Source organism: Eretmochelys imbricata, chromosome 6 (assembly GCF_965152235.1).
Source record: "Eretmochelys imbricata isolate rEreImb1 chromosome 6, rEreImb1.hap1, whole genome shotgun sequence".
NCBI lineage: Eukaryota > Metazoa > Chordata > Testudines > Cheloniidae > Eretmochelys > Eretmochelys imbricata.
This window is the reverse complement of record NC_135577.1, coordinates 65,801,901-65,864,767: the sequence shown is the minus strand read 5'-3', so window position 1 is coordinate 65,864,767 and position 62,867 is coordinate 65,801,901. Positions and strand designations below refer to the sequence as shown.

At 42.9% G+C, this 62,867-nt stretch overlaps 1 protein-coding gene across 1 annotated transcript; it reads left to right on the top strand.

Annotated features, from left to right (window-relative positions):
* The first annotated feature begins 3,653 nt into the window (after positions 1–3,653).
* COX16 (cytochrome c oxidase assembly factor COX16) lies at positions 3,654–58,409 on the top strand. The gene is made up of 7 exons (XM_077819973.1): positions 3,654–3,896; positions 25,552–25,629; positions 26,281–26,373; positions 27,405–27,430; positions 28,909–28,970; positions 42,492–42,554; positions 58,049–58,409. The coding sequence occupies exons 1-6, from the start codon at positions 3,654–3,656 to the stop codon at positions 42,527–42,529; spliced, it is 540 nt and encodes a 179-aa protein (XP_077676099.1). The 3' UTR covers positions 42,530–42,554; positions 58,049–58,409.
* The last annotated feature ends 4,458 nt before the right edge of the window (positions 58,410–62,867 follow it).

Below are 62,867 nucleotides of genomic sequence, written 5' to 3'. Positions count from 1 at the left end.
GTTATGAGTGAATCCCGTCACTGGAGTTGCTGGGAAGTTAGGTCTGTAATGATTCACAGGGGAGCCTGCTCCTGTGCTGGTGAAGATGCAGCATGAACCCAAGAGACAATGGGGCAGCTTCACGCACCCTCGGAAGTTTGCTGAAGATTGCTGAAGTTCATCCTCTGTGCACCCAGCTTCTCCATCAGGGCATTTCCACTAATGTGACTGAACTGGGCCTACGGGGGGCCCTGCTCCACAGTCTGCTCCCCAGCATAACAATTTGCTGATTTGCTGTTCCTGATCATGCAAATATCTGCTGTAGCATCCTCAGTTAGGATGACAGTGTGCTCCATGCTGTTCACGGGAAGCAAATCGGAAGCGAGAAATGGGCAGAATCTGTGTGTAGGGAAAACCTGGATACACAGGAGGGTCAAGCAGTTAGAGGTAGGGAAGAAGAGGTGCAAAATCAGGGATGGGTAGCGTGATGGGGTGTCTGCCCCACCCTGGCATGCAATGGTTTTGTAGAGCCCTAAAGAGCCTGCACAGGAAGTAGCCAATAAGAGAGCGGCTGTGAGAAGCAGCCAATCAGGGCCCAGCAGGCCCATATAAAAAGAGACACAGGCAATGCAAGGCTAGTTTCTCCCTGGAGCTTAAGGAGGGAGGACTAGGTGTCTTGCAGATAGAGAGAAGCTAGTGCCCTGGACAGAGCTGTGCTGGGCAGGAACGGGGAGTAGAGGGAGCTCTTGGCTGGTTGCTAGGACTGGTATCCTGATGTGAGGGTGAAGAAGGTGCTGGGACCACAAGGAAGTGGCCCAGGAAAATGTATTGAGGAGTTGAAGAGGATGCAGTATGTTACTGCCATCTATAGAGTCCCTGGGCTGGGAGCCAGAGTAGTGGGCAGGCCTGGGTCCATCTCACTTGCCACTGGGGCAGTGGCTAGATAGTTGACTGCAGGGCCTCCAGAAGGTGGGGAGCACAGATTGTGACATGGCTGGAGGGCTTTCATAAAGAGGATGCTGAGGTCCTTGGAGTGATGTAGGTTTGAGAGCAGACATGATGGCACACGAGACACCATTGGGAGAAGATGTACTGACTTGCAGTACTAATCCCCGAGACAGCCATCAGGAGGCACCAGTGTGGTGAGTGGAGCCCCCATCACAAGTAGGGTTGCTCATTTTGGTTGGCCATATTCCTGGAGGTTTCATCACATGACATAATCTTCAATTAAAGATCATCATAGGACTGGAAGGGACAGTGAGAGGTAATCTAGTTCAGTTCCCTGCACTCATGGAAGACTAAGTATTATCTAGACCATCCCTGACAAGTGATTGTCTAACCTGCTCTTAACAACCTCCAATGGTGGAGATTCCACAACCTCTCTAGCAATTTATTCCAGTGCTTAACCACCCTGACAGTTAGAAAGTTTTCCTAAGGTCCAACCTAAACTGCCCTTGCTGCAATTTAAGCCCATTGCTTCTTGTCCTATCCTCAGATGTTAAGGAGAACAATTTTCTTCCCTCCTCCTTGTAACAAACATTTATGTACTTTAAAACTGCTATCATGTCTCCCCTTGGTCTTCTCTTCTCCTGACTAAACAAACTCAATTTTTTCAATCTTTTCTCATAGGTCATGTTTTCTAGACCTTTAATTACAGGTTTCAGAGTAGCAGCCGTGTTAGTCTGTATCCACAAAAAGAAAAGGAGTACTTGTGGCACCTTAGAGACTAACAAATTTATTTGACCATAAACTTTCGTGAGCTACAGCTCACTTCATCGGATGCATCATCAGACCTTTAATTGTTACTCTTCTCTGGACTTTCTCCAATTTGTCCACATCTTTCCTGAAATGTGGCACCCAGAACTGGACACAATACTCCAGTTGAGGCCTAATCAATGCAGAATAGAGCAGAAGAATTACTTCTTGTGTCTCCTGCTAGTACATCCCAGAATATTTGCTCTTTTTGCAACAGTGATATGTTGACTGATATTTAGCTTGTGATCCACAATGACTACCAGATCCCTTTCCACAGTAATCCTTCCTAGGCAGTCATTTCCCATTTGGATGTGTGCAACTGGTTGTTCTTTCCTAAGTGGAGTACTTTGCATTTGTCCTTATTGAATTTCACCCTATTTATTTCAGACCATTTCTCCAGTTTGTCCACATCATTTTGAATTTTAATCCTATCCTCCAAAGCACTTACAACCCCTCCTACGTTGGTATTATCTGCAAATTTTGTAAATGTACTCTTGATTCCATTATCTAAATCATTGACGATACTGAATAGAACTGGACCCAGAACCGATCCCTGTGGGACCCCCTTGTTATGCCCTTTCAACTTGACTGTGAACCACTGATAACTACTCTCTGGGAATGGTTTTCCAACCAGCTATGCACCCATCTTGTGGATGGGGGAAAGAGGTACACGTGGAAAGCTTTTGTAATTTACATTTTTACATTCTATTTTTTTTTCATTTTATGACACAAGTTTATTCTTCAGGCTCATATGCATACCAAGGCTGACTGATTTCCTGAGTTGATGTCAAAACTTCTTCAGTTTCTTTTGATCCGCCAATGGGGATCGCCTTTGTCACTGTTATTTTGCTTCTTTATGCTATACCCTAATGCTTTTTCATATCACCACTTGTGTGTAGAACTTGGTTCCCAAATTCTCTCTGATGGACAAAAGGACCTAGATGGTTTTGAGAATCCCACTATAACATTCAATGCCATTTTGGACTTCCAGTAACATATGATTCCCCTCCCACACACACACTTTTTAATTTAAAATGTATTAAAAATTCTTATTTCTGTAAGAAATCCTGCAGACACTGAAACACACGCTATTCTTCTGTTATTTCATTTGCTGCATACATACATGTCAATTTTTCTACTGAATTGTTTAAATTTCTAATTGCAGATTTAATTTTATAATCTTTTATGTTTGCTGCCTGTTTTGTTCTGATACATTTCAGTGATGTTCTTCATTCTGACATTTACTTTTTGCCAAAATCAAAGACATTTTTACATGAATTATGCTGTTACTCCTTTGCATTGGTTGGGCAGGGGCATAATGTTGACCTCACCTAGTTTACCTTGTGGTGAAACTAAAGTGTCTTGTCTCCCCATTGTTTTTAATGGAATAGCTAATGGGTGCTAGCTACCCCACAGTTAAAAACACACTTTGTTAGCAGTGAGGTCATAGACTATAACGGTGACTCAGGTGTTACGTGCACTATTACTGTTCATGTCATGACAACTCTGATACTGGGGTAATACTGCTCCTTTGCTATCAGAGGTATGCGCCTCCCCAGGGCTGAGGCCTCCAAGTCGTGTAGGTGACAGGGCGAACCAACTTGAGCATTTTAAATTAAAGGAATTAATAGTCTTCCCCCCACTTCAATTACCCTTACTCCCTCCCCTTTGCTGAATAAGGGCTTGTCTACATGGACACACTAAAGTTCATGCTCCACAATCCCCCCTTTCACCTGCCACCTCCGCCCACCCCTGGAGAGCGGCGGGGCCGGCCGAAGTTGCTCGCTGCAACAGGGGGAACCTCCCTGCAGAGCCTGCTACCTGCCGCAAATTAGACCGGAAGCAGTTTAATGTTACACCGCCCCCCACCCCGCCTCCTCTCCGAACAGGGCTGCTCCGCAACGGGTGCTGAGGGCCGGATGCAGGTCATGCTGTGGTTGCGCCTGCGCTGTGCGTGGCCCCTCCCTGTAGCGGGGCGGAACAAAGTTGCTCAGGGCGCGGTGTCTGCGGGGGGCTGGTTTTGGAGAGGACCGCGCCTCCAGAAGTGCTGGTGGAGGCGGGGCCTGATGCAGGAGGCGGCGGCGCGGAGCCTGCGGCGGGGCTTGGAGAGGCTGCGACCCCTCGCGAAGAATAAGACGTTGCGGTACGGGGTCCCCATGATGGTGAGTAGCGGGGGGTGGGGCCCGTGGCGCTGTCCCGGGCCGGCAGACACTGCGTGCTGAGGCGAGCCGGGGGGGCGCAGGCGCGGGGACGCGCTGTGCGCGAGGCCGCCCGCGACCCCGCTGCTGGGAGGTTCCGCCCGCCGGTTCTGAGGAGCCGCCCCCCGGCCCAGGCCGCGTCTGGGTGGGGGCGTTACCGGTTCGGTTCCCGGCCCCGCCGCTCCGGTCTCGGGGGTGGGGGAGCCTGGCTGAGGGCGACGTTGCCGCGCTCGGGGCCTCGCTCCCGACTGGCGCCCTGCCGCCGGGACGTGCCCGGCTCAGGGGGCGCGGTCTTCGGGCACCTCACCTCCGCCCGAGGGCGTTTCACGCCGAGCCCTGCTGCGAGCAGACCGGTGGCGGGGAGCGCTGGGGTCCCCTTGTCCGCTTGCCAGTGCTCGGTGCGGAGCCGGGTCGCTGCTGGCGGGGCCCTGCCTCCCCGGGCCGCGCGGCAGCTGCCGGCTCCCGCTGCTGAGAGCGGACAGGCCGCGCCTGAGCGGGCTGGGTCGTGGCATGCTCCTGCTCGGCCAGCGGACACGGGGAGACGTTAACCGGCGTGGGCAAACCCCGACTTTTTTGTAAAAGCCTGTCAGAGCGCGCTCTTCAAAGACTGCGCTGTGGGAAACTTGGTTTGTTTAAATCAGGCGTTTAGAAGATGGTGTTGCTGGTGTTCGTTCGTTCATTTACAACCTTACCTACACCTACAAGAAATAGGTTGACCTAGCTGCATCGCTCAGGGCTGTTAGGCACATAGGCCAGGCCACCCCCCACTATAGACCCTGCTAGGTTTATGAAAGACCTAGTTACCACCCCTCAGAGGGTATGTCTACTCTACGAAATTAAGTCGATCTTATAGAAGTTGATTTTTATAAATCATTGTGTTTGTCCACACTAAGCACATTAAGTCAGCAGAGTGGGTCCACAAAACCGTGGCTAGCTCAGCTCACTGCTGCTGTTGTGAGCATTACAAACACCTCGCGCGCTATCCCGCAGTATGCGGTCACGATAGTGATGGGGACATGGACACAGACTTTTCTCAAAGCAGGGGCCCTGGCAATTTGGACATCATGGTGGTAATGGGGCAGGTTCATGCCTTGGAACGCCAATTCTGGGCTTGGGAAACAAGCACAGACTGGTGGGACCGCTTAGTGTTGCGGGTCTGAGATGATTCCCTGATTTCGCATTTGTAGGGGCACTTTCATGGAACTTTTACTTGCTTTCATAGAATCATAGAATCATAGAATATCAGGGTTGGAAGGGACCCCTGAAGGTCATCTAGTCCAACCCCCTGCTCGAAGCAGGACCAATTCCCAGTTAAATCATCCCAGCCAGGGCTTTGTCAAGCCTGACCTTAAAAACTTCCAAGGAAGGAGATTCCACCACTTCCCTAGGCAACGCATTCCAGTGTTTCACCACCCTCTTAGTGAAAAAGTTTTTCCTAATATCCAATCTAAACCTCCCCCACCGCAACTTGAGGCCATTACTCCTCGTTCTGTCATCTGCTACCATTGAGAACAGTCTAGAGCCATCCTCTTTGGAACCCCCTTTCAGGTAGTTGAAAGCAGCTATCAAATCCCCCCTCATTCTTCTCTTCTGCAGGCTAAACAATCCCAGCTCCCTCAGCCTCTCCTCATAAGTCATGTGTTCTAGACCCCTAATCATTTTTGTTGCCCTTCGCTGGACTCTCTCCAATTTATCCACATCCTTCTTGTAGTGTGGGGCCCAAAACTGGACACAGTACTCCAATGTCGAATAGAGGGGGACGATCACGTCCCTCGATCTGCTCGCTATGCCCCTTCTTATACATCCCAAAATGCCATTGGCCTTCTTGGCAACAAGGGCACACTGCTGACTCATATCCAGCTTCTCGTCCACTGTCACCCCTAGGTCCTTTTCCGCAGAACTGCTGCCTAGCCATTCGGTCCCTAGTCTGTAGCGGTGCATTGGATTCTTCCGTCCTAAGTGCAGGACCCCGCACTTATCCTTATTGAACCTCATCAGATTTCTTTTGGCCCAATCCTCCAATTTGTCTAGGTCCTTCTGTATCCTATCCCTCCCCTCCAGCGTATCTACCACTCCTCCCAGTTTAGTATCATCCGCAAATTTGCTGAGAGTGCAATCCACACCATCCTCCAGATCATTTATGAAGATATTGAACAAAACTGGCCCCAGGACGGACCCCTGGGGCACTCCACTTGACACCGGCTGCCAACTAGACATGGAGCCATTGATCACTACCCGTTGAGCCCGACAATCTAGCCAGCTTTCTACCCACCCTATAGTGCATTCATCCAGCCCATACTTCCTTAACTTGCTGACAAGAATACTGTGGGAGACCGTGTCAAAAGCTTTGCTAAAGTCAAGAAACAATACATCCACTGCTTTCCCTTCATCCACAGAACCAGTAATCTCATGATAAAAGGCGATTAGATTAGTCAGGCATGACCTTCCCTTGGTGAATCCATGCTGGCTGTTCCTGATCACTTTCCTCTCGTGCAAGTGCATCAGGATTGATTCTTTGAGGACCTGCTCCATGATTTTTCCAGGGACTGAGGTGAGGCTGACTGGCCTGTAGTTCCCAGGATCCTCCTTCTTCCCTTTTTTAAAGATTGGCACTACATTAGCCTTTTTCCAGTCATCCGGGACTTCCCCGGTGCGCCACGAGTTTTCAAAGATAATGGCCAATGGCTCTGCAATCACAGCCGCCAATTCCTTCAGCACTCTCGGATGCAACTCGTCCGGCCCCATGGACTTGTGCACGTCCAGCTTTTCTAAATAGTCCCTAACCACCTCTATCTCCACAGAGGGCTGGCCATCTCTTCCCCATTTTGTGATGCCCAGCGTAGCTTTCCCCTGCCCTAAAGCACGAGAATACCAAGATGAGAGCAGCCCTCACAGTTGAGAAGCGAGTGGTGATAGTCCTTTGGAAGCTTGCATCGTCAGACAGCTATTGGTTAGACGGGAATCAGTCAGTTTGGAGTGGGTAAATCTACTGTGGGGACTGCTGTGATGCAAGTAGCCAACACAATCACTGAGCTGCTGCTATCAAGGGTAGTGACTCTGGGAAACATGCAGGTCATAGTGGATGGCTTTCTGCAATGGGGTTACCTAACTGTGGTGGGGCCATAGACGGAACCCATATCCCTATCTTGGGGCCGGACCACCTTGGCAGCCAGTACATAAACCACAAAGGGTACTTTTCAGTGGTGCTGCAAGCACTGGTGGATCACAAGGGACGTTTCACCAACATCAACGTGGGATGGCCGGGAAAGGTGCATGATGCTTGCATCTTCAGGAACTCTGGTCTGTTTGAACAGCTGCAGGAAGGAACTTACTTCCCAGACCAGAAAATTACCTTTGGGGATGTTGAAATGCCTATAGTTATCCTTGGGAACCCAGCCTACCCCTTAATGCCATGGCTCATGAAGCCATACACAGGCAGCCTGGACAGTAGTAAGGAGCAGTTCAACTATAGGCTGAGCAAGTGCAGAATGTGTATTTGGTCGTTTAAAAGCTCGCTGGTGCAGTTTACTGACTAGGTTAGCCTGCAGTGAAACCAATATTCCCATTGTTATTGCTTCTTGCTGTATGCTTCACAATATCTGAGAGAGTAAGGGGGAGACGTTTATGGCGGGGTGGGAGGTTGAGGCAAATCGCCTGGCAGCCGATTACGCACAGCCAGACACCAGGGCGATTAGAAGAGCACAGCTGGGCGCCCTGCGCATCAGAGAAGCTTTGAAAGCCAGTTTTATGACTGGCCAGGCTATGGTATAACAGTTCTGTTTTTCTCCTTGACGAAAACCTGCCCCCTTGGTTGACTCTACTTCCCTGTAAGCCAACCTACCTCCACCCTTTGATCATTGCTTTCAGAGGCAATAAAGTCGTTATTGTTTCAAAATCATGCATTCTTTATTAATTCATCACACAAATAGGGGGAAAACTCGCAAGGTAGCCCGGAGGGGTGGGTGAGGAGGGAAGCACTGGGTGGGGTAGTGGATGAGGGGAGGAGGGAAGGACAAGGCCACACTACAGTTCAAAACTTCTTGAATGCCAGCATTCTGTTGCTTGGGCGGTCCTCTGGGGTGGAGTGGCTGGGTGCCCGTAGCCTTCTTGGGCATCTGGGTGAGGAGGATATGGAACTTGGGGAGGAGGGCAGGAGGTTATACAGGGGCTGCAGTGGAGGTCTATGCTCCTTTTGCCTTTTCTGCAGCTCCACCAGATTCCTGAGCATATCGCTTTGCTCCCCCATTAGACTCAGCATTGCATCCTCCCTCCTCTCATCATGTTCCTCCCTCCTCTCATCGCGTTCATTTAACGCTTTCCTGATCTCTGCCATTGTTTGCCTCCACACATTCTGCTGAGCTCTTTCAGTGCAGGAGGACTGCATGATCTCTGAGTACATTTCATCGCGAGTGTGGGGTTTTGGTTTTTTTTGCCTTCCAATCCACGCTAGCCTTTGGGATGGAGATGATAGGGGGAGCATAGAAACATTTGCAGGTGCGGGAGGGGAAAAAAGGGAGAGTAGCATTTAAAAAGATAAGTTTTAGAGAACAAAGGGAAGACTGTTCACGTTACATAGCACGTGTGCTTTTGGTACAAGGTTGCATTTTGCCTCTTATATTGAGTGCCTGCCGGTTTGGTGTGAGACATCATACACACTCAGCTGGGCAACAGAATTTGGCTTGCAGGCAGGCATGGTAAGGCAAAGGGTTTTGGCTTCTTCAACATCCATAATGTGGGAACGGTTTCAAACGGCAGTGCCCTCCTTTTCCATACCAAGCAAAGCCTGTTGGGTTGGCCATTTAAAAGGAGGGGCTGCGGTTTTAGGGTGAATGTGCAGCACAACCCAACCCCCACCCCACCCAATTTTCTGGGATGATCGCTTCACCCCCCCACCCCCCAACCACATGGCTAGTATCGGGGTAGATCTCTGTCAGCCAAACGTGAACAGCTCAGCATGAACAGGCCTCCCGCCACCTGGTGACAAACAGCGGGGATGATTTCTTTTCAGCCAAAGGCAAACAGCCCAGCAGGAACGGGCACCTCTGAATGTCCCCTTAAACAAATTTCCCGTATTTGAACCAGATGACCGTGAATGATGTCACTCTCCTGACGCTAACACAAAGAGATAAAGAACGGATGTTGCTTGAATGCCACCAAAGCCCGGGCCCACTCGCTGCAATGCTTTGTTCTGCAGTGATTCCAGACTACTTGCTACTGGCTTGGTGTGGTAAGTGTCCTACCATGGAGGACGAAATAAAGCTGACCTCCCCAGAAACCTTCTGTGAAGGCTTTTAGAGTACCTCCAGGAGAGCTTCATGGAGATGTCCCTGGAGGATTTCCACTCCATCCCCAGACATGTTAACAGACTTTTCCAGTAGCTGTACTGGCCGCAAATGTATCTCAAGTCTTCAGGGCAAATTAATCATTAAATTAGTTTGCTTTTAAACCCTGTATTATATTTACAAAGGTACACTCACCAGAGGTGCCTTCTCTGGCTTCATGGTCCAGGGGCCCGCCTTGGGAGGGTTGGGAGAGTATTGGCTCCAGGGTGATGAACAGTTCCTGGCTGCTGGGGAGAAGGGATTCTCCGCTTGCCTGCTGTGCGCTATCCTCAACCTCCTCCTCATCATCCTTGTCCACAAAATCCTCATCCCTGTTGCGTGAGACTCCCCCCTTGCAAGTGTCCACGGAGGTAATGGGACACTACCATTAGTGGTGGGGTAATGGTAGGGACGCTCCTTAGAATTGCATGCAGCTCATCATAGAAGCGGCATGTATGGGGCTCTGACCCGGAGCAACCATTTGCATCCTTTGTTTTTTGGTAGGCTTGCCTCAGCTCCTTAACTTTCATGCCGCATTGCTGAGTGTCCCTGTTGTAGCCTCTGTCCATCATATCCTTGGAGATTTTGGCAAATATATTGCATTTCGTCTTTTGGAATGGAGTTGTGCCTGCACGCATTCTTCTCCCCATGCAGCGATCAGATCCAGTATCTCCCGTTTGGTCCATGCTGGAGCTCTTTTGCCATTCTGGGACTCCATGGTGACCTGTGCTGATCAGCTCGCCACGCTGGCCAAACAGGAAATGAAATTCAAAAGTTCCCGGGGCTTTTCCTGTCTACCTGGCCAGTGCATCTGAGTTGAGAGTGCTGTCCAGAGCAGTCATAATGGAGCACTCTTGGATAGCTCCCGGAGGCCAATACCATTGAATTGCGTCCACCCCAAATTTGTACCCAGCGAGGTCGATTTTAGTGCTAATCCCCTCACCGGGGAGGAGTACAGAAATCAATGTAGAGACAAATTCCTTGTGGCTGAAAGGAACCACCTAGAAGCATCTACATAGACATTCTTTGCAAGAACAACGAGGAGTCCTTGTGGCACCTTAGAGACTAACCAGTTTATTTGGGCATAAGCTTTCGTGGGCTAGAACCCACTTCGTCAGATGCATGGAGTGGAAAATACAGGAGCAGGTATAAATACATGAAAAGATGTGAGTTGCCTTACCAAGCGTGAGGTCAGTCTAACTAGAACATTCAATTGACAACAGGATACCAGGGGAGGAAAAATAACTTTTGAAGTGGTAATGAGAGTGGCTCATTTCAGACAGTTGACCAGAAGGTGTGAGTAACAGTAGGGGGAAATTAGTATTGGGGAAATTAGGTTTAGGTTTTACAATGACCCAACCACTCCCAGTCTTTATTCAGGCCTAATCTGATGGAGTCCAGTTTGCAAATTAATTCCAGTTCTGCAGTTTCACGTTGGAGTCTGTTTTTGAAGTTTTGTTGTTGAAGAATTACCACTTCTAGGTCTGTTATTGGGTGACCAGGGAGATTGAAGTGTTCTCCTACTGGTTGTTGAATGTTATGATTCCTCATGTCAGATTTGTATCCATTTATTCTTTTGCGTAGAGACTGTCTGGTTTGGCCAGTGTACATGGCAGAGGGGCATTGTTGTCACATGATGGCATATATCACATTGGTAGATGTGCAGGTGAACGAGCCCCTGATGGTGTGGCTGATGTGGTTAGGTCCTGTGATGGTGTCGCGTGAATAAATATGTGGACAGAGTTGGCACTGGGGTTTGTTGCAGGGTTTGGTTCCTGGATTGGTGTTTTTGTTGTGTGGTGTGTAGTTGCTGGTATTTGCTTCAGGTTGGGGGGCTGTCTGTAAGCGAGGACTGGCCTGTCCCCCAAGGTCTGTGAGAGTGAGGGATTGTCCTTCAGGATAGGTTGTAGATCCTTGTTGATGCGCTGGAGAGGTTTTAGTTGGGGGCTGTAGGTGACGGCTAGTGGTGTTCTGTTACTTTCTTTGTTGGGCCTGTCCTGTAGTAGGTGACTTCTGGGTACCCGTCTGGCTCTGTCAATCTGTTTCTTCACTTCACCAGGTGGGTGTTGCAGTTGTAAGAACGCTTGATAGAGATTCTGTAGGTGTTTTTCTCTGTCTGAGGGATTGGAGCAAATGCGGTTGTATCTTAGAGCTTGGCTGTAGACAATGGATCGTGTGATGTGGTCTGGATGAAAGCTGGAGGCATGTAGGTAAGTATAGCGGTCAGTAGGTTTCCGGTACAGGATGGTGTTTAGCGCTGTAGTGTCTAGGAAGTGGATCTTTTGTGTGGACTGGTCCACGCTGATGTTGATAGTAGGTTGGAAATCGTTGAAATCTTGGTGGAATTCCTCAAGGGCCTCCTTCCCATGGGTCCAGATGATGAAGATGTCATCAGTGTAGCGCAAGTACAGTAGCCGTGTAAGGGGATGAGAGCTGAGGAAGCATTGTTCTAAGTCAGCCCTAAAAATGTTGGCATATTGCGGGGCTATGCGGATAGCCATAGTAGTCCCACTGACTTGAAGGTATAAATTGTCTCCAAATCTGAAATAGTTGTGGGTGAGGACAAAGTCACAAAGTTCAGCCACCAGGTTTGCCATGACATTATCGGGGATACTGTTCCTGACGGCTTGTAGTACATCTTTGTGTGGAATGTTGGTGTAGAGGGCTTCTACATCCATAGCGGCCAGGATGGTGTTTCCTGGAAGATCATCAAAGGATTGTAATTTCCTCAGGAAGTCAGTGGTGTCTCGAAGATAGCTGGGAGTGCTGGTAGCATAGGGCCTGAGAAGGGAGTCTACATAGCCAGATAATCGTGCTCTCAAGGTGTCAGTGCCTGAGATGATGGGGTGTCCAGGGTTCCCAGGTTTATGGATTTTGGGTAGCAGGTAGAATACACCTGGTCAGAGCTCTAGGGGGTCTGTCAATGTAGATTTGTTTCTGTACTTCTTTAGGGAGTTTCTTGAGTGGATGGTGTAGTTTCTTTTGGTAATCCTTAGTGGAGTCAGAGGGTAATGGCCTGTAGAATGTGGTGTCCGAGACTTGTCTCAGAGCCTCTTGTTCGTATTCCGACCTATTCATGACGACTACAGCATCTCCTTTGTCAGCCTTTTTTATTATAATGTCAGAGTTGTTTCTGAGGCTGTGGATGGCATTGTGTTCTGCATGGCTGAGGTTATGGGGCAAGTGTTGCTGCTTTTCCACAATTTCAACTCGTGCACGTCAATGGAAGCACTTTATGTAGAAGTCCAGTCTGTTGTTTCGCTCTTCAGGAGGAGTCCACGCAGAATCCTTCTTTTTGTAGTGTTGGTAGGAAGCTTCCTGTGTGTTAGTGTGCTGTTCAGTGGCTTGTTGGAAATATTCCTTGAGTCGGAGACTTCGAAAGTAGGATTCTAGGTGAGTGAAGAATAGGATGGAAAATAATCCTGATATTTTGCCATTATATAGATTGATGGTTTCAGGGCTTGGGAGCTGTGCTCCAGCTCCAGGCAAAAACCTGTAGCTCCACTGCTCCGGAGCTGCTCTGAGGGCTCCACTCCAAAGCCCTGGATGGTATGCCCTCACCCTGAAAACTTTGTTCAGTTTTGGTCAGCACATCTCAAAAAAGCTAAGATAAAGTAGAAATGGAAGAGGATCAGAGAAAGGAAACAGCAATTCTTAGCGCCACAGCAGGGCTTCTGCCTGAGGAGATACTAAAGTATACAATTTAATCCTTTCTACAATGGAGACAAAGAGGTGACCTGATAGAGATACAGTATGTAAACAATGATGTAAAGAAGGTAAATCAGGGGCTTCTAATTACCCCCTTTTCCTTAATGCAACAACAAGGGGAAATTTCAAATAAAAGGCAATACATTTAACACTAATAATCATGGCTCTTATCCCTGGGGATGCTTTTTTTTTGGTTGGGGAGTGGGGGTCTCCTACTATATCTCTTTCCTAGCCTTCCCCCCTTTAAGTTTTTCTCCCCGTGTAGATACTCCAGCGCACCTCTCTCTTGTTTTCCCTGGCTTTCCAAAGCAGGAAGAGAGTGGTGAAGATATGGTTCTTGTTAGTTTCACAGCTGCTCAAGGAGTTCTAAATAGCATCAGTGAAGCTGAACAGAACCTTATTATCTTCACACTTATACTGTTTGGGAAGCTAGGAGCAGCAGCAGCAGAGGCACTGGATCCGTGTGCATAGTCAGGAAGATACCAGCTGTGAACTGTCTTTGCAACCAAAAAGAATAGATGCTTTAATTTCTTCAGAAGTTGTTGGTACATAGCATTGGCCTACTCTAAGGAAAACTTGGAGTGTTGCTTCCTGTGCTATACTTGCTCTGTTGATAAAAAGAGGTCTTCAGTCATGAGGACTGTCAGGCCTTTCATCAGCACTAAATTCACTTAAAAATACATTAAAACTATCTTCAAATGCACCTCATTTGTCTTTCATTTTACAACTTGAAGTTTATCTGCCACTCTTTCTGCAGATCTGAGTGTTAGAGACAGTTGGTTTTATTTATATAATATAATTTTGAATAAAGGCGTTTGTATATTTACCCATTTTCAGGGTGAATTTATAATTTTGATCTGCTTTGAGTCAGGTTTTCTTCTTTAGGTGATCTTTAAAGCCTCAAATGATCAGCCTCTGAGGGTAACATGTTCATCAGAGGCCTCAGTCACATTTTCCTAGCAGGAAAGGGTGTTTTCTTTCCAACACCAGCTGGACTGTAGAGTGCAAATTAACAAATCAATGGAATGAACAGGGACAGATCTCTTCTCCCACCCCCCAAGATAAATCAGTGAATCTCATTTTCTTTAATTCTACAAACTTGACATGCGGTGATACCAGTGCCTGGCATAAGGCAACATGTGCCTAGGAAAGTGATGTAACCTGGCATGAAACCGCTTTTAACAGCTTGAATGCTAGAGGGTGTAGAGTCCTGAAGCACTAAGATGGTAACATCTGTTGGAATGAACTCTGCTGACCTTGCAGATATAACTTGCTATTGTGAGGAAGGAGGTTGTACCCACATGTGGTGTACTTATTTTTATTTCCTGCTGTATCCATTATCTCTCCCTTTCCTTTTGCAGAAAGGTACAGGGGGAGTAACTCTTTCATTACCACCTGCAGGTTATCATGCAGTCCTGTATGACACTTGGCTCTCCGTTAGAGGAAGGGTCCTAGCTTTCAGTGTTGTTTCTTATTCCACAGACAACTCTGTCTGCCTGAATAGGGATGTGTCTGTCAGTGTCCCATTCCTCCTGTGACGCTTTCAGATGATACTGTGCCAGCAAGGCTCTTTGGCACCACTGCCAATGGAGTTGGCACCATACACTCTTCTGAGACACTGAGCATGTAAGATTACTTCTCCAGTGCAATTAACACATTTAAAGGTGACTGGAAATGCTTTTCCTTCAGACAAATACAGATTGTTTTTCCAAATTATTAAGAAAATACATACTCAGACTTAAAAATTACAAATAAATAACATGTTTTAAAATTAATGTTGCAAATCACCTCCCCCTACGCTCACGGTAGTAGCCAAGAGTCAAGTTAAGGGTTCTTCATTTGTCTGCTACAGCCAATGACTTTCTAAGCACCTAAAGCTGTGTAAGGAATATAAATGTTGAGCTTCTTATGATTCTTCTTGCTCTTCCATCAGATATTGTAAGAGGAAAAACAGGAACCTGAGGCTCAGAACTTGAGTCATAGCGGGTAGACCTTTTTAAAAGAATAAATGGACACAAATCAGATGTCAAGAATTATAACATTCATAAACCAGTCGGAGAACACTTCAATCTCTCTGGTCACTCGATTTCTGATCTCAAAGTGACTATCCTTCAACAAAAAAACTTCGAAAACAGTCCCCGTCTTCCCCCCCCCCCCCCGTTCCTCAGACGTTCTTGTTAAACCCTGGACTTGTGCTGGAAATGGCCCACCTTGATTATCATACACATTGTAAGGAGAGTGATCACTTCAGATAAGCTGTTAGCAGCAGGAGAGTGGGGTGGGGGGAGAGAAAACCTTTTGTAGTGATAAACACCCATTTTTTCATGGTCTGTGTGTATAAAAACATCTTCTGTATTTTTCACAGTATGCATCCGATGAAGTGAGCTGTAGCTCACGAAAGCTTATGCTCAAATACATTGCTATTTTAGTCTTCTTAAAACAATTTCTCCCAACCACTGATTCATATGCTGTCACTGGTATGTGTCTGTGGCTATTATTTCAAGCACTGCTCCTCTAATCAAATGATGAGATGAGTTTGTGTATTGGGTCCCTGCTGCACCACCGCGCTTAAACTCTTATTCAGCTGCATCCTTTCTGGAGTATGGCACTGCTCCATGTGAGATCATCCTTTGAAACAGCCTGTGATATGCTGGAAGCTAGTATGTGCGCACCTGAATGGTCTGCTGTGGCTGGTACGGCTTTGGTCTTAGTCTGGTAAACTAGTACGGCTGCCGGAATTAGCTGACCTACGGTGTCTTTCCTTAGTCCTTCAGTGGGTTGATTTAGGTCTAGGGCATATGTGTGAGAGTTTCCAAATGAATGCCTTCCTAAAAAAAAGCAGTGTTCTTTGATTCTGTGAATAAAACCCCAACTTCATTTTGAATAGATTGTGTATGTGTGAATTTAGTGATGGTAGAATGTGTAGACTGACAGTCATGTAGACTGAAGTCCTCTGTTTATCTTCAGAAAAGATAGACCAGCATGCCACTGCTCATGTTGTATCTCTCCCCCCCCCCCTGCCAATTTCCTCTGTACTGCCCTGCAATATGTCTGAGTCCTCATCAGGTGGAACCACATAGAGGGGCAGGAGGTTAGTTCTGTTCCCATGGCTCATTAAGTTTTTATCCCTGTCCTAATACTAACAACTGGGGGACAGTTAATTGCAACAATGATGGTGGCTTCTTTGTGTTTTTAATGTAGCTATTAGTCTAATGGTAACTGAAGTTATAACAACATCTTTTCATGCTCAGAGACCACCAACAAGTGATCAGATGGAAAGAGCCTTGGTCACAGTAAATCTTAGCTGGATTTGCACCTATGATCCATGGGTGGCAGTAGCCTTAGTTTTTAAAATGCTACTAGGATTACCTTTTTTTAAGAAAGGGGTAGTGTTGTTTGTAACAGTAAGCTGGGCTTGACCACCACAGCATATTTGTTCTCCAAACAGCTGCAGCTGCTGAGTGAAATTCCCTTGTCACCTGACCAGTCCAAGCACTGTGTATAATGCAAAATGACAACAGTCTGGTTGAAAAAGCCCATTTTTGCTAATGCTCACGCAGGAAACAGCAACCCATATGTTCCTTTCTGTGTTCTGAGATTGGTTTCTACTAAATGCCTTTTCTGCATTCTCCCATGCATTAAGAAATGGACATTTTAATAAACGAGATTTTTTTTTTTTTTGCCAAAAAATATACCGGGCTGTCTAAAGAGTGTGACAAAACAGAGCTTTACAATGTGGCTCCCAGCCATTCGCATCTTAAATGTTGTCAGGCGTCACCAGTATGATGCTCTGCTCTGTTCAATGATAAGTCAGCTGTGTGTGTGTGTGTGTGTGTGTGTGTGTGTGCGTGCGTGCGTGTGCGTGTTCCCTCTGTGTGCTGACCCATCTCTGCGCGGATAGCTGGCACAGCAGAACCCAAGAGAAACCCCGAGGACCACAGACTCCAATAAGGTACGAAGATGCCAGGCCAGGTTTATTGCCAAATGAAACACAGTCTCTAGCTCCCCGGATCAGATGTCTACAGTTCTGCTAGTATATATGTGCTCCCTGACAATGGACCAGCTCAGTCAGTGGTGGGATTCTCCACTGCCACTTATGCCAGACAAAGACATCCACTCGGGTGCATTCCTATACACAGGTACAAACAAGTTACACATCACTCCTGACCTATGGCAGTACAACCGCTTTACGTGCTGCCTCTCTCCCTCTCTTGTGTGAGGAGAGTCTCACTCCCAATCCACTTCTCTGTCCCATTTCTCTTCACACTTGGATTTTGCACACAAAGTTTGATTGGGTCACCTCATATATATCTTGTATTTCCTTTACTACTGCTACTTGCCTGCGTTAATGGTGTGGCATGTTTTAATCTATAGTGACTAAATGTTACCATCTGGAGGCTGGAGTTGGGAGTCTCAGTAAATTTCCCATTTAGACAACTTTCATGGTACAAAACCACCACTACAGCCGGCACTAATTGTTAATTATTAGCAGTCACAACATAGGGACCAATGATTTGAAATGTCCATGGAGACTAAACTATCGCCTTGCCCTAGAGGTGTGTCCCTCCAGTTCCGAGTTAAACCAGATAGCTGTTTCGGTGGGATGGAAGCCTGCAGTGCTGCTGCCCAAGCTGCACCTGTTTAGTGGATAAATAAAGGGCTTCATTCTCCAGGGCTGTCCAGCCGGCACCTCTCTCCAGCACTGAACTGCATGCACACAACAGTTTTTAAAAAAGAAAACCCCCAAAACCTTTTAACTCTGATCACTGTAAACCAAAAAGAAAATATTTCATATGACTTCCAGTTTGCAGTTGCACAATGCATAGCTGGAGGCTTTCGCAGCAGCTGTCTTAGAGAAGAGGCTTGAAAATTATCATATTATCGCTCCAGTAATATATTTCATAACATTTTCCTGCTTTCTTTTCACCAGTGCATGATCTGAGTTGCCAGCATTGAATATTGTGATGTGATTAATTTAGGGATTTATGACAAAGGGAATGTAATTTTGTAAGTTGGCTTTCACAATCGGTGCTGCAACAAGAATGAGTTTCTTTAACAATGGGGATTCTATAATATAGCAAATTGCTAGGCGACGCCAGACAAATTGCCTCTTGTTATTTTGCTAACCTAAGAGACTAAAGGTGGCTGCTTTAGATTGTTCAGGATAACTCAGGGAAGTGCAGTAAGTCAGGGAGTTCTCACGCCATCACAGGCCATCAGTGAACAGCTCAATTTTAATTGGTGACAAGCACTAGCATCCTCCATCTGAAATACAGCCTTAATAATCAGCCCAATGCCATCCATAACTGTTTGCATAACACAGTTCTCAACGGAGGAGTGAATGGGTAGATTTAAAAAAAAAAAACACTAAACCTAAGGAGAACTTAATGTCAAGTTTTTTTGCATAAAACACTTTTATTGAGGTTGCTGAATTTGTGTGACATGGTACTTTTATGTCACATTCTATCTTTTATTCTACTTTGCAACATGTTAGTCTTCTGTTCATGCATGATTATGTTAAAAGGATGAGTTATTTTATATGTAATCATCGATACATACAGGAATAATCCAGTTTGGAACGTTTAAGAGGGTATTTATGGTAGCAGTGCTACTAGTATGCAAAGTACTGTATAAATGATAAATATTACTTTTTATTTTTAAAGCTGACCTTTTAAATGTTAAAATAAATAAAAATCACCATTAAATCTGTATGCTGAATGCTTCAAAATAACTAGTTAGAGGGACATTTCAGCATGTAATGAATTCAGAACCTTTTTTACTTCTTCTCTTGCACAGTCTATAAAGTGTAAAATATTAATTGCTTTCTCCCATTAAAAATAATACAAGTTTATCTGAGCTTTTCCAAATTGATTCTGTTCTCCAGCTGGGCTGTCCACAGCACAGGGTATGCTGGGTCATCTGATTAAATGCGAGGCAGTAATTTACAGGTTACTAGAATTGGGCTGAGTAAAAGTTTGTTTTATTCAGGGTGGATAAAATCAATGGATTTAAAAAAAAAAATCAAAACTCTTTTTTTGATCAAATGGTTTTTTCCTCAAAAAGCATTTCAAGATGATATTAAGATATCTCATCATGGAATAGGGATTATAAATTCTAATTCTATAGTATGAGACAATATATTCATGTAATGTTTAAGAAAAGTTTTGTAAATGCGTTCCAATAGTTCATGGATTGGGGGCCCAATCTTATGGGGTTCCAGGGGCTTCTGTATAGATTATTTAGGTTAATCTTTCTATCTACCCAATGGGGCTCAGTCTATACAATACCATCAGAGATGCTTAGTTTTGCAGTTCTCAAACTCTGGATTTGTGTGTCCAGAGATAACATGCTTGTTAACAGCAAAAATGTTTTAAAATAAATAATATATAGAGGTGAGAAATAACAGACCTCACCCCTATTGTCCCTCTGCAAATTTGTGTACACAGAGTCAATCCCTTACCTCTCTCTAAAAGTGCAAAGTTTCAAAAAGTTGAATGAATAGAAGATTGTTGGGGGTGAAATAGATCTGGAGAAGGAGAAGAAGTCTGGAGATAAATGTGAGAAGGAAGGGACAGGCAGTAGAAACAAAAGTGAAACTTTGAGCAGCATATTCCAGAAGTCTTAAGGTTAGGGTTAGGTTAGGGTTACCTGTGGGTTAGGGTTAGGTTAGGGAAGACAGGCATGCTTGCAGAATGCAAGCAGTGCAACAAAGAAATGCAAGGCCTGGTTGCCCGTATGAAACAACATCATGAGAAGTGTTCCTTCTCAGGAGGAAGCTGTGTTGAAGATGATGAAAAGAACATGTCTGAACGTGCAGGATCTTCAGGTTGGTAAACTTTTTTAATTTCATACTTCTTTCTTAAGGACTAGCTGTCTTCCTTCTGGACTATTCTTGAATTCTCATGTTTGAACAAAAAAATATGGTTGTTACTCTAGAGTACTATTATTTTAGATGCAGTTGTGATAAAAAATAAATAGCTGAATTAGGCAGATCTTCCTTTTACAATTTCACCTTTAAAGTAGTACTGAGTGTCAGTGAATGCAGTGAGTAATACTAAATGAGCAGTATGATGACAATAATTAAATAACTGCATTGACTTACTTTGTTTAGGAGAATCCATCCTCAACATACAGGATTTGAAGACTATCCACCTTCAAGATCACCATCATTTTCTATAGTTTCAGAGTTATCTGCCAATGATAGTGTTTCGGTCACATCATATATGTCACATAGCCACAGTATATCACCTGGAGCAAAGAGGAAAAAAACCTCCATCATCCAGAAACAACCATAGATAAGTTTGTGATAAAAGCCAGCAGATTACAAAAAGAGGTAAAAAAAGATGAAAAAATTGCCCGGTTTGTTTGTGCAACAAACTCTCTCCTTTCTGTGTGATTGAGAACCCACACTTCATTAACATGGTTCAGTCATTAAGACCAGGATACAGTTCACCCAACAGAGCAGATGTCGCAGGCAAATTGCTGGATAAAGTGTATGAAAGAGAAATTGAGCAGTGTGCAAAAGGTCTAGTGGGTGAAATTGTTAACCTGAGTCTTGATGGGTGGAGCAGTGTCCACAATGATCCCATTGTATGTGCTTGTGTGACAACAGAAGAAGGGAATGTCTTCCTTAGAGAAACAATTGATACATCAGGAAATGCACACACAGCAGAATACTTACAAGAAGTAGCAGTAAAAGCTATAACAAACTGTGGAAAATAAATTCAAATGTCTAGTACGCAGCTTGGTCACAGACAATGCTGCAGATGTATCCAAGATGAGAAGAAATTATTTAGAAGGGAGTCCCAAGTTAATAACATACGGTTGCTGTGCTCATTTGATGCACCTCCTAGCCAAAGACTTCAGTGTTCCAGAAATAAAGGCTAATGTTGTTGAAATTGCAAAATACTTCCGTAACAACCACTTTGCAGCAGCTGCTCTGAAAAAAGTGGGGGAACCAAGCTAACTCTCCCACAAGATGTGCGATGGAACTCAGTAGTGGACTGTTTTGAGCACTATATCAAGAACTGGCTTAATCTGATGAGTTTGTGAACAAAATCATGAAAAAATAGATGACACTCTCAAAGCCAAAGTTCTCAACAGTGGGCTTAAGAGAAATGTTGAACACATGGTAAGTACCCTGAAGCCTCTTTCTGTAGCCTTGAACAAAATGCAGGGAAATAGCAGTTTTATTGCCGACGCTGTTGAAGTTTGGAAGGAACTGAGTGAAATCTTAAAAAGAGAAACATTCAATGACAGAGTTAAATTACAAACATTAAGAACACGAATGGGACAAGCACTATCTCCAGCTCATTTTCTTGCAAATATTCTCAATGCTCAGTACCAGCGTCAAACCTTAACTGCTGAAGAAGAGGAGTTGGTATGACATGGACATCCAGCAATCATCCCTCCATGATGCCAACTGTAATAAACTTCAGAGCTAAGGGTGAACCATTCAAGAAATATATGTTTGCTAATGATGTTTTAAAGAAAGTCACACCAGTGAACTGGTGGAAGTCACGCAAGCACTTGGATTCAGAGACTGTTGAAGTGATGATCTCACTTTTAACAGCAGTAGCTTCTTCTGCCAGTGTAGAAAGAATATTTTCTTCCTTTGGACTAATTAATTTCAAACTGAGAAACTGTTTGGGACCTGAAGAAGCAGGAAAGCTTATTTTTCTTTTCCAGATTATGAACAAACAGGAAAATGAAGGTGAAGATGACTGAGTTTGCTGCAGAAGTCAGTATTTTAAGTTTTTCATGTTGACCTAGCTGACAGTCTATTTAATTTTTGAAAAATTTTGAAATTTTTGAAAGAAAATATTTCATTTTAACTATTTTAGTTTAAAACCATTTTAAGAAAAACAAACCTGATTTTAAAAAACTTGAATGTTTAAATTCAAAAATTCATATGCTTGTTTTGTTAAAATATTATGTTTGCTGTTGAAGAAAAAATCCAGAATAAATAACGTTTTTGTTTTAGTTAAATAAAACAATTTAAATGTCCGTCTGGTCATGTTCTCCTCCTAATACAGCATGGCAAGAAAATCCTCCAAATATTAATGATTAACCTGTTGAATTGGAGATAGTTCACCTCCCAATGACTTCATAAATATCTGCTTCATTTACCTTTGGTAAATGAAATAACCAGTCAATCATTCATTTTCTGATACAGCTGTAAAACTAATCTGAAAAATTTTCAAAATAAATCTGTTTAAAAATGTATAGTGTGTACCTTCTAAAAATGAAACCTACATCTATCTCTGAGTTGTGAAGAATATGTATTAAGGTTATAACAACCAACAAGAATGCACTTTTATGTAGAAATCCATGATTAAATCGAATCTTCCTGACTAGTGATTTAAATAATGATTTAAATACATTTGATTTAAATCAAATCCACCCTGGTTTTAATTTTCAGTATGTACTTAATTACTGCTCCTCCTTCAGGTGCTTGGCATTATATACATAATTGTAACACTGGTAAGAATTATTAACAACTATTATTAGTGGTGGTAGGAAATATTTATATTATTGCACACCCAATGGTCCCTGTTAGGGAAGGTGCTATTTCTGATTTGGAAATCAGAAAACAGAACCAAGCAGTCTGGTTTCACTGTCCAAACTGTTTTACTTTTTGCTCTTCACACAGAATTTAAACATTCCTTAGATTTCATAATATAACGGTGGTGTCAGTAAAATTAGGGCAGGTAAAGGTTTGGAACTGTATTCTAAGCAACAGAGTAATTTAGTCACACCAGCTGAGTCATGGTCTCTCCACTGCAGAGACTACTGGCTGGTGGTGGTTTTGTGGTCTGAACAAACAAGTAATGTGTATAAGTCTGAAACCACCAATCTATTTTGCTTCGAACCTCAAGTTAGGCCTATTATTATTATTATTTTATTTATTTAATACTGTAGTGCTCAGTGCTGTACAATATGTGGAGGAAGACAGCATCTTGGTATTACAATCTAAATTAGGTAGTACAGTTCAGATACTGAATTTTAAGAAAAATAGATAATCTAATCACCAGCCCCCTTTTGTATATCTGAGTGTATGCAGCATTTTTGTTTATCATGTGCTGTATATAGCTGAAAGTATGCTGGGTAGTATATAGTAAATGGTCTCTGCCAAACAAGTAACCGGTCAAAATCAATACAGAACAAGACAAGACCGAACATACACACGTGGTATGACTATTGTTTCATTAAATCTTGAGTGTTTTTCCATGCTTATGGCACACACAAAGGGTGATTATTAAATCTTATTATATACAATGTTTTGATGCAGCAAAGTAAGAGTGTGCGTTGTCATTTCCTTTTGGTTAAAGAGTGGCTTTACAAACCACAGTGTATTGACCATTCTCAATTTAGTAGGGCTTGGCTTATGAGGAACAGGCTAACTGTAAGTCCTTGTGAATAAGACACAAAGTGAACATGCGTTATATAGTATAATTTTATGAGTGTTCGTTGCTGGACAAACTAATGCTTAATGGACCTAACAAGACTAATTATTGCTTTCTGACTGGATTGACAACTGGGTACCAGATACTTTTCTAGTGCAGCTGCTTCGGCCCTGCATTCTTCATACTGTATGGTTCCAGCTGGTAAACTATTGTGTGTGATAGCAGTAAACTTCTTGAAACCACTCTTGTGGTCTGTTCATTGGAGCTTTAAGAATGTGAGGTAAATCATTGGGCTGTTAATTAACACAGTAGTCATTACCCATGAAAGAGGACTGGTTTCAAAGGAGATTCTTCTTTTAATGAGAATAAATGCTGTGACTCAAACCAGTTTGTTTAGTTATTTCCTCATCCTGTGAGATGCTCAGTGCTTCATGCAATCGGACTCAGGTCATCAAATACGTTGATTCTTGTTAATCACCAGTGCCATATTTAGGGAAATCTTAAAGCCACTTTTAATCAGCATGTTGGGTTTTTTTGTTTTTTTCTTCTCCTATCTTATTACCAAAATATTTGTTAGTGAGCAGAAGCTTTTCCCATACAAATCCCTGCTTTCTGCAGTATGTGTGTTTGTTGATCCAGCATCTGTGACGACAACATCATCACTTCCTTGAATGGTGGAATCAGAAATCTGGCCCCCAGTTTGGTTCATAATGGTTCAGGTTGTTAGCTACTGAAAGTTATTTGCTACCACTTGATGGTTTTTGATTTGCTTTTTGAAATGAGTTGTAGTTCTGGGTCCAGTTCCTATCAGGTAGGTGTCCATATCACAAAAGCCACTGCTACATGTGGCTCTAATTGTCATGTACATTCACAGCTTTATCCAAAAGATCAAGACAGAATGAGAATGTGCAGACTTAACTCCTTCTAGAGCTCATTGCCACTTGCCAAGGGGTGCTCATTTCTATGGCTATCTAGAAGGCGTCAGTTTCCAGTGCTACCAATCTGTCACTTTTCAGCTTCTGAGGGGAGGTTCTACCTGTTGCTGTTTCTGTTGTGGGGCAGCCCGACCTCTTCCAGTGGAAAATCAATTTGGCCAGCACCTTTCAGGAGGAATAAACTGTGAAGAAAAGTCAGTTTTTTTTAAAAAACAGAACAAATACTGCATCATTGAAATAATCTGTCAGGGGTAATGTGCTAGTTAGGAAGGGCACACACAGTTTTTCTTCTGGGGTCCTCAGAACATCCCCCTCCCATTGCCTTCCTCAGACATGTCTCTCTTTGAAGCCTGTTGCCCTCCCTTTCTGTATGTCAGCCAGTAGGCCTTGCCAGAGAACAGCAGAAGGAGCATGTCAGGCCAGAGCAAGAGTCAGAGCTCTGATCTTCCATGTGGCAGCTAGATTACTTAGCCAGCCCTTAATGCTGTTCTTGATCTTTAGGTTGTCTGAGCATGGCAGGGCTGTCTAAAGGTTAAAATAGATGTTTACGCTTTGTGACGTCTCTCTGCCTGTCAGAAGAACAAATCATTTAATAATTTTCTTCATGCTGACATGAGACTCTGCCTTGTCTATTTTTTCCTTTATTCTTCCTTTTCATAAGCTTCAGGGGTGTGGAGGGAACTCCAACAAAATAAATGGGACAATAATGAAGATACAGGTGCAGTGGGTTTGATTTCTTCAGTGACATAATAAAGGTCAATAGGCCCATTGTTCCAATCTTGCTGGTTTGTTCCAGAAACTTAATTGGGTCCTTTTTATGCCCAGGCATGAGAATAAGCCAGCTGGGCATTGTTACTTCCCTGTTGTTGGTATGAAAATAGAACAAATCCAGTAGCAGTGTCCTCTGCTGCTGATAAATCAAGGAGCCATTAGAAAAAAATTATTTATGAAGATTGTAAAGGTGAGAGATGGGGAGGGAACAGGCACTGAGAAAATATGAGTTCCCCCTACACTCCTTTATGCATAAATTAGAAACTTGGTGAGATCCATAGACAGGCTATTATGGATGAAAGCTCTGATGCCCCCTGCTTATCAGGTGATGCACCTCTTTGAGTCTTTTTTCTGCCTTGGGAAGAATGTGAGGCCTCATGACACTTGCAATGGGTGAAAGTCAATGTTCTCTTGTAGTAGTCCAGAGTGTTTTGTACTATGCTGTCTCTAAGTGCTTTTTCTTTGTTTAATATTTCAGCTCCTGATTATTGGTGGGTCCTTTGGTCTCCGTGAGTTCACTCAAATCCGTTATGATGCTCAAAAACTCCACAGCAAGGTAAGTTAAGTTGTTTGTTGGTTTTTCAAATCTAGAGAGCACCAAAAAAATAGCGAGGACTGGAAAAATAGTATGATTTGGTATTTGTAGCGTTCCTAGCATAGTGTGGCCCTCATCCATGGTTGGGGCTCCATGGGAGGCACGCCACAAAACAAATAATGATGATAATGAAACTTTCCAGCTTTTCCGGGTGGCAGGTTGGAGAGCAAAAGTAAGATGAGTAGTGCTACATCTTGCATGGCAAAGCAGAAGCCCCTCTCACTGATTAAAGAGGGGCAGTGATGAGTTACAGTGAAGGCGGGTGATTTTGCCAGAAGGATGATGGTTACAATGGCTCTGTTTAGACCAGAAAAATAGGTGGTGTTTTAAAAGTTGGTAGCTAACATGTTTAAACCAACACGTTTTTAAATACCACTTAGTGCCTAGGATAGACGGGATGTTACTCCTTAAAAAATGGTGTTAAATGGTCCTGGTCAACCCAAGGTGGCAGTGAGGCAGAGTAGGAGGAGCCTAGGGTTGACCAAGACCAGCTAACACACTTTTTAAAAGCATTAAACCATCTCTCATGTTATAAGTGGTGTTTAAAATTTGGTGTTAATAAACATGTATTAGTTAACACATTTTAAAATGTCACTTATTTTCCCAATTTAGACATACCCACTGAGGGTTGCTCTAGTGTCCCTGAGGGAGATAGAGGGCCCTTCCCCTCCCAGTCTTCCCGCATATCTGAAACTTGTACTAAAGGTATGGGGGAAGGAGGGAGGAGGGGAAAGAATCTTTCCTGTAATGTAACTGAAAACCCATAACTGGGGTGAAGTAAATGCTCAATAATAGTAAGATATTAGTTATGGAATCTTTCACTGAGTACTGCAGAAAGTGGTGCTGGTGATTCACTGAGTGGCACTGTCACTTCTGAATCATTACTGAATCAATGCCTCAGTTTGTGGCTGTGACTGGGTCCCTGGAGTACAACCTGAACTGTGTGACTGCTGAGCCCTTCAAACCCACCAGCCTGGGCTGCCTCTCACACTGTGATGTTGATGTCAAGTTACAAACCTCTGATAGGCACTGCACTTACACAGACATCCAGAGGCAGGGACACACCCAACTGTGTTACATGAATGATCTTCCAGCCACTCATGAACCGTCAATAGTGAGGCTCTAGGCAGTTCCCCCCAGCTTTGCACCCCAGAACTGTATTGTCTTGCACTGGTCAGAAGCCTGGCCAGTATAAGTTAATTATGTAGTTCGCCACTCTCTCAATGTGCAATGGACTCACACTAGCCTTTGTAAACTGAGCTGAGATTTCCCAAGCACTTCAACCAAAACACACTATTTTAGGTAAAATATAAAACAGGTTTATTAACTACAGAAAGATAGATAGATTTTAAGTGATTATTAGTAGGCATAGAGATCAGAGTTGGCTACTTAAGAAACAAAAATAAATTCATAGTCCAAAAAGAAAAGGAGTACTTGTGGCACCTTAGAGACTAACCAATTTATTTGAGCATGAGCTTTCGTGAGCTACTGCTCACTTCATCGGATGCATAGTCCAGGTTCCTCAAATTAAGCAGGATTTGAATCAAGTAGTGTCTCACCCTGACAGATGGTACAAGCAGATTACAAATCCTCAATACACAGACTGGACACCATTTCCAGCCTGGGACCACTCTTCTGCAGTTCATAAAATTTGTCCTCCGGGTATTGCATTGCGAGGGAGGGGGCAGGAGGAGTGGCCAAGTGATTATGTCACTGTCTCTCTCATTTCCTTTCAGCTTGCTGGAAAGATCTTTGCTGTGATGTGAGTTACTCTCTGAGAATTCTCTAGGATAGTGGATTCTTTTCTTGATGAGCCATTAATGCTGTATGACTATTGATGGCTACTCCTTTGTAACTGAAAGGATGGTTGTGGGTGTTCCCACCTCACAACATATTTCAGTTACACATACAGTAATGCTTCATAATTTCACATACAATGATAGTACATACAATCCAACAGGTTATTCAACAGATCAAGACTTTTTGAATGGTAGCTCACAATATATACTTTATACAAAACATATCATACTCATATCACCATGGTGAATATGGTGGTTCCAGAGTGCTACTTTGAGGTAGAGAGTGTCATAGTGGTGCACAGTCATTCTGCTGTTGACTTTCCAATGAGATGTAGAAATGAGCTTTTAACCCTTTGTAATCATTAAAGATTCCATGGCACTTTTTGTAAAAATCATTGGATTATTTTAAGAGGTGAAGAACAGAACTTGGTGGGTTAATGTAGCTATACAGCACCTTAGCTCCATTCTGATCCTTGGCTGCTCTAGGCCCTGGAAAAGCCCTTGTAACTCAGATGACTCTGGGGTCAAACACAACCTCCCTGGGCTGTCATTTGGGAGGCAGCACCGCTCAGCGTCTCTGCAGCTCTGCATGGTACGGTCCCGCCTCCAACATACCTCCTGTATCAGGTTTTGCAAGGGGTTCTTGAAAGACAGACTTACAGCTGTGCCTGCATTGGAGGGATCCTCTGTCAGTCGGTCCTAAGCTTTTATGGCCTCTCCACACCTCTCTGCCTCTTTTATCAAATACAAAGGGGTCACGGCAGGGGTGAGGATCTCACCATTGTATTCACCTCACTGTCTTCACCAAATGCTGACAGTTAATTTTGGCCTCTGTAATGTCCAATACTAGTTCTCTGGTCCATAAAAAGGGTGGGATAATTAATGTCTGTGATACTCCTTGTCCCCATTTTTCTAATAAGTGAAAGCATCAATGAATCACACAGTAGTACAGGAAGGCTGAGGGGAAGCTTGGACACAGAGGAGTGTCCACCTGAGCTCAGGAATCTGAGAGCGGACAGCTGGATTCTACTGAAATCTGTATTAGTTAAGGCAGATGCATCTCTCTCTTGTGTTTTTTCCCATATAATTTTATTCAGAAGTAGAAGATAGTTACACAGAACAATATAGTTTCTGCAGAGGATTAAAAACACAGATCTAGGACTGGTTATGGACAAACCGGTCGTAACAATGTACTTCTTTGGTTTCTGTTTTTATGTCCATAAAAAAATAGTATTAAGAACCATTTTAACTTATAAACTAAGAAAGGAGAAGGGATACAATCTATTGCAACCAATGGAAAAGAAGCAAACTTTTTTTAGAAGGAACAAAAAAATTCAAGAAAAGAAAACTAAATTTATATAGTATAAAATCCATTGACAAGCCTAATGATTATAGCATCTGTTTCATTTGTCACTCATTAATTTTGTTTGTATTACAACAGAATAAGCTGTTTTTGTAAAGCATACCTAGAGTGCAAGCCTTCATCAGGAGAGCAAGTTGTGGGTAGGTGACTATTTACAAATGTAAATAAACATAACAAAATTATTAGGACTTTTTTGCAGTTTCTCCCCTGGAAGAATAATAACCTGCACTTGCCTTCCGTATGAAGATCTTAAAACTCTTTAAAAACATTTGAATTAATTAAGCCTTTTGTGTTGTATTTAGATGGAATATGTGGTCCCAAAGAGTCAAAGGTATTAATATGACCCTGTAACTGTCCCACCTTAAACAATTTTAAACAAGGTTTGGGGTTTGGTATACAGAGATCTCAGCCTGCTTAGAACTGTGGCATACACATTAGGAAATTCATGCCAGAGGTTAGAAATTTATTAATTGAAACACCCAAAAAGGCAAGAATCAAAAGGCAAAAAAGTCTTACAACTGAAATTGAGTGATTATACAAAAACTATCAGTCTCTCTCTCTTTAGAGGTTAGAGTGGTTAGAATCTCTTCTTCTGTCAAACGTTCCTTGGTGGGGAAGAAAAGATTAATTCTGTTCAGTTTTGATTCAGGTATAATAGTCACTGTCTGGCTTTTGACAAGACAGACTAACAGAATGGGGAGAAAAAGATAGGATAGTAATGATCTGAAGATATAGGGTGGTCATGGACAGTTGCTTTGGGCTGGCAGGTGAGTCAACGATATCCGTTGTTCTGCACCTGGCTCACCTTCCTGGTCGGGGACATTGTGTTTGATTGGTCAGATTCTTCTCCTTCACTGGTCCTTCTCAGGCTAAGCAGAGCTGAATGGTGTGTCTCATCTCACCATGCTGGTGTTATGCAGTGTAACTGATTTCAGGATCAGGTGAAAAGCCGAGAGAGAGAGAGGACAGGAGGAAGAAAGTTGGGGATGTAAAGGGACATACCAGGAAGGGGAATTCAGAGCAGAGTCTCACAGGTATCAGGTTTGGGTCCTTGCTGGTACAGTGATGTTGATCAAGCATGTCCAGGGGAGTATCAGGGTTTGGTGTCATAGCAAAATCTTTCTGTCACAACTGTGGTGTTGGTAAAAGGTCCTCCCCCGCCCCCTCCCTCGGACCTCTCTCTAAGGGCTCCAAAAAGATGTGATGGGTGGAATAGCGCATTCTCGCATTATTTTGTCCACCAATTAGGTCTAATGTCCAAAGAGCCAATTTTGTTCCATTGATTTCCAGTCCCCAACTCGTCTTGTTTACCATTCATAATCTTAGCACTGTCCTTGAGTGGTATCAGTAGACCCTCTCTATTTATTTAAATTAATTCAATTTTTTGTCTCCTTCTTAAATCTTTTCTTAAATAATTTTATGTAACAAGTCATTGTAACAATTCACAAACCTTTACTCACTTTTCACCAGTTAGACTCACAACTAAAAGTTGCTCTGCTAGGCCTCAATTACAACAAGGCTCACAATCCCATCCTGAGGTAGGGCAGCATTATTATCTCCATTCTACAGATGCAGAAATTGAGGCTTATAGAAATTAAATAACTTGGCTACATTCATATAGGGGCTTTGTGACAGTGGTGGGAATAGAATCCAGGAGCTCATTTCTTCCCACCTTTATCTCAGCATGGAGATGCATAAGGCCAGGATACTGTGAATGGGAGCATTGCATACTAAGAGCTGTAATCTCAGTTGGGTCCACTTTTGATTGTATTCACAGTGAAGCAGCTACAATCTTCTCCATTTTGTGACAAGTGGTACCGCAATTTGGTCTCTTGGCAATTTTCTGATGCAGCCCTTGGTTAGGCATGGTTTGGGCACCTCTATTGGAGGGTCTCCCTCTCTGAGGCACAGTAAATTTTTAATCCTAAACTGTAGCACCAGGGTAGTCTCCTTATCCTGAATAGGATTTGTCTACCTGTTTGTTTTGTGTTTTCCAGTGTGACCACCACTGTTGCTGAGCTAACCGGAAGCCAGATCAGAGTGAGGGCTTTCACTCCACAACAGTATTTGGGAGGAGTCTGTAATAGAGCAGCTGGCCTTGGTGCAAGAATAATGCAACTAAGCACCACTTTCTTTTCTACTGTTGTGGTTTAATTAACAGAAGACCCCATTAAAGACATTCCTAAGTTATTAATACCTTTCTAGCTTGTTGTCCGATACCAGGAGTTGGGAAGAAGGTTAGTGTGTGACATTTGTGCATTTGATAACGTATTGCCATGCCAGCTGAAATGATGGGCTGAGCAGTAGTGTCAGTGTGTGTCAGTTCAATGGCTGTTAATGTCCCAACAACAGATGTTATAGCTATTTAGAGTAACTTCTTTGGGTTTCAGAGAGTAGTAAAAGCCCATCCTTTTCCTCAGCAAAAACACATTTTAGAGTGAGCTGAGCCATTTAAATTACCCAGGAACCAGATAACTAGATTACTCACATTATGTCAGTACCCTGAACATTCCAATTTGTTTATTTACCATGAGCCATATGTTGAGGTCCATAATCCTGCAAACTCCAACTGAAACCAATGGGAGTTATGCTTGAGTAAGGACTTGAGGATTTGGCCTCCAGAACCGAAAACTTCCATTGACACACACACAATTTTTTGCAATAAAAACCCAGATGGCATTTAAATTGAACTCCTGTTAGGTTGCCTAATCATTCCCTCTTCTGGGAAGATTAGAAGCAAAGCAAAATTACTAATAGAAAAATAAATATCTTTATGCAGAAGTCCTATAGAATTTAATGGAGATGAAAGCAATAGCTTTGTATAGAAATTACTCTTAAAAACCCTATAGACTTTGATAGAAAATGAGATCCTTTCTAGATCATTTTTATTCCAACCAATATATTCAGTTCAATAGTGAAACTTACTCCTGCTATATAATTCTGCTGAATCCTTTAAAAACTTTATAGAGAAAAATTATTCTTCTCTATAAAATTCCAGAAAACTTTTCTGTAAGGACAGGAATTTGAACCTGAATAATTTTTAATAGATGGGTACTGTAGACATCCAAACCATGACATACATTCTCTGAAGATCAAATTTTTGGACATCGAAACAGGAGACATAGGAGTATCTTTCACAGCTGTCCTGTTGGCCATTTAGTTACTACACTGTGCTGTGGGAGATCCAGCTGTGATTCCAAATGCCCCATTCTATTCTATATAGGTTTTTATACCATGTACATTACCATTGTAGCTGAGCACCTTCCAATAGTGCATCAAGCAATGTTTCTACTCATCTGTCACATGTGTGTTCTATGTGGTTCCACTGGTTATTGCCCCTGTAAAGGCCAGCAGCTCTACTGCAACTCCTCCCAATGCTATTGTGGAGTGAAAGCCCTCGCTCTGATCTGGCTTCTCCTTAGCTCAGCAACAGTGGTGGTCATACTGGGGAAAAAAAAAAACCAAGAGGTAAACAAATCCTATTCAGGATAAGGGGACTACCCTGGTGCTACACTTTAGGATTAAAAATTTACTGTGCATCACAGTGGGAGACCTTTCAACAGGGCAATCTGGAGGGAGTAGTTTACTGTAGAGCTTCACTAGATGTCAGTAAAGAAACCATTTTTACTTATATACTGTGCAGTGAGCTTTGTAGAGAGTATGGGTTTTTCTCCCCATCAGAATAGCAGGAAAGTGAGCCGGTTTAATAACAGGTCTAATTCCTTTAATACATACTTCTTCAGGAAGGCATTACCATTTTCATGAAGTATGTTTTAGGATGGCAAAAACATTACTTTCTTAACACATCTGTTCTTTTAAAAAAAATCAACTTCCCCTCCTTTTTAGACCCATGCTTGATCAGGACGGGTTCTTATATCCTACTGAAGTCCATGAGAATTAAGCTTATGCTGAAATTTGAAGCACATGTGTAATTATTTCCTGAATTGGGACTTTAGAAGAATAAACTTCAAGGGCTCTAACAGGCATACTCCATTGTCAAGTACCTCTTTTAAATGAGTTCCTTTGCATATCTGCATTGCCTAGCTGCACAAAAGATAATGGGCCAGAACTTCTTGTATGTGGGGTCATTACTTTTGCTGCATTGTCAGTGTAATCTGGTCCCAGCTTCAGTTAGCTGACTCATGGGGGAACCTGTCAGTGCAAAGGTGGTCCTCCAGAAGCATAGAGCTAATGTAAATGGCTCTTATACCACTCCCCTTCTTTGCAGCTCGTGTGGCAGTGCAAAGGGGTGTTGTTGGAGGCATGGGGACGTAGCCAGGGTGCTCCTGCACCGTGCTTATCTTCGGCTGCATTTTTATCTCCTGGGATTGTTTGCTGTCAAAGAAAATTAGAGAAGCCCTTAGGTTTCCCTATAACTTGGCAGAAGGGAACCGGTGCTGTATAGAACGTTAGCATGATTAAGAGAGTGTAAACGTGAAATTTATGCCATATTTGCACCTTCTCCCAATTGCTGACTTGTACTGTGTGCACTTAGGCTTTAGCTCTGAATCTGACACATACATTAAAAAGCAACCTTTTAATAAAAAAATTATGAAAAATGACTCTGGGAGAACAGCGTCCAGGCTAAAAGATGTTTTTGCAAACTGCTAGCCCTGCAAATTCGTGCTGGGATCTGGGGATGGTTTCTTACATATAGTCACTAGTAATAAAGATTGTCTTCAGTGACACGTGTGGCTCCATTGCCTTCACAAGGCTTGTGCAAGTGTATCTGATTAACCCTATAATTAGTGCTTAGGAAATCTGTTGATGCACAAAAAGGAATGGAATTTCAGATCACTCTCTCTTAGCTGTGTTAGCTCTGTAGGGATAGCGGGAATGCAAACTTTTTTTTGGGGGGGGGGTGTCACTAATGAGCAGATATGTCTTTGAAAACACATTTTTACAGTCATTTTTCAGAGTGGAACGTTAGGTACCTTTGTATACCCTAAAAAAGATCAAGTGTTTTAACAATAGTAGCCAGATACCAATGATGGGAAAATTAGAAATGCATAAAAACAGATTTTGAAAATATGTCCGACAAAAATTAGCAGCAAAAGGAATTTTGTAGAGAGGTTTGTTAGATTAACAAAGAGTACTTGCAGATAAGATAGCATATGGTACAATCAACATTTAAAGATTTCTGTTTTTAGAAGGAAAGATGAATGAATTTTTCATAAATTATACCCACTTTGTGGAGACAAGGAAAAGAGAGAGTTTTTGAAGCTCTGCCTTATATAACATTTCCTTTCTCTCAGCTGATACCCTAAGGGCATTCAGTTTAAGTCCTGCACTTCAGGCTGTTTAAGTGGTTTGTAACAGGACAGGTACAGCATATTAAAGAGGCTTTACAAAGGCACCTTGAAGAATTGTCTTTTAATATTTTAAAGATGGGTGTCTTACTTTTCTCGCTCCCTTTCCCCTACCCGTCACAATTTTATTTTATCTGAGTCATCAAATTCTGCTGCAGCAGAGCTCCAGAGTAAAATCCTACTGTGGGTTGTGCTATTTGTGAATAACACAACAGTCCACTTTTTGGCCTCAAAGGAAAGCACATGTGCCTGTTTTTTATTTCCTCTAGATTAAAATGAGGGTTAAGAGCATCAACTTCCTTGATGAAAAAGGCAGGCTGAACAACTCTTGTCTTTCTCAAAATGCCTTGTGCTGGAGTATTGTGAAGTTGTGGCGTTCATGGTCAGGTCTGCCTAATTCCTTAGAGAGATCTACACTTGCTTACATGTTTAGAAGGGGATCACTGAAGGGCCAGAAATGCATGAAAAAGTGCACAAAAAGGTGCAGCAAGTTCTTTCCTTCATACCATTGGAGCTACAGAAAAATCAAGGTGTAGCAAAGCTCAGGGGACTTGGCTTTAAAAGCTCCTTTTAGAGAGCTACGTCCTGCTGTTTCTGATCTGGGAAAGATGCTTGGACAGTGCTCGGAATCTGTTAACCTTCAGGGCATGCTGCAAGGCCCACCTTTTCTCCAAGGCATTTGGGGAGGGTTGAAGGTCTTATTTCATGTATTGGAACATATTTATTATACACCGGAAAGAACAGTCCATTTTATTGAAATGTTACTGTGAAATTAAATGTATTGGCTAGGTGCCCAGAGCTTGGGAAGGGGGCCTCTAGTTTTGTTTATATAAATCAAATAAATCAATGTGCACCTAGAAATGAAGCAGAATGTGAGGGCCTAGAAAGAATTGATTAATTGCATGAGAACTTTTTCCTTTTTTTTTCTTTTTTTTTTTTTTTTAAGATGAGGGCTGACAACCCCTGCTATTTCACGATGGCCTATGCATGTGAGAAAATATATACACATTTAACTATTATGCCAAACAGATAGAGGGTGATCAGGTAGCAGCCAAAACACCTTCCACCTATCCTCTATTTCAGACTCTTAGGGCAAATCTAGCAATAAACTAAGTAGGGGGCAAATAAACACTCTCATTTGTGATCTTCAGCTTAGTATATTTTTTAAAATTGAGAGAAATAAGAAAAATAGCACCCACTAGTAAACTGACCAGGTCACAGTTAGAAGGGTCATAAGTTTTTTATCTTGGAACACGAGTTGATCCCGTCTCCATCTATGGTATTGCTAATCTGGATGCTTATGGCAGGGATTCTCAATTTCTTTCATAATATGGACTGAAATTTAATAAATTGTATCATGAACACTTCCTTTCCCATTTCTGATTGTACAGACCACCTACCTTTCTATTCCTGACCACATAACACCCCTGCAATTACAGCAGATGTTCACATGGAAAAATAATAGTAGGGAAGAACTTAATGTATTTTTAGCCTGCCTCAATGCAATTTGACAGCTGGAAATAAGGAGGAGTGCTGACACCACTTGACCAGCAGTTCTTGTCAGATCACCAGTGCTCTATGGCTCACGTTTTGAGAACTGCTGCCTTATAGGGTTTTATATGCTATTTTCTGAAACATGAGCTTGGCTGTTGTCAGATATCAGTTGGACTACTGGTCCTTCCTTGTGTGGCAATTTCTGTGTTCCTATGTAGACCTCTTTTTTTTAAAGAGTTGAGCCTAAACCATAAAGTTCAGATCTGGATCCAGAAGTTTTTGGTAGTTGGAAGTGGTCTGATCTAGGGTGATGAGATGGGCCCATCTCTATATTTTACACATCTGAAATGACAAATATTATAATAAAACCAAAGAGTATTAGAAAGAACTGTAGGTAAATGTATTTTACAAAATGTATTTTGTAAATACCTTCTCTGTCTTTTTGCTATATTACTTACACCCTCACCTGCTGTTCCCTTGCCTCCTGGGAAGTAAAATAGTATCTAATTTAGTTGCTTACGTGTAATTATACATTGCACTTTTAAACTCTGGGATTTATCCCTTCTTGCCTGTAGCTTTTAAATCTGCTCATAAACCACAGTTCATTAGCCTGAAGTCAGAGATCCTCGTGAAGAGGTTAGAGTGTATTTTTCCCCCTCTCCTTTTTCAAGAAAGATCCAACCTGGCTGTATCTCTGAAATGAACTGCTGTTTTGCCTTTTATAGGAGTAGAAGTATGATGTGTGAGCTTCGGGAAGCTGTTTTCCCCACTCGTAAGGCTTCAATTGTTGCTACTCTGGATTATTTCAGATAATAAAGTACTTTGGGGGAAACAGAATTCATCTGGTTCCAGTGTACGTGGTCACTCTCTGGGCCATGCCCTGGTGTTATACATACTCCCAAAGATTGTGTCCCTTCTGCTGGTACTGGAGTGAGCAGGTAAAAAGAACTTGGTTTAAACCTTGTTCAGTAAATCCAACCGCAAGAATTTCTCTGCTTACAGAATGAAAGTTGAAATCCTCATATTTTAATAGTTAGTTTGTAAATAATTAGTTTTAACACACAAACATCTTCTGCTGACCTTCTGGAAATGTTTTATAGCCCATGAAGTTCTGAAGGTCAAATATTTGGTCAGTGCTTGCCAATCTTTGGATGTAACTGTACCAGTTTACCATATTAAGATCTAGTCAACATTACAGCTACTTATGTTAAAGGGAGCTGGTTCCAGCACAGTTGTACTGAGTTTCATTTTGTAGTGTAGGTGGGCCCTTAACGTTGGTCCCCAAACTGTCCTAAGGCCTAGATCTGCACCAGAGCCCCTAACCAGAAATGATACATATGCGCACACAAATAAATAGTTACAATTATAACTAGAAGAAAGTGAGTTGCTATTGTGAAAATTCATTTTTAAAACTCCAGTTCTAGGCTCATGTTTATAATTGGTGATTGTGATGCTACTCTGAACATTAGGAAAATAAAACCTTCCCTTTCATCCTTTCTGGATGATAAATGGAACTAATGCTGCTGATCTGCTTTGGATTCCTCCACCCAGTGTCAAAAGTCCTTTTTTTTTTTTTTTTTTTTTTTGGAAAGCTACCTCTTCCCTAGCCCTTGAGGCAGGGCCATCCCTAGGGGGCATGGGGCGGAAATGACATCACTTCCGGGACCGACCGTGCTGGGGGCAGGTAGGGGAGGCTGGGGGAGGCGGTGTCTCCCTAAAAGCCATGCGTGGCCCTGCCCACACTCTGCCCCACCCCATCCCAGGGCCCCGCTTCGGCAGAGCCACTGGGCTCCAGGGGACTGGTGCCACACCGCTCGCCCTCCTGGGGCTGGGGAGGCTGCGGTGGTGCTGCCAAGCTCTCTCTCCCTGCACACTCTCCCTCGGGTGGAAGGGGCGGGGACTGAGGGTAGCCTCCCCCAGCCAGCGGTTCACCTGCTGCCCATGCAGCGCCAGCCAGTCGCGCCAGCCCATGGGGCCCAGAGTGGTCGCCCAGATTCGCCGTCCCTTAGGGACAGCTCTGCCTTGAGGTAAAATTAGCTGCATGCACAAATTTCACAGTCATCTCTTTGAGACTGTTTTATTTATGACTAGACTAAAATGAGCCATGATGTTAACTAAGGATCAGCGTAAAGTGTTCAGCTTGGGAGTGTTTTTAGTGGCAGCACAATTAGATTTATACTTGTGCCAAACAACTTCTTGTCACAAACAAACATTTCCTTCGGTTCAAAAGTACATGAAGAGGCCAACGCTCTAGTAGCAGCATGTTGCAGGAGACCCTGGGCCGACAGGGATTGCAAGCAATGAAGTGCTTCACATTGCTCCCAAGTGACACCCTTCCTCCACCCCCAAAATCTGGCCAGTACTTGGAAGGGCATTTATCAGCTGACTCCAGCTGAATAATGGCCGTCTTAAGCTTAAGAGTGGGGTACAGATTTTTAAATGTATATAGATACCTAAAGATGTAGATGTACCTAGTAGGATTTCCAGTGTATCTAGGCACCTAACTCCAACTGATGCTGGGTGCCTGGGCAGTTCTGTAAATCCTGGGTTCCTGTCTGCACTTTTTAAAAATCTGGCCTGGGTTACTGCAGTTGAGTGTTGAGAAAAATAAAATTCAGAAAGAAATGGGAGGGTAAATTGGGGCAGGTTTCTGGGGAAATAACTTGCTCTTTGATGATCAATTTTTTAGGATTTTTTTTCATTTAAATAGTTTGAATGAGCCAATACAGTGCAAAATACTCTGGCAAATAATGTTTATAATTTGAATGGGTCTTATCTATAAGTAGGCATTTAAAAAAAATACTTCCCAGAAAAATAAAATACAAAGCCTGCTTTCTACCTTAACTCGTCTTAAAGGATTCCCTGAGGATTTGAAGGAATCCTCCAGTGACATAGGGACACTATTTCTCCTAATCCACCACCCCTCCTAACCCATGGTACATGAGACACAGATTGTCAAGGTGCAGGAGGAACCAGACTGTGGCCACTAGAATGGCCCATAGGGGCTTCTGGTCAGCTGGTGTAATGCACAGCAGCCTCCAAGGCCAAGAAAGCAAAAATGTTGCATAAGTACCTTTGTGCATGCCCCCTTCCTTATCCAGGTGTGGAAGGATGGACTCCTGGATTTGATTTTTAGTTTCTCTCAGCTGCCAGGCCACTGCTGAAAACTCCAACTGGGATCTGAGAATTCAGCAGGGCTTTGTCTGCATCATAACATATCTTTGGGTCTGCACCCCAAGGGAGGTGGACACCTGAGTGCTGGGGCAAGTCCCTTTAAAGCTGAGGCTTCACAGAACTGATCTCAGTGTCTTTTGTTCTGCAGTTGGGCGTGGCCCTGCTTGTGTGTGTGCTGGAGGAGGCATAATAGAATAGCTTGACTCAGTAAGACAGGTAAAAAGGGTACCCAGGCCGGCATAATAAACAGGCTCAGTAGTATCTAAGCACATCAGGTGGTATCCAAAGGGAGGCAACCTGTCTCACATCTGCTTGAGGAGTTTCAGGTTGCTTCTTTGGCTGACCAGATTTATTTTGGGCAACGTTTCCATTACTGACTCAAGCCAGTTACAAATTTGCAGGATTTCTGTGTCTTAGACTTTAGATGCTCCCCTCTGCTCCCTCAGGTGGAGAGGAATTAATGCACAAGGAAGTGGGCTAAGAGCAGAGGGCACTTGGAGTGGAGCAGCAGCAGTGCTCCCCTGTGTTTTCACAAGTGTAGCCGTGCGAACTAGAATCACTAGACATAAGTAAAATAAATACAATAAATAGGGGATATTGAGATGTTTATGGTAAAAGTCAAAACAAAAATAATCGTATAGGTAAATTTTGTCTGTCATAATTGAAATAAAAACACAGATTTAGCTATGTAGGTACTTTTATGGTACTCACCACCATGATATCTGAGTGCCTTTCAATTACATGGAAGTCCAAGAGCAAGCAAAACTCTCTACCCCTCTTCTTCCCCCTTCCTCCCCCCCCGCCGCTCCCTTCTCCAGCTGGAGGAGTAGCTTGAAAAGTATAAGAATTAATTTCCACCTTCCCTGTGTGTGTGTGTGTGGACTATGTGAAGAGCTATTGTGAGGACACTAAGGAGAAATTTGCATTTAGTTCTGAATAACGTGCGGTCCAGAGTTTTTTCTTCTTGCTCTAGAGAGAGTTCTTTCTCCAGCACTCACGATCAATGGATTCATTGCTTTGGTGGAACATAGCCGTTATTGGAGGTCATGATTATAGAGAGAGAGAGGCAGTTTTTCCAGTCACTAGGGCCATTTCCATGGAGCACTTTCAATATCATCAGGACTGAGACTTTGAATTTGACCCAGTGTCGGTGAGGAGCAGTGTAGGGACTGGAGCCTTCTCACAGAAGCCTGTTTTGCTCACTGGACAGGCTTCTGCATTTTGTACCAGTTTAAGCTTTTTTAGTCTGTCTGGCTTAATTCCTGGATGTAATGAGCTGCAGTAGAGCGTGGAAGTCACAAATACGTGCATTACTATAGCTAGATCTGTGACTCATGCAAGGGGACTAAGGTCTGATGTACATTTAAAAATTAGCTCAATCTAGCTACATCTTGCAGGGCTGTGAAAAATTCTAAGCACTGTAGTTAGATTGACCTAATTCACAGCGTAGACACAGCTAAGTCGATGGAAGAATTCTTCTATCGACCTCATTACTGCCTCTTGGAGAGGTGGATGTATTGTATTGCAGAAAAATTCCTTCTGTTGATGTAGAAAGCTTCTACGTTACAGCATTACTGTGACAGAGCTGCAGTGCCATACCTGTGCCGCTGTAGTGTAGACATGTCCTAAGTCTTCTAGCCATTCACAGTTGGTTATGATAATTTTTCACAGCCACGGCTGTCTGAGCATCTTTAGGATCTTAGATATGCAAGAGTACTCCAAGGCTATATAGCGACTTTACAGTTGGCAGTCAGGTGCCTTAGATCAAGGGGAATATTATGGAGGAGACATGTTCTCTGAGCACTTGCCTCTTCCTACCTGTACCAATTCTATCATGCCTGGGTTCAATTTTAGCCCGCTGCTCTTCATTCAAGTGGCTGATCTGTGCTAAGCATTAGGAATGCAGTGGGTTGGTTCTGTTTACATCTGATGTGAAGGAGATGTACAGTGGGATATTATCTGTATTTTGCTGACATTTTTAAGTGTGACACCAGCTCCCACAGTGTCTTCATATAGATATTGAATAATATCAGGGAAAGGATAGAGCCTTGCAGGACTCAGCAAGAGCGCACTTTCAGGGCAGAGGAATAGTTGCCCATTACACCTCTCTGGGTTAGGTCTGAAAGAACTCAAACCATTTTAGGACATTTCCATGGACTTATGCTGTTCATTTGAGCAAAACCATCGGTCTAATGTGTATTGACTATTATTATCATTTCCACATTTGTTTGAGACCAAAGCAGATATTGGAAGGTGGGGGGGCGGGGTTGGCAATGGGACAGCTAATACAGTGTTGCTGGAGTGGGAAATGAGGAATTTACCTCTCCAGTATCAAACCTTCACCTGCTTCCTGAGTACCAATACTCTTAGCATCCAGCTGTGAAAACCCACCCCTATGCATTTCAATATAAACAACAGTGGTACATTGAAAATTTATGGGCAGAGTGACATAAACTGCAGGTAATATAAAATTAAGTAACACAAAGGTTACTTTAATGTACTTGCAGAGCAGTGAAGGAGTGGGAGGGCATTGGTACCACATAAGTCCAGGATCCTTGCTGTGTAGCATAGTTCTAGTGCATCATATAGGACATGAGGCCTTGGTTCATGGTATAGCTTGGGCGACAATAATGCAAGCTTCACTTTGCTACACTGCCACATGTACTGTATCTCACCCTGTTTTTCTGTGGTTCAGTCAGTCTTTGGCCTCTCTTCTGAGACTACCTACAAGGGTGCCATTTAGGGCTAATTGTGATGTAGACCTCTGGCCACTAGAAATTAAACTGGAACACGCAGCTCATTGCTCATAGGTCTCTGAACAGAGAGTAACTACTTTTGATCACTGAACTGAATCACAATTGAACCAGGGACCTATAGGTGAAAGAATCATCCCTGTACCAGTCCCCTTAGCCATCCAGTCCGTTCATGTTATTTTTATTTAAGGACTAAAAATGTAGTTTCTGTTGATCTTTTTTTATTTGATTGATTACCCTAATTAATGTATCTGAATAGCATGTATCAATTGGGGGGCGGGGGGGTCTCACTTGGAGAATGAATACAGCTCCCTCCAGGGGCCTGAGCTATGCAAAACCCATTTATCGTGGTCTACTGGGGTTCATACTCCTTGATTTTCTGTTCAAGCACCCAAACTCCAGTGAAACTGGCAGAAATCACCCAATTTTATCTGGTTTGGGGTCAAAATTAGGCAGAAGCAAAAGGTTTCACATGGTTTCTACCACATAAATCAGCAAAAGATTTGCAACCCTGGCCCGAGAGTTGGCTTTGTAAATCAAAATGTGTTACATGCCTCATCTGCAACCTCAAGTCCTGACAGCGGGAAGCCTAAATAGCATGACCACATCTTTCCCCTTTCCTGTGGTTGAGATTCGATGAGGTGGTCAAGCTTTAGATTTAAGCATCTGGGGATTGATGGCAGGGCATTTACAATGAGGGGCCCTCTAGTCTGCAGTTTTTTCCCTCTGCTAGTCTGAAAGAACTAGAATCTGTTGACCTTTGTTCTATACAGGTTCATAGATTGCACCATGGCATCTGGGCAATGCAAGTACTATCTCTGTTCTCAGCGTTTAGTTTTCTTTTAAAAGAAGATTGAGAATTGTTTTTCTTTCAAATTTGGGTATATTTTATAAATAAACATTTTGGATGTCTTCTCCATTTGCCTTACAGATGGATCCAGCTTTGGAAGAAAGAATCAGAAAGAATAAGATATCATTGGAATCTGAATATGAGGTACTGTAGGCTTGTTGCTCAGGGCTTGTAGCCTTGTCTTGCCTACCCTAGCTGTTGGTCAGGTGTGCCTGCCCATAACTAAAATTAAACTAACTCTTTGCCTTTAATTCACTGCTGTCCAGTAAAACTAAGTTTTTTGTTTTCTTTTTTTGGTAAAAGATTTTGAACATGCAATGCTTCTTTCTAAACACAGCCCTGATGTCCAGTTGCCAAGTACAGCCCTACAAATGAAGCTAACAGTTTCTGTGGCTAGCCTAGTCTGTAAAAGTAAAGCTAAAAATGGACTTGGATAGAATATGTGCATGTCAGCATTTATGCTACATGTCTTATGATGAGATCCTTGTGAGAAATGGCAGCACCATGTGACCACTTAGCTGACCCTACCCATTAATCTATCTGCCTCCATAACTACTACTTATATTCCAAACATCTGTGCAGTTTTCAGACAGTTGCCATTTTCCCCTTTGTCCATCAAAATATATATATATATATCACACAGAAATATTTCCTCCTTTCTCTCAAATGTATTTCTTCCCACAATTACACTGCTCTGAGATGGAGCCCTGAGCTAGCAACAGGTTTAATGTCCAGTATCTCATAAGTCTTCAAGGCTGGAAATGAGTTTATCCCTTAGGAAAGCTGCAGAACCTCCTTTTCCAGAGATAAAATGTTTTTCAGGCTCAGTCCCTTAAAATTATGACACTGATGTGTAGAAAGGTTTTTTAGGTAATTGTAGAGTTTTATAAAATTATCTGCTCATTATTTCTGCACTTGCTTTGTTTTGTTGTTGAGTGGGGAGAGAGGGATGAAAGGGCACAAATAATTTGGGGTACAATTTTTTGCCTACAATTATCTGGAGGTGAAATTCCTGACACATGGGTGTCAAGAACTTGATTGCATCCTACTTAAATATTCAAATGATTGAAACTAGGGATGTAAAAGGTTAACCGGTAAGCATTAGGCTTACCGGTTAACCAACCTTAACCGTTAACCCCTGCAGTCCTGCGCTGGCGGGAGGCACCCAAGCCCCAGCTGTGTCTGGCCAACTGGCCAGAGGGACCCCAGCCCTAGCTGCTCTGGGCCAGCCGGCGGGACCTCAGCCACACCACCCCAGTCCCGGCCGACCAGAGGGGCGCTGGGATGTCTGGTGGGACCTCAGCCACACCAGGGCGGCCGGCTGGAGCGGGCCTAGCCCTTGCTGTGCCAGCCCCCCGCCTCTCCCCCCCCCCCCCGCCACTTCGGTTAACCGGTTAATTAACTGATATAATTTTAATCATTTAACCCCGGTTAACTTTTTAAACCGATATTTACATCCTTAATCGTAACTGGACTCGCTAATAAAACCGTTCTATCACATCATCCCATCCATCATGAATTTTCTATATCATAATAATAATAATATATTCTTTTTTTGCTTTTCTAACATAAGGACACAGATTGTTCCTCTCTAGTATGGTAAAGTTGTTAAATTAAGATGACTGGAAACAAATTTGGGGCATTACACTTTTTACAAATAACTTGTTTTATAGTGTTTAGGGGGCAGAAAGCTTCATACTCTGAGTATGAATGGAAAATCCCAGCCTGAAATTCATAATTTACAATCCACTAACGACAGTTCCATTTGCCTTTTGGGAGCCTTTGGTCTTGTACGCTCCCTTATATGCATTATAACTCTGGTTTGATTTATTTATGTGAAAGAACCACAGAGCAATGAAAAGAACAGTCTCTGTCCTTTTAACATGATACGTAACTCTAAGCTCAAAATGGAACTGTACGTGTGCCGCACTTCCTTTCAACCACAATTAAGTACATGGTTGAAGGACAGTATTTAATCGGCCATAATTGCTCTGACTCTTGTAGGAGATGTCAGTGTTAATAAAATGAAAATGGCATAACAAAATCTTAAATGCATGTTCAGATAATTCTTGTGAGGCTCATTCCCGATAGCAGAAGTGACTGAAACATTCTTAATTTTTGTTTTTTTCAATCTAAACTGCAGATGAGCCCCAAGCCACATAGTTCAGATCCAGATCCAAACTTTACCAAACAACACAGCATTCAGATCTTGCATTCCAGTGTGTTTGATTATAGAGAGAGGACCAATACATGTTATTTGGATTACATCAGCATTTGAAATTTCTCATAATTAAGGTGGATTCAGATCAGTTTGGGGCCCATCTCTATTGTCAAAATGCAAATATATAAAAGTATGTAATTATAAAAACTTTACTATGGTCCCAAACCTGCTAGGTGCTGAGCATCCTAAATTCTCACTAGAGTGCAAGTTAAAGGAGCTCAGTCCCTCAGCGGGGTTGTATGTCACCTCTCAGGATTGGGCTGTATCAGAGTGTTTTGACTATTTAATCCATTGTTTCCTCTCCATTCCTACTAAAAAAAATTACTGGACAAGTCCTTTGTCATCTCTCTCCTTTAGTACAGTAAACTTTCTCCTCTGTGGACCCTGTATTCTACCTTTTTCCTATACTACTTCCTAGGCTACCCAAAATATGGCTGCTTAAGAACATCTTATTTTATATAGAGAGCTACTTGGAGGCTTATAATAATATAATATATATTATATATAATATAAAAGGACAGTAATAGTAAAATGCCAAGGGCCCTAAAAGGTTGCATAATTATTATGTAATACTCAAAGGAGAAGGGCATTATTTTACAATCTTGCTATACTAACAGCATTATTTTACATAGCTGCTGTTGAAGACAGCTGTCCTTTTATGAAATTTGGCTGTCTGATGTGTAAAAACCTTCCGTTGACTTCTGTTTCTTCTTCTTCTCGGAATATATGTGTTGAATTATTTTAGTATTCTGAGAATACTGCTTAAAGCTTACCCTACCATCTTTTGGGTCCTGGCTCGCAGGGCAAAGATATTTCCAATGTACTATAACATTATATCCTGACTCAATATGAATTTGGTGAGTTAAGATATCATCAAGTCATGATTTAAAGTGACAAGTTTCATGTAAAGACATTTTTTTCACTATAGCTTAATAGTTGTGTGAAGTTCAGTTTATCCCACATAGGAGCACAGTTGGTATTGCTGTTATTTCAAGGACTGCAGTAGGGGGCACTATTTGTGTGTACAGTCTATACTGAAGTGTTAATCTCTCAGGTCTATCATTGGTTCCATCCATCTCGTGCTTTGAGATGTGCCAAAGGAGCAAACTTTCTTTACACATGTTCTCTTTTGCTCATGCATTCCTCTCACACACACTTGTGTTCTCACAGAGCCAGTTAGTCCTTGCTCCTCCCATTTAACTAATAAATCATTGCCCTTTCCATAGCTAAAAGTGGTACTAATGTGAATGTAGTTCCATGCTTGAGTCTTGTAGAACAAACTGTAAAAAATGCAAAGTAGTATATAACTTGTGCTAAGACACAGGTCTAGAGTATTTTTTTTTTAAGTGCTAAAGTGGCAAAATTCTTTCTAATAATAATTTTTGTTTCTACAGTATCTTTTATCTTCTAGGATCTAAAGTGGTTTGCAAATGTAAAGGGTCACAGTCAACTTTTAATCACAATTCTGTTTGAAATTGTTTATTTACTAAATTATGTGTTACCCTGAGGATTACTATACCTGAAAGAGATTTGAGGAAATTTTTTTTTTCCAGATTTTTGTACTTTGTAGGCAGTCACTTTCAGTGTCCCTACATTGAGGCCTGGATCCAGCACAGCACTTAACTTAAAGCCTGTGCTTAACTTAACTTACAGGAGTACTCCCATTGAAGTCAAAGTCTAAAATTAAGCGCGCACATAAATTTGCAGGATTGGGGCCTTACTTAGTTTTCCCCTATTATTTGTGTGAGTCTTTCCAACAGCAGAAGAGAAGAGAGAGAATATTTTTAAATTGGAAAATATGATTGTAACCCCCCCAAAAATGGTAGGAAGAGGGACTCAGGAGCATGTGAAGAACCTGAAAATACTTTTAGCATCCTCTCTCTCTCTCTTTCTCTCCTTTAATTGACTAGATTTCAAGTTGACAGTTTTCCTTTTAACTAATTGACTGCAAATGCATAGTTGCAGTAAGAATTTTTCAAGACAAAACACAATTAATTACCTGGGTTGGAATTTAGCAAAGGTATCCAGGATAACAAACCGGGTACTAAAGGGCTCTTTGGTCTAACAGAGAAAGGCATATCAAGAACCAGTAGCTGGAAGCTGAAGCCAGACCAAATTCAAATTAGAAACTAGGCATAAATTTTTAACAGTGTGAGTGATCAACCACAGGAACAAACATCCAAAGGAGAAGGTGGATTCTCCATCTCTTGATGTCCTCAAATCAATACTGGATGCCCTTCTGGAAGACATGCTTTAGTCAAACTAATTACTGGGCTCAGTACAGAGATAACTGGGTGAAACTTAATGGTCTATGATATACAGAAAGTCAGATGAGGTGATGGTACTTTCTGGCCTTAAACTCTGTGATCTATGAAACCAGATACTGATCCACTTCCACCTTACATAGTTTATTAGATCAGATAATAAGTGCGTGAGGAAATATGACCAAACTCCACCACATGCAATGGGTTCACGTCCCCTGCCCAATGGCCCACCCAAATCATGTCCCATACTTTGCACAATGGAACTGCATCAGTTCTGCTGCATGGAGGGACCCAGGCATCCATGGAGGAGGGGGCAACATTTTATCCCTGGGTGAGGAATGTGTAACTGTTTACTTTTCATGTGAGATTGCTGGCAAATATTGCAAAATTATTAAATGGCATCTCAGTCTTCAAACAGCTGAGCAAGAGGTTTGGGGGGTGTGGTTTGGGAAGGCTGCTTCCTACACAAGATGTCTTGTGAATGAAAAGAAATATTATACGTATTATCTCTGCTAAGCTGGTTAGTGCCATTTACATCTCTTAAGAATTGACTTTGGGTCTGGCCCCACCCCCAGCACCAGAGGGGGTCCCGGACCCCCCGCCCCCCTGGCACGTGTGTGCGCACACACATTTAGTCATGGTGGGGCTTTTAGTAAAAGTCATGGACAGGTCATGGGCCCATGAATTTTTGTTTACAGCCTGTGACCTGTCCATGACTTTTTCTAAAAATACCCGTGACTAAAACGTAGCCCTAATTATTAGTCTTTCACATACCAAGACTAGCAGTAGGTATGACACCAAGTGGATTTTAGTTAGGGCAGTTTTTTTGTTTAAGTACTGTATTTGATGAGTGAATGTACAATATATACATAAGTTATCTTGTTCTCTCTTCCCTCTTCCTCTTTCAAAAATCTCATAAACCTGCGGTTCAAGATGTGGGTCATAGGAAAAGGTCAAAGTATTACAGGAAGGTGAAGCTGGGCAGCAATTATGGCACAGGCTCCTAAAATAAATGCTGGCAATAGAGCCTTAGTACAAGGAGGAAGGTTCTTGCTCTCCCAACAAGACTTCTCTCTGTTGAAAATGTTGGCTTATCCAAGCCTTTGTTTCCATTAGGCTAGGGTACACCACCCAGAACTTAAACTAATGGAGAGAGCAACTCAATGTATTAAGAGCAGGGCATGCCAGAAAGAACTTAATGTTCTTGTACCGCACATTCCTGCCAGGATGCTGGTTATTATCTATAAAGCCCTAACTAGCCTAGGGCACAGCTAGTCCAGGCACACACTCTCCGTTTCTGACCTGCCACCCAACCTGTGCTTGTCCTGAACATTTAAGTTAACCATCCTATAAATGAGGTTTGTGGGGGCCAGGATTTCTCAGTAGCTGGCCCTCACCTCTTGAATTCACTATTGCTAGATATTCACCTAAGCCCCAATGTGGCCACATTCATAACACCGTATAAGACGTATCTCTTTGTACTAAACTTTCCATAAGTGCCAGCTCTTTCTTCACTTGCTGAGTGTCAGACTCCTTTTGATCTCTATCCTTAGTGCTTAGAGTGTCATTGGCTCTCCTTAGATAAATGAATACCAACCCCCCGAGAAAAAGTTCTAAGCCATCTACAGTGTTACTGTGATCAGGATCATACAAATGCCTGAAATAAATAACCTCCTCTCTCCCCTTCTTCAAAATGGAGCTATCCATAATGGTTTGCAGTTCATCTGCTCCTCTTGGTGCCTTTATCTCTGTGTCACAGGGACTGGTTGGTTCTTACCACATTTCAGTGCCAGCATTGTGCATTATCTCAGTCACCAGAGAATACAGTGGAAAAAATGTGCCCCTGTGGGGAATCACTAAGTCTTTGGTATAAAGTATCTTGCAGGAAAATGTTTAATGCAGTGTATGGGGATTTAGCCACACAGCTAAATCTCTAGGCATTCCCCTAATTGACTGCCCCTCAAGGAAATGCACCAGGGCTGCTAGTTCCACATAGCTCAGGAGCTATCATTTGAGCAAAGGTATAGAGTGGTCTTTCACGGTTGTTTACTTGTAGTTGTGTTACCATGTTCATTCTTTTCTCTTTTGTGAACTCCTTAAGCATTACTTTGAAAATGTATTATTCTAGTGAGTTTTGGCCGTGTCCACATTCACAGTTTTATTGTTGCCCTGGATTTGAGGGGTATGTGTACCCCAGTGTGGCGTTGTACCCCATAATGCTTTATGGGAATATGACATAACTGGAATATGTTTTATGCTACATGTGCAATGTAACATATCTCTGTAAAGCTTACAGTCAAAGCAAGATAAGGAGCAAGTCTTCTCCCTGGTGCCCACCCTGACAAATTCAGCTGACTGCAGGAAACCTCCATAGAGGAAAGTGCTGGAGGAATCTGTATTCCTTTCCCCACCTAGGTCAGGAGTAGGACCCGGGGTGCTCTCCAGATGTTACTCCATCCATACAATTAGACTATGTCCCTAGCCCCCATTCTCCTACCATGCTCATCCTGCAGTGTATGGGGAATGGGGAAAAAACCAGAGAAGCTGCACAGCAGGGGAGCCTCATGCTTTGGCTGACCCCACCCCAAATCTCACAGCACATAGCTACATAGAGAGTACCATGGAGGTGGACTCCAGGCAGAAAGAGAACACCTCTCAAACTTCTGCCCTGCTGGTTCTGCTGGAAGGGGGCCCTTTCAAGTGGCAAAACACTGGCTAGGATTTACTTCTAAAAGTTTTAGTACAATATTAAGATGGCAAGATTAAGCACTCAAAAGTAAAGAAATTTCTTTGCCCTGGTGCACATGCTGTAAATTTTATGGCACACCTCAGTGACAGAGCAATACTACTTTTCTTTCTGAGCATTTCTAAGGTCTTGTATCTTAATATGCTAATCTTCCATAAACAAGGGAATGAGGAAAAGAAAATATTACGTATCCTAGTTAAGGTTGGAACTCACTGAATTTTCAGTGCTTGTTCTTGCAGATTTAACATAATGTTAATACTATTTTGCTTTTAATTTTCCAGATTTTTTTGTTTAAGGAAAGAAGATAATGTAGAAGTAAATGGCCATGTTCTGTCGGCTTTACTACTGGAGCTTGTGAATTCTTTGAACCAATAAATACACACTTAACTAGCTGTGCATACAGAAGCAATGCATGAATGGCCTTCTGCCTCTGCTGATATCCTGCAGTGTGCGTGGGTTCTGGGGCCCTCTGGCCAGTACAGTGTGGGGTTAGTTTAAAAATGGAAAGGCTATGTAACCCACAGATTACTGAGTGCAATAAATACTCTGGCTGTTAAATAATTTGCATCTCCATACTACCATCCATCCAAGGCTCTCAGAGCAATTTACAAATATTAACTAAGCTTTACACATTCTTGTGAAGGAGGGATGTACTGCCCCCATTTGAAAAATGGAGAAATTGATGCACAGAGATAATAAGGCACAGATTGTCAAAGGTATTCAGGCTCTTAATTTCCACTGATTTCAGTGGAAGTTAGGAGCTTAAATACTTTTGAGGATCTGGGCCTAAAGTGACTTATCCAAGCTCATGTGCTGAGAGTGAGATCCTGTCCCATTGAACGGTTTCAGAGTAACAGCCGTGTTAGTCTGTATTCGCAAAAAGAAAAGGAGTACTTGTGGCACCTTAGAGACTAACCAATTTATTTGTTTTCTTTTCTTCCTTTTCTTTTTGTCCCATTGAAGTTAATGGCAGAAGTCCCATTGCCCTCAGTATGATCAGGATTTCACCACAAGTCTTCAGCAGAGCTGAGTAGAGAACCCAAATCTCTTGGATGCAGAGGCCATCGTCTAGAGTGCGGGGGAGGTGGAGCTAAGTCAATCTAAGTTATACAACTTCAGCTACGAAAATAGGATAGCTGAAGTCGACGTACTTAGAGCTACTTACTGCAGTGTCTTCACTGCAGAAGGTCAACTGCTGCTGCTCGCCCATCAACTCCGCCTACGCTTCTCGCTCTGGTGGAGTAGCAGAGTCGATGGGAGAGTGCTCAGCGGTTGATTTACCGTGTCTTCACTAGACTTAGGCACCTAAGTCCCAGTTTTAGGCTCCACCACAATCTACAAAAGTCCCACCAAATCCTGTAGGTGCCTAAACTCACTTAGTATCTAAATTTTCAGGGTAAAAGTTCCCTGGCAGGTAAGTTTGTGCCTCTGGGTATGAGCACTGCTGCTTCGTGCACTGCTGCTTCCCCCTAGGTGCCTAGTCGCCTATCTCCCATCTAAGACCCAGTACAATCCATGAACCAGGGGAAGATAGGCACTAACTCACTCATGGGGCCCAATCTTGTAAGCATGCTGAGAGGCTGCCCACTGGCTTGGGTTCCATTGAGAACTGGAGGCCAGGGAAAGAAGCGGTCGTGGTGCCCACCTTATAACTTTTAGCTCAGTAGTTAGAGCACTCACCCGGAATGTGAGGAAGAAAGGATTTGAACAGGCGAGCGCTCTAACCACTGAGCTGGGGCATATTCTTATATAGGGCTCCCTCAGTCTCTCCTCTTGAAGCTGTTCTGTGTTGCATATAGTTAGTCACAATGCTGTAACACTCAGCCGGAGAGCGCAAGAATGACTTTGTAACCTGGTGGACGGCACCCATTTGGGAGGTGGGCGACCCAGGGGTCCAGTCCCCCTGCTCTAATAACTCTTTAATTATCTCCCATCAGCATCTTCCACTGGCTCTCTGAGCCGGCTCTCTGCCTAGCCTGCTGACTTTTGTGGATTTCCCATCTCTTCTCATTCGTTGTATAGGGAGCATAAGCACCTAACTCAGGCTCTGTGGATTGCAGTGCTGTTCCAGTAATTTCTAGGTGCCTAACCTAGAAATGCTGTAATGTTCAGCGTCACACGGCCCAAGTTCCTTTGTAGATCCAGGTCTAAATCCTGTGCTCCAATCTCACAACCATTCTTTCCTTCACTAAATAAAAACCTTACTTCAGACTTTGCATTCTCTTTCCTTGCAACTTCTTCAGCTCTTGTCACCTTGCATTATATGTTAACAACATAAAACTACAAAGAAACACCCTCTGGTTAAAAAGAATTACTCCATGCAGCTTTCCAGTCTGAGCAGGATTAATCACAGATAATAATTAAATACAAAGTGATAACCCTTAAATCACTAAACGAATGTGGCAGCAAACTTTTCTAAGGAAAATAAAAAGAGCAAAGAGCTTGCATTGTGAAAGATTTCATGCGAAAATATAGCTTCATGAGTGCAATAAGGTGGAGTTTTTAAACACCCATTTTAACTCTCTCCCCCTACATCTATACATTACAATAGGGTCTTTCATTACATGCACTATAGCCCCAGAAGTAATTTGTTGCTCTGACACGTACAGAGCTGATTTGATGCAGTTCTCTTCCCTGCTCCTTTCAACTGTGAAGATACTCTGCCCTTTGTGATCTTTCCATCTTTATCTGAAATTTTACATGCCAGTTACCAGAGTGATGGGCAATAATTGCCCCTTTTGATTTGTTATGGATAGGTATTTCTGGGGTGCTCATCACCAAAGTATCTGAGCATTTCACAAGCCTAATGAAGTAAGGCTTACTTCACCCTAACACCCTCCTCAAAGAGGCAAGTTTTTATTGTCTCCTTTTTACAGGTGAGTTAGTGAAGCACAGAGACACTACAGTCACAATTGTTGTAAATGACCACTGATTTTGGTGGCCAACTTGAAATAACTTGGCCTGAGTTTTCAGAGGTGTGGAGCGCTCCCAGGTCCAAATGAATTTTTATTGACTTCAGTTTGCTCTTTGTGGTGTGGAGGCTTGTCCTCCATGGACAACGTATACCCAAACTCACAAGGTAATGATTTTCAAACAACATCAGTCTGGACCAGATTTGAACCAGTGAGCGAATGACTCCCTAGGCCACTTCCTGTCCCTTATACCATCCAGTATCCCTAATACTGAAACCTGCTTAACAGGAGTTTTATAAAAGCAAAATGTGTAGTGAGCAGCTGAATGCTTTTTTAGCCACATCACCTATTCACAGAGCTGCAGCTTTCTTCTAGTTACAGCTTGTTGTGAGCCAAATACTTTAAAGAGGCATTTTTAGCATTTTAGAAACAATCAGTCGGTTTGATATACTACCTTGTTCTAACTTTAAACAATTAATTTTCAGTATCCTTTGGGATATTTGAGACAAGTAGCAAAAGGGATGTCAATCTGATCTGGTTAAATCTCCTTCAATGACTGACTGTTTAGTGGATTGAATAGTGCAGGGGATTGGCAGCAGAGTAGAGCTTTTCACCTCTAGACATCCAGTTTGTATAGATCTCAAGTTGGGAGTGGCTGAAAGTAGTTTACCAGCAGTATGTGGTACTTCTGTGAAATTTGGTGGTCTCAGTCTTGGTCCTAATGGACAGGTGTCCACATCACAGCTAGCACTATTTGGCATTCTCAGCAGAGAAGCCAAAGACTGAGTGAACTTGGGGGTTGAGCTACCCTCTCACCCAAAGATGTGGTCCTGGTACAACATGGTTGTGTGGCAATCTGAGGGAAGCTTGTAATGCTGCTGCCTGTGTTCTTCCTTTTCAGTGGACAGAAAGAGGACTTAACTCTTCAGGGTTGTTCGGCTTATTTAAGAAAAATAAAAATAGCACAGTAACAGTTGAAGGCCAGATTCTCTATTGCCCTGCACTGATGCAATCATTTACAAAGTGGGCGTGAAAGGTTCTCACCAGTGTGTGTGTGAGTGGAGAGTTCTGGTTTAGTAGAGTTGTACCCAGACTTTGCACAGATGTAAATAAGTACAGGTGTAAATAACTACATAGAGAATCAGGACTTTTTTCCAGTTGTAACAGGGTCCTCTGCCCACCCCTCTTCCTGGGGCCCGCTGACTGCCACAATAAAGCTCAGAGAGGCTTCCTGTTATGTAGCACCCATGGCTTTATTTTTACACACACAAACACACTTCTCCCACCACCAGTGTTGAACTATTTACAAGGCTTACAGGGTTAGTTCCCTCTTTGGCTAGCAGTCAGCCCGCAGCCAGGAAACTGTCCGTTCTCCTGGCAGCCCCCCTTCATACTGGCTCCTAGCCCTTATAACTGCTGGCCTGTCAGTCCCACAGGTGGAGCCAATCCCCAGGCCAGGCATCATGCCTGTTACACCAGACCCAATCTATTTCTCTTGATTGGAGCTGGCTGACCAGGGACTAATTAGGTACTTTTGCAGCAGCACCCTGCTACACAGGTCCATTTTCATAGCTGATGTTCCTTCTTACCTTTTACCTGAATGAAAAAGGACCCCTTTTTAAAACTTTTATGACATGATCAGATTTGGGAAATCTTATAGCCTGGCTGTTCTGAAGGAATAATTGATGGGACACATGTCCCTTCTAGACTGATAATAGACTGATGCATGTCCGTTCTAGACTGAGGGAATCCCCCCTGCCGCTGGCAGCTGCTGGGAGCAGCTGGGGTCCTTCTTGCTACCTGCGGCAGCCGGGAGCTCTGTGGATCCCCCCTGCTGCCCGCGGTCCATGGAAACAGCGGGGATTCCCTCTGCCACCGGGTTCCAACCTGCAATCCATGAGGGCGGGGAGCAACAGGGGGTCCTCTTGCCACCCACGGTAGCCAGAAGCAGCGGGTCCCCCCTGCCACCTGTGGTGGCTGGGAGCTGTGGTGGTACTCCCAGCTGCACTGTCTGAAGTCACACATGTCTTTGGAAGTCATGGATTCCGTGACCTCCATCACTAAATCGCAGCCTTAATAATGGTTGCAGATTCTGCCATGTGTTCTTAGGAAGCTACTCTCCCTAGATTTGCAGTGAGGCATCAAATGAAATCTTTGTTGTGAATGTCACAAACTATTAATGATCTTCATGAATGTAACACCTGAGCAAACAAATGTACGATTTCCCTGTGCATTGATTAGATTTGTAACTCAATTTTATCTGACAAGTATAAACTCAGTAGACCTCATCAATTGTATAGTTTAATCTACTTATTTACACTGACTATACCCATCCCTTGGATGTTAAGTCCTTCATTATGTAATTCGTAATGTCTTTTTCAGGAACCCTGATACTGCTAAATTTGGAATAAACACTGCCAAAATATTTTCTTGTTTTCATTTCCTTAGATTCTGTATATATTTGAAACACCCTGTGCTGTTGGCAACCCTTTTTCTTGAGAGTGACCCCTTCAAAGCCTTCCTAAGGTTTCCAATACAATTGAGTATGACCTTTAGTTAAAGACTATCCTCTATTAGGTATTCTGCTTGTGTTGGTCCCTCAGGCAGTCTCTTCAGATACTGTAAGTTTCACTGTATATATTTCACTTTCAGTAACTGCTTATTGAAAATATCTCTGAACATTTCTAGAGCATGCATTGTGTACAGGTGCACTGTATATGTGTTTTATAAAGTCAGAATGCTTTCCCTTTGTAAAGCACAAGGTTCTTTGCAGTGTATTTTCTTTGAATCTTCCATTTGAGTCAGGTGTTAAATTCTGTCTCTTGTAATCAGAGTGATGGCTGCTGATGCATGGGATAATGGGGCACCTTCCCTAAACTCCCTCTTCTCCTCCTCCCCAGTCAGTTTAGATTTCTTCCAGTGGAAATGAAAGGCTGGCTAATCACAATTTGAATAAAGTAGCAAGGACAGTTTTCAGGAAGTACTTATGCTAACTCATTCCACTGTATGAAAAATTCAGCTGCTGCTACCTCATATCAAAAGTCTGGTGAATGTATACGCGTGCACAAGTGTTTTCTGTGCGATCTTGCTTAATTTATTTGAAATCTGACTAATCTCATTGAGATTTCTTCCAGTTATAGAAGTGTCATGAAGGTTTTACATAACATGAACCAGTAACAGCAGGCCTGTCCTGTTACAGCTGCCAAATTTTTCTGTGACCCTTATTCAAGTTCCTCATTATTTGTCATCCCTATTGACAGTAGGCAAATTAGAATGCAAGCTCTGTAGGGCAAGGGTGGTGTCTTCTGGTGTATTTGTAAAGTGCCTATTGCAGTGAGGCCCCGATCCTGATGAGGGGGATGGGTCCAGCAACAGGCAACAGCCTTGCGTGGGGGGAGGGGGAGGCCTCAGGCAAGTGGCTGGGGTGTCCTGTTTTCTCTTTGGCAAGTGTGGTCACCCTGCAACTCCCAGCTGCTGTGGGTGGACAGGGCACCCCACAGCTCCCAGCCACCGTGGTGGTGGGGGAAACCATGGAGCCGCAGCAGCAAAAGTCACAGACAGGTCATGGCTTCCGTGAATTTTTGTTTATTGCCTGTGACCAGTCCATGATTTTTACTAAAAATAACCAACACAAAACCTTACCCTTAATCTTTGATAACATACAATCTTCTCTACTTCGGTAACACTTGGAATGCAGTGTGAACCTTTGGGATGATGTTGCAAACTCCCTCAAATATCTGCTGTTAGCAGATGTGAAGCTCCATGTTTAGGAATTTACTGAATACAGAGAGTCTATGCCTTGTGGGAAATGGGACTTCCACTTCTCAAATAGCTGCACTGTGAAGAGGTGGGTCAAATTTTGGCCTGGTGTAAACAAGCAGAACTCACATTGTCTTCAGTGGGAGAGGCACCTGCTTATATCAGTGTGGGACTTGGTTCAGAATGTGCTATCTCAAGGATAAAGTGGGGAGAATGGGAGGTGGAGAGCAGGGGCAGTAACTGAAACTAAAGTAGATAGTCAAGGAGAAGACATGGGATAAGCAGCTACTTCTCCACTATCTGTGTGCATTAAACTAAAGGAAGAGTCAGCAGAGTTTGCTTCCAGCTTGTTTTCAGTAACTGCGTTGAAATTAAACTTTGCACTAAAATGCACTGGATGCAGAAACTCTCTTGGCTTCTGTCTTTTACTGTTGTAGTTCTTTGACATGGGAACTGGAGAGGCTTTAAAAAATAGTCTGCAAAGGTTCTCTAGCTTCTCTATGGCGAGAACTGCAATACCCTGTGCCAAAATGCTGTCTTGTGCGTTGCTACAGCCATACTCCTAGGGGACTCACAGCATCCCTTTGCCTTCTGCAGCAGCGGTACATGGCAGGGGAGGGCAGGAGGGGTGTTCCTTTTTTTTACCCAGTCACAGAAATGCATGAAGAGTCCAATTGTGGATGCCCTTGAACAGGTGTACTAGAGGAGGGTGGGGAAAGATCCTGTCTGGTCCCCAGAACACCTGTGTGGGAAATCTAGACATTGTTTAAGTGCTAGGCTCTTTGGCCACTTAAGACGCCCCGGGCCTGTCTCCACAATGCATTAGTCTGTACTAGTGTGTTGCGCACTAACTGGCCCACGTGGACCCTGCTAGCATGCCCTAAAAGTTTCCTAGTGCATATTCATATAGTCCCATTTCAAACAGTACTACATTAACACACACTAAGAAGCTTTTAGTGCATGCCAGCAGGGTCCACATGGGCCGGTTAGTGCACAACATGCTAGTGCACACCCCTCAGTGTGAACTAACATGCCATATAGATATGGCCCCCAGTGTATTTCTCCCCCCAAAGGGGGACATAGGTAGGTGGGTTGGGAACATGCTATAGCCCCATCTCCCATTTGTGGCTTCTGGAATTAGGAAGCACATTCTGGAAAGCCGTGCATTCTTCTCTTTTATATGAAAGTAGTATGGAGTGAAGGGGATCATGCTGTTTCTAACTCTCCCTGAGGCCATCTGCCCTGCACAGGCAGAATACCTCTGGGCACCAATGATCAGACATTGTCTTCTCTCCCTTACTTCCCAGAAGAGTAGTTCCTTCTGCAAAAGCCAAATTTTGGTTGTGCTTTGGCAGCTTTCTAGACCTCAACACCAGAAATTCCTGCAGTCAAAGGGCTGACCTGAAAAATAGGGTAGATTTTTAAAAAGAAAAGAAAAAGTTGAGAACACTTTCTGCCCTGTCCAATGGATCTCTCTCTTCCCTAGATATAGAGGAGCAATTACAGCTACAGTCATCATAGCTTCTGATGGCATTTAATATGATATATCTCCGTTCTTTCTCCTGGTCTGTATACTTTTTTCTCCTATAGAATATCATTTGGTCCTGGGTGAAAGTTAATCAGCCAGTGGATGACGTTACATTTGTAATATAGGAAACAAGCATATTTGGAAGAACTTTGTTTAAAGCCAGGCATTCATGCCCTAACATAGCTTTATGTTTGTTGTTTATCTATAGAAACTGAAAAGCTCTGACTTTGATGACTGGAAGAACATCAGAGGGCCCCGTCCATGGGAGGATTCCAAGTCTTTTCAAGAGCAGCAGCAACAAGTTCTTCATTCCAAGCCATCTTGACTGTGTGTGCTCACTCCAGTGTCTTGATAGAATCACTGTTATGCCAGTGACTGGACTTTCTTGCTTTCTAATCCTGTGTCCAGGGAGAGACATGAGTGGGGAAAAACCAAGTTGACAGGTGGTTTACTTGAGATCAATTTGAGATGAAATGTTAAATAAAGATCTTTGTTCAACTGCATCCATTTGCATGGAAGCCCATAGACTGTGTATATTAACTCTTAATAAAGATCAGCCCATTCTTTCATTGAGAATGTCAGTGTTTTCCTTCAGTATTTTTAATAGCTACTGGTCACAATCTTGTGTGGGCTTCAGTGAGGACTGACATCTAGGAATTCAGCCTGTCAGTAGCACAAGTTGTCACCCTTATGAGAGCAGTGGTTCTGAAGTCTAGATGTGTGTGACAGATACATGTTAGTGCAGAGAGCACCTGTGTGATCTCAGGCTCAAGGCTTTTAAACGTGGGAGGTACTCTACAGGCTTAAGAGCTGTTAAGGAACAGCATGCACATTTTTGGATAATAATGCTCTTATGTTTTATTTCCAGCACCTTGCCAGTACACTACTCAGTTCCAGCAGTGTCAGCAGGTAATGGTTTCAGTAACATTTGTTTAGCTGTGGTCAGATTTCTGTAATCCCTTTATCGATGTGCTGTAGCGTGCAGCAACTTTCCCTGTGGAACATTTCAGTTTAACGAAGAAGAGCTCTTCCTCTTTAAGAGCCTTGCTGTTTTTTATGTGAGCTAGCAGAGCAGAGTGATAGAATCTTCTTGACCCCATATGTGGAGTGCAAAATCTCCCTTGGACTATTATGCACATATATATAGACGTAGGGAGATTGATTACCTGTAATTGGCTTTCTCTGTAATCCTGTTTGTGTGAATCTGTGCCTTAATGCACTAATATGTAGAAGCTTCTTAGTAAGTAGTTATGGTAAAGTTTAGAATTTTCTTACAAAGAATGACAGGTTTCAAAGTGGTAGCCGTGTTAGTCTGTATCAGCAAAAACAACGAGGAGTCCGTGTGACACCTTAGAGACTAACAAATTTATTTGGGCATAAGCTTTTGTGGACTAGAACCCACTTTATCAGATGCATGGAGTGAAAAATACAGGACCAGGTATAAATACATGAAAAGATGTGAGTTGTCTTACCAAGTGTGAGGTCATGGCATAGGGGCATTGCTGGCACATGCTGTCATATATTACATTGGTAGATGTGCAGGTGAACGAGCCCCTGACGGTGTGGCTGATGTGGTTAGGTCCTATAATGGTGTCCCTTGAATAGATATGTAAACAGAGTTGGCCCTGGGGTTTGTTGCAGGGTCTGGTTCCTTGGCTGGTGTTTTGTTGTTCATCATCTGGACCCATGGGAAGGAGGACCTTGAGGAATTCCACCAAGATTTCCACCCCACTATCAACCTCAGCCTGGACCAGTCCACACAAGAGGTCCACTTCCTAGACAGTACAGTGCTAATAAGCGATGGTCACATAAACACCACCCTATACCAGAAACCTACTAACCACTATACTTATCTACATGCCTCCAGCTTTCATCCAGACCACATCACATGATCCATTGTCTACAGCCAAGCTCTAAGATACAACTGCATTTGCTCCGATCCCTCAGACAGGGACAAACACCTACAGGATCTCTATCAAGCGTTCTTACAACTGCAGCACCCACCTGGTGAAGTGAAGAAACAGATTGACAGAGCCAGAAGGGTACCCAGAAGTCACCTACTACAAGACAGACCCAATAAAGAAAGTGACAGAATGCCACTAGCCATCACCTACAGCCCCCAACTAAAACCTCTCCAGCGCATCAACAAGGATCTACAACCTATCCTGAAGGACAATCCCTCACTCTCACAGACCTTGGGGGACAGGCCAGTCCTCGCTTACAGACAGCCCCCCAACCTGAAGCAAATACCAGCAACTACACACCACACAACAAAAACACCAACCCAGGAACCAAACCCTGCAACAAACCCCGGTGCCAACTCTGTCCACATATTTATTCAAGGGACACCATCACAGGACCTAACCACATCAGCCACACCATCAGGGGCTCGTTTACCTGCACATCTACCAATGTGATATATGCCATCATGTGACAACAATGCCCCTCTGCCATGTACATTGGCCAAACCAGACAGTCTCTACGCAAAAGAATAAATGGATACAAATCTGACATGAGGAATCATAACATTCAACAACCAGTAGGAGAACACTTCAATCTCCCTGGTCACTCAATTACAGACCTAGAAGTGGTAATTCTTCAACAACAAAACTTCAAAAACAGACTCCAACGTGAAACTGCAGAACTGGAATTAATTTGCAAACTGGACACCATCAGATTAGGCCTGAATAAAGACTGGGAGTGGTTGGGTCATTGCAAAACCTAAACCTAATTTCCCCAATACTAATTTCCGTCAACTGTCTGAAATGGGCCACTTTTATTACCACTTCAAAAGTTATTTTTCCTCCCTTGGTATCCTGTTGTCAATTGAATTGTCTCCATTAGACTGACCTCACACCTGGTAAGGCAACTCACATCTTTTCATGTATTTATACCTGCTCCTGTATTTTCCACTCCTTGCATCTGACGAAGTGGGTTCTAGTCCATGAAAGCTTATGCCCAAATAAATTGGTTAGTCTCTAAGGTGCCACAAGGACTCCTCGTTGTTCTTGCAAAGAACGTCTATGTAGATGCTTCTAGGTGGTTTCTTTCAGCCACAATGAATCTGTCTCTAAGGTGTTGCAAAACACATGTAAAACTCCTCTCCTGAAGAGCTGAGAAGTTAAACATGGGTCAACAGAAGATGTCACTTTCAGAGCACTCCAGAGACAAGTACATGTAAATCTCCTCAAAACTCAGAGACATGCTCTCTTTAAATCCCTTCCCCAGATAATGTGTCTAATGCACCTGGAATGTTCTTCTCCCATCCTGTGTATCATGCACCCTCCCTCAAAACCCACTTTTCTACAGGCTCTCCAACAATGAGCTCCATTCCCATGCCACACTAATGAAATCTACATTCATTTTGAAGAGGAACTAACATGATACATGCTGCCTGAAATCAGTGAGGTCTGTTTGCATGCCAGATTTGAACTTTCTGCCATATTTTAGTTATCTGTGAAAAAATAAATTTGTGATCAGACTGGGAAATAGTGGGTACGTTTCTGGTCTCATTTGCACTAATGCAGCTCATCCCTTCCCTTTCTGACGTATATTTTAATCCTCACTTGGCTGCCAAGTTCCCCAGATAGGCCCTAATCCTGCAAACATTAAAATATATTGTACTTGCATAAAGTTAAGCATGTGCATAAATGTTTGCAGATTTGAGAGCTGAGTTTGCAGATTTTTCTGGACTGTCTTCTGTGTGTTTCCTGTGATGCATTTATCATACTTACAGTTGCTATAAAATAATAAATAACAAAATAATACATGTATTATTTTTATTATATTATACCTCAAGATGGCTGAATGAAAGTTGCTCAGATTTTTAAAAAATTTACCTTGGAGCTGAGATGAATGGAATTGGAATGTTACAATTTTTTTGGAATGTTGTGGGAATGTTTAAACAGTGAATTATTACACAGAGTGCTTTGCTATTTGAACCACAAAGGTCACTCCCAGGGACTGCTGTAATAATGGCTCATGCCTGTAAGCATCATCTTTCTTATTGCATTTTATCTTAAATAATTTCAGCTTTTATCTTTCATCTTTTCAAATAGATTCATTTCTTCTGCCTCTCTCCCCTTTCTCCCTGTGAAGAATCCTTCATGACAGCAATTAGAAATGGAAAAGATTTATTAGACCCTCTAATCCATTACATGCATGTACAAGATACAGTCTTCTGAGAGCAATTTAATATAGTTTTCTAACACATACAACACTTGATCTGGCAAATGGAGGGTGTGAATTCCCAGAGAAGCCAGGTTTACACGGTGATGCTGGCAGACCCGGTGCTGGCTCATTCTAAGGTCCTTGGCCTCATTGAACTCTTACAAATGCTGGTTTATTCTGGTTCACCTGTGGGTCAGCGGTATCAAAATAGATATTAGAGTTATAACTTTATGGAATACTTGTAGGATGCTGCATATATTAATCCTAGTTATAATATCTTCGGTATCCCATATTATAAGGTAGTGTTTAAATATAAAAATGTCTAAGACTGTAAATTCCCCAGTCAGGGGAGAAGAATTACAAAGTGTGAAATATTAGTTTACCATAAGGGGTGTTATCTCCTGCCCATCAGGAAGGACTATTGAATCCAAGTGGGCCCTTGTGGAACAAAGGCTTTGTTGATTGCGTCCCTCCTCCCTCCCTCCCCCGCCCCACCCCATGGAGTGGTTGCATGCAGGAGCACTCATCCCATCAGCTTGGATTCCAGGTAGGGGGGATAAAAATCCCTGACAAGGACAAACTGGATCTTTTATACTGTCTCAACTCCAAACATAAGCAAGAGTTCCCAATGTTGTTTGGCATGGGTCAGCCCTAAAGGACATATTGAGATGTTTATTGTAAAAGCTTATATTACCTTTTTAAATCTAAGACTGTAAATTCTTATATATGTATGTTTTAACCTTATAAATAACTCATTTCTTAGTTAATAAATCTTGAATTAGTTTATTACAGGATTGGCTATGGCATTGTCTTTGATTTCAGATCTGAGTACTAATGACCTGTGGTAGGTGACTGGG

Excerpts from the sequence above, each read along its gene's own strand:
- COX16 (XM_077819973.1), top strand. The coding sequence starts at position 3,654 with ATGCAGGTCATGCTGTGGTTGCGCCTGCGCTGTGCGTGGCCCCTCCCT. Across the intron at positions 26,374-27,404 it reads ATCTGAAACTTGTACTAAAG|CTTGCTGGAAAGATCTTTGC; the intron begins GTATGGGGGAAG and ends ATTTCCTTTCAG. Across the intron at positions 28,971-42,491 it reads ATCAGGAGAGCAAGTTGTGG|ATGGATCCAGCTTTGGAAGA; the intron begins GTAGGTGACTAT and ends TTTGCCTTACAG.